Consider the following 72,089-nt stretch of genomic DNA (forward strand, 5'->3'; position numbering starts at 1 on the left):
CGCTCTCTTGACCGTGGCTCTCAGCAAGGAGAGACCTGCCAAAGCAACGCCAGACAAAATAAGTCAACGCACGCTACGAGATAGATGCTCCTAGTTGCTATCTTGTCAACAGCTCAACCCAGCGGCCTCAGAACCGAGCAACGGGTATTGTTCCTCTGACTGAGTGGGCACCCGAAGCTAAGTAGAGGCTTTTAGAAATAGTGATAGTTTAGGTTGTAAAGTTTTATGCATGCGTAGATTTGACTATGTGTAAATAAATGAGCATTGCTTTTGAACTTACTAACTGGTGTATCGCGTCTTTGATCAGTATTCGGTTTTGAACCTTGTGGCGGTATCGAAAGATACCTGGCGACTCTTGAGCAAACGTAATTAAACAGAGCCAAATTAAGAAACAACAGCAAGTTAGCAACATTTACTGGCGACTCCGCCGGGACTCGACTTAGAAGTGGCCTAACCACTCCGAGAGAACCCAAAATTTGAATTGAGAATCCAATTGGAAACAGAAAAATCACAAGCGTAAGAACAGTACTGATCAAGCCTCTGAGATTCGGAAGTGTGTTAATGCATGCGTACTAACAGGGATATAAGGTAAACCTGAGAGATTTTGTTGCGTAAAACTGTCGGGAGCTTTGTAGGCCGGAAATTAGCGTAATCCGTACCCGTGTTTACATCACCACTTTATCACCCCCTGTTCCAAATTCAGTAGAGAACCTAGATAGAGAGAATGGCAATGAAGGCAATGGAACGCCTTTACCCCCAAGAATTCGAGGTCGCAGCGACCAGTAGAGTAGGACAGTGTCCCGTTTGGGAAGATGAGATCAGGAAATATCTCAAAGGAAAAGGATGACCCCTTTGGAGTGTATTCTGCGCCAATGAGGAAATGGGTCCCGGGAGTATAGGGCGTACTTGGTGGGAGAACCTGTCAGAGATCCACAAGAAGAGCTTAGGGAAAGCTCGCATGCTGATGGTAATCATGTCCTGTTTGGCACATTTGCGAGGCACAGAGGAGGTCATTAGGACGCTCCATAGAGAGATAGAGGAGAGAGACAGAAGTAGTGAGGTAGACGTGAGCGAAGTAGAGAAGGAGAATAGAGATTTAAGAGAGCAGTTAGCAGCAAGGGACAGGGAGGTGGATGATGGCAAGAGGGCACACCAACCTTGTCTCGCGCATTTGAGTAGCTTCCAAACGCAATATGATAAGGCCTACCAGGATACGCAATGTGCGCTCTTAGTAAGACAAGAGACCGAGCAACAAGTTGAGAAATTGCAGAAACAATGCAATGATTTGAAAGCAGCCCTACGAGCATTCCATACTTACACGACATACATAGACATAGAATTTACAGTGCAGAAGGAGGCCATTCGGCCCATCGAGACTGCACCGGCTCTTGGAAAGAGCACCCTATCCAAGGTCAACACCTACACCCGATCCCCATAACCCAGTAACCCCACCCAACACTAAGGGCAATTTTGGACACTAAGGGCAATTTATCATGGCCAATCCACCTAACCTGTCCATCATTGGACTGTGGGAGGAACAAAGGTAGAGCTCCGTAGACCACGCAAAGTGCCGGAAGCAAATTGCAAAATTGCAACCTCTGCTTTCCATTCAAAATGGGTTTCAAAACACATTCGGACCCCAGTTAGATCAGAAAAACTGCCCCAATTGGCAGGAATTGAACGAGACTGCCCATAGATACGTACATGGGACATGTACGCAGGAAAAACCCCAGAAAAGGAGAGCGCCCCAACCCCCAACCCCCATGAACCCTGTAACCACACACCGCAGGGCCGCAGCAGAAGGAGACGCAAATTTCCTTTATACAACCCCGTTACCCGTGACCCAATTATGGGACGCGTGTGGAAAAATTACACCGTTCCTTCCCACATCAGACCCCCACCAATTTTTTGCGAAAGTCAAACAGCAGGCTACCATGTACGGCCTGGACGAAAAGGAGCAAGTGAAGCTCACAGTTTTAAGCCTCGACCCTTCAGTCGTGGCAGCCCTTCCCGACCCACAGAATGTAGGAGGAGGCACACTCCAAGAGATGCACACAGCGATCCTTGATGCGATCGGCTACAACAGAGGAGACCTTGTAGAAGGCCTAAACAAGTGTAGGCAAAAGAAAACAGAGCACCCCACAGCATTTGCTGGATGCTTGTGGATACATTCACATCAGATTTCAGAGAGTTAGCCCACGCCCATTTGTCCCCAGATAATATGGCCAAATGGACTCGAATCCTAGTCTCTCACGTGACAGACACAGGACAGAAAGCTTGCGCAAATTATGACCCCTCAGACGAGACCCACAATGAAAAATGGGTTTTGAAAAGATTGCCCCGCACTTGGGAGCAATTAGTCCAAAGCAAAACCGCATTTATAAAACCAGATGAAAAGCAGGCAGACATGAATCCAGTTAAAGCGCATCAGCACCCCGCATGGGTAAATGAGGGCAGGGACAGCCCACCCCAGCCCAAAGCTCAAGAATGTTACAACTGTGGGCAGTCAGGACACTGAGCCCGAGATTGCAGGACACCCCCACCACCAGCTACACTAGCCCCCGGATATGAAAGAGAACACCACCCACAGCAGCTGCAAGGTCCCAGCTGCCCCATGCAAACTGTGAGCGCTGACCCACCACTTCTCATGGCAGCGTTACCTCAGCAATGCCACTTCATTTTTGTTTCGCTCCTCCTTCCTCTCTTCTTCGGTCACACTACACTGCCTCCATATGCTAGTTGCACCCCAGTCCAAATGTGATTTACGGTGTCCTTTCTGGTGGAACCTGCACCATGTGTGTTGTATGTTTGTTCGTCAGTGTTAATGTTAAGTGTTGTTTGTAAACTTGAAACTTTTCACGGCCCCACCTCACCACTCCTTTAACGCCCCCTGGTGGTTGATGGAACAAGTTTGCCCCCAGACAACATTTCAGAGGAACTGGTTTGTCAACAGAAACCAGTTCAGATGAACTAGTTTATCAACAGAAACCAGTTTAGAGGTACCAGTTTGTCAGCAGACAACAAGGCAACCCCCTCGATGACCACAATCTTACCCGTTCTTGCCGGTTGCTCAGGCAATGGAGAAACGGCACTGGTCCCCGCCCTGCATGAGGAGCCCCCCTCTGGTCAGCTACACTCGGGTAGAGCACAAACGGCATTGATCACCGTCCTACCCAGGGATTCCACCCATTTCTTACCCGCCGCGGCCCATACACACCCAATTTTGGCACTTTCAGTTCAAAATTCTTTTGTTTGGTTTTGGGAACCCTTAGGTTGCTTCCGTATGCTATTTACATTCTCAAACACTGGGCTGTTAGATCGCACGGGCTGCAAGACAGCCCGCACTATGTCAGTATTTTTCTCGGATGTCTTGTCCCAAATACTTGGTTTTTAAAAAAATGAGGGAGTCACAGATGGTGACCAATTATGAAGAAAAATTGGCAACAAAGGACAGACAGTCAGACATATGAGATCTTAAGCAAGATAATAACAGATATCATGCTTGTGTTCACAGAACTCCGGAACCTCAGGAACCCCAGAGGAAGACAAAGAAGACGACAGAAAGACGGAAAGGTGAAGACGACCTCCATCATGTTCACATGGATCTTAGCGGGATCCCTTCAGTTGCACGCGGACGCTACCCCCCTGACCCCTACCACACAAGCCGTGAATGATTCCCACCCCCGCAATACACAGAACCCCGAGATAGCCAGCCCCGCGACAGTTAACAATACCCCGACCTGGTGTGATAAGTTTATCACCTGGTACTCACTGTCGTATGTAGTAGAAGCCCTCTTAGCACTGGCGATACTTTGCAGTGTCGTGCAGACACTTAGAAAATGGCGAAGGAGAGCCCACCACTCTCGCACCCCGGTTACAGGTTTAGGTCCCCCATTTTCAGATTTCACCAGATCCCGAACCCATTGAGACGGATTAAAGTGCATCCATTTCTCCTTATGTATTCTGTGAAATAAAGAAATGTAAACCTCTGTGTCTGACTGCCATGCCAGAGAAATTTGTGTGCTGCTATTTTGTACATTTAAAATGTTGTAGATTTTTCAGATTGTTTGAGTAAGGATAGTTTATTGCGGATAGTTAGAGGTTCCAGTTTTTTTATTTTTCTGTAATGCATTCATTAATGTCATAGTGCCCCGTAGAGTTTTATAATAGTGTATGTATTTAAAATGATTTCGGTAAAATTGTGTTTCATAGGATAGGACAGATTATGGGTGCCCCGTTTGGTCAGAGGATGAAGACAATGCAGTAATGTGATCCTTCACGCTTCGCGTTGAGGATCACAACGAGGGAGTTAGCCATCTGGGATGGCCACGTGCCGATTACAAAATGGACACTTTACAAAGAATGCAGAGAAAATTGGATAATACCGAAAAAGCAAGCAGGTGCAAGGTCTGTCTGTTGATTAGAGCTGTAGCTCTCAGACAAGACCGATACTGTAGAACCATCTACATACTAATGAGCCATCCCCAGGAACAAAAGGCAACATTTAGGTCAACAATGCTAAGATAGACACCCCGACGCCAGAGGAGATGAAAACAAAGCAAACCAATGGCCACCTAGGACACGCCCAGCAATCAGGGAACCCACCCCTCTATTGGAGAAAATCAATAAGAACGATTGGGAAATGGCCCAATTAATTGGGGCCAAGTTCAAGGCCCGCCCAAAAGCGCGCGAAGACCTTTTGGGTATAAAAAGGATTCTCTAAGAGTGAATCGCTCTCTTGGTCTTGGCTCTCAGCGAAGAGAGACCTGCCAAAGCTCCGCCACACCAAGTAAGTTCCAAGTCAACGCACGCTACGAGATAGATGCTCCTAGTCGCTATCCTGTAAACAGCTCAACCCAGCAGCCTCAGAACCGAGCAATGGCCATTGTTCCTCTGACTGAGTGGGCACCCGAAGCTAAGTATAGGCTTTAGTAATAGTGGTAGTTTAGTTGGTAGAGTTTATGCATGAGTAGATTTGATGTGTGTAAATAAATGAGCATTGCTTTTGAACTTATTGACTGGTGCATCGATTCTTTGATCAGTATTCGGTTTTGAACCTTGTGGTGGTATCGAAAGATACCTGTTGACTCCTGAGCAAATGTAATTAAACAGAGCCAAATTAAGAGACAACAGCAAGTTAGCAACAACGGCAGTTCACCATCACCTACTCAAGAGCAGTTAGGGGTGACAATAAATGTGGGCCGTGCCTGTGACACCACGGACTAGATTCTTCCGCCCCGACCGCCGCAAGAACGCCACGGTCGAGAGGCGGACAACGGAGAAGTCCATTGACCTCGGGTGGGATTCTCCTGTCGCCGGGCGGACACGGCCGGAGAATCCCGCCCCACACCGTGTAAATAAATTGTTTTCAAATTGCGGGTAATGACAACTTGAATTTCCTCACCGATTATTTCCCCACTTCCACATCACTCAGGACTGCATTGATTACGTGCGAGGACTTGATGGGACCATCGGCACTAGTTACCCTCTGGTACCTCGGCTAAGCAGCTATTATCCATGTGTAAATCTGTGTCAGCAGGCTGCAACCCATGAGAAGGATCACAGCCAAGTCTGAGCTATCCTCATCTGTTGGCCAGATATGAACATCCAGCTGGGAGTTCTTGACAATGATCAGGAGTGGCAATCCGGAACAGTTCCTCCTCTGGTCTAGGCACAGTGAGGACAATCGTAGTCTCCCTATAAAGAGGCAATGCAGTAGGTAAAGTTGCTCAACCTGGAAGAGAGAGTAGAAAATAAAGGAATTCAGTGGTGTTTAATGTTTGCCAGTGGCATAAACCATTGGATTTATTTCAGTCCAGATTGAGTTGGTTCAGTAATTAAAATCAGCACACATCAAGCTGAATCCTTGTGGACTGTGTGTACATTTCCAGTTTTAAAATACCATACAGTATGAATTTTACAATATAACAACATTAAAATATGTACAGCCGCCTCTGAACAGACAAACCATTTTTTTTTTTAGAATTGTGCATTGAATTCCATTCAACTGTGAAATCCAAAATATACTGTTTCTCACAGGAGAAATTGTTATAATTACATTCCTTAATCACCAGTCGCATTTCTGTGATGTTTCACTTCATCAGCCGAATGTCAATGCAACTAGGGCCCTTGCCGTTTTACTGTCTGACTCCCTCCGAACAGCCTGAACCCCCCCCTTTTTTTATTGTCACTGCCAAGTTTGCCTCAATGCAGCTGAATAAAACAAAAGCAATTTATTATGATGCAGAAACAGGTTAGCAATCAGTACAGCGGGCTATGCACCCTGCTGGAATTGAGCACAGCACTACACATAATTAAATCTATTTTAGCAGGCTCCACTCTGTACACAGCTGAGCAAAGCAACTTATACTGAATAAATATCACTTTCCGCACGGCAACAGCTTCAGTTACTATCGAGCAACCTATCGGTTACTGATATGAGATTAGAGATTTGGGCCCCGCTTTGCACAGGCAGGGAGAGATAGCAGCCCAAGTCCAGAGTTAAAATTAAAAAGAAGCAAATTGTGATTTCTTTACCAATTTGTGCAGGAGACCAGGTTGGAATTGCCAAACAAATGCTGCCGAACAGGCATGTTCTGTGTCGTGAATCTTCTGGGATTGAGCTGGTGTTTCCGGTGGTTAGCACTGTTGCTTCACAGCACCTGGACCTGGGTTCGATTCCCGGTTTGGGGCACTGTCTGTGTGGAGTCTGCACGCTCTCCCCGTGTCTGCGTGGGTTTCCTCCGGGCATTCCGGTTTCCTCCCACAAGTCCCGAAAGACGTGCTGTTAGGTAATTTGGACATTCTGAATTCTCCCCCCGTGTACCCGAAGAGGTGCCGGAGTGTGGCGACTAGGGGATTTTCACAATATCTTCATTGCAGTGTGAATGTAAGCCTACTTGTGGCACTGATAAAGATTATTAATTGTCCACCGCTGAGCGATCCAGGGTAGAAAGAAAAACATGGTCCTTTAAACATGAGTTCGATAACCAATGAGGAAAAATGTTCAAAGAATATCAGACATGGGACATAACGGGGTTTCACAGAGAGTTAACCAGGCCATGAGAGGTCTGCTCACTAGCCAATTGGCTTTGGGAAGGAATGACCAATGGAAGTTTAGAATGTGAGGGTGGAGCTGCTGGAGGCAGCAAGTCATGTGTCGATCCTTGAAGCAATATGTCCAAACAGAGACAGCAATCATAGTGGCTTCCAGCGGCAAACAATATTGAAATAAATTACTCCAGCCTTCGGACGCAAAGCCTCCTGTGGTACCATTATTAAGTAAGGTAAATGGCTCAGCCAGTTTGGATTTTTAGCTAGGCACTTGTCGAATTGATCGCCTGTATCTTCTCCCAATTCTCTGCTGTCACTAAACCCTCCAAGCAATATAAAGAGGAACTAGTGCAACAGCTAAAATAAGAGAGGCTGCTTAACTATTTGCCAACGGGATGTTCGAATGGGCATAAGACTTTTCCCCCAAACCCACTGCCCTAATGTTAGAGCTCACTGCTTACTTTTGAAATTCGCCATAGTACGCAAGGATTGTTAGCTTCTCTCGCCTTTGAGAGCTGACTGGTGGTGATTTAACCTGAGGGTCACCACACCTTTGGCGAAGGGCAAGGTTGAAAAGGCGGAGCCTTCATGGATAACCTCAGCCGTTACGGGAATTGAACCCGCGCTGTTGGCGCCAGTCTGCATCATGAACCAACCGTCCAGACAACTGAGCTGACCGACCCCCATTTCCAGCTAGGCACTCATTGACAACACATGATCAACCAGGTCAAGCTCTTCATCCTAGCCAGACATTACAGCTGACCTGGTTTTGCTGGAGTGGGGGCTCTTGCAGTGTGTCCTGTTGCCTTGACTTTGCCCTCAGCTTGTGAAAACTTTTGCTCACAATTTTATGGAAGTGATAATGTTCTGATGAAGGTGATGGGATAAACAGTCGATCATCTTAACTGTTCTATCTATTCTTCTACAATGGAATTGAAGGATTGATGAAGAAACAGAGAAATAACTGAGAAGGAATTGGAGTCAAATCAGAGACAAAAGTGGTTAACATTGTTGCTTCACAGCACCAGGGTCCCAGGTTCGATTCCCGGCTTGGGTCACTGTCTGTGTGGAGTCTCCACATTCTCCCTGTGTCTGCGTGGATTTCCTCCGGGTGCTCCAGTTTCCTCCCACAAGTCCTGAAAGACGTGCTGTTAGGTGAATTGGACATTCTGAATTCTCCCTCTGTGTACCCGAACAGGCGCCGGAGTGTGGCGACTAGGGGCTTTTCACAGTAACTTCATTGCAGTGTTAATGTAAACCTGCTTGTGACAACAAAGATTATTATTATTATTATTATTAATAAAAAGAGGGAAAGATAAATTGGATTAAGAGAGAAAAATGGTGAGGGAAATTAGAAGAAAATAGTTGAAACATTTTTTTTTTTGCAACAACAATTTACTATCTGTCTGAATAAGTCTACACAGTTTGAATAGTTTCCTTTCTGGCTAGAGAGGTGGACTGGCATCGTTGGAATATAAATCTTGTTAAAAAAAAAGTTGGGCTATTAATTACCATCCCCCAACTTTCGGCAATGAGTTCAAAGGCCAATTGATGGGCAGATGCAGTAACATTTCATAATCACGGAAACGCTAAGGGTTTTGAGTGGCTAACGGTGAAGTGGTGTAAATCAAGAGCAACTTGCAGTGATTCACATTTCGTGCAGTTTCACCACTTCATCACAAGTTGTTGGAAAATGTACGCAGCGATCATGGTAAGCGCCATTAATCTCAGCTGTCTTTCGGCAGCAAAACATTGGCCATCGCGTTATTGACATGCAATGCTCCCTCTTGGTGTGGTTGTATGTTATGTATACTCCACATCCTAATCTCAGACTCTTGCTCAGTGCTTTGCCAATGACATGAACAAACAAATTCGCAGGTTTCTACTGTCTGAGGAAGCTTCTGAGGTTTGAACGCTCCCTTTATTTCTTAGTTCTGGGTTATGCCTCATAACTGGTGCCACTATTTCCAATGGCTGGTGTCAGCTGATTGTACTCATTATCTGGCACAAACTTTGTCAGCTGTGACAGAGCAGAGGGGAGGTTTGTTGCATCAAGTGCATCTTGAGAGAGGTAGGTTCATCCATACCTTGCCCAGACATACTCCCAGGGCTGACTACTCTCAGTGTGTCTCTGTTCTGCAGAGGAGTGAGCCACGGGGCAGCTACAGGATGTGCTCAAAGGTTCTCTCCATCAGAGCCCAGCAGCATGCTCATGCTAGACAAGGGACCCATTGCAGATTGGACCCCTGAGCATATATGTGGCGAAAAGTCTAAACATTCATGAGAAATAGTCCACCTGAGTTTGCAAGCTCTGATAGCGTGCTCCTCAACTTAGTCGTGGACTGCACTCAGATGCATTTGTTAATGTGAAGATTTTGGACACTTCCTCAGTCCGCATCAAGCTGTTAAATAAGTTGTTATGGGCGAGGCGTTTTCAAACTCCAAAATGTATCATGGAGTTCAACCAACCTCTCCCTTTAATGGATTTGTTGCTTTTCCAAGCACACGGCTTTTTCCCTAGGTGTTGGATTACAATTATGGACACGTGGGTTTTTAAACACAAAACACTGTTTATTCCATGAACTCAACTTAACATCTGAAATAAACATTGGATCTCTTAACACCCCTTACTTCAAAGATAAGTCAGAAAATATTGCAACAGTAAATAATTACTCAAAATGTTCCTTCAAACTTCCAAGAGACTTAACACCTTTAAACAGTATCACATCAGGTTAAAGGATATATATATTTTCTGTAGAATAGCAGAGATATATTAGCTTGGTTGAATTCAGTTCCAGCACCTTCCTTTCTTCGTGCAGCTCTCTGAACACACGCACAAACTGCTTTTTCCAACTGGCTTTCTCCCTTCAAGCAACTCACAGCAAACCAGAACTTCTCAAGCTGCTGTCTCAAACTGGCTTTCTCCTTTTAATCAGCTCACAGCAAAGCCAGCCAGGCACTTTTCAAACTGCAAAACCAAACTGCAACATGGCTGAACTGAGCTGAGCTCCACCCACTCTATAACATCACTGTTTTCTTAAAGGTACATTGCTTAAACATCCAGTTCTTAAAGGCACTCTCGCATGTCACCTCCCCCCAAGAAAAAAAAACCCATCAACTTCAAGATGGTTTCATTTTTCACTTTTGCACCATCCAGTAAGAAATGCACACAGTAAATATACATTTTCATTTAAAGAAAACAACACACTCAAACATGTATAATAATATAGTCCGTTTTTCTTTGTTCTTCTTCCTCCAACCGAAATCCTTCTCGATTGATCACATTCGTGACAAAGCATCGGCTATCACATTTGGATCGGCACACATCGGCACACAGATGGATTGCTGGTCACATAAATGTGAAAATGTTGCAAAGCCAGCACCAAACTCAAAGTCTCCTTCTCAATCGTCAAATACTTTTTCCGGTGAGAATTCAATTTCTTTGAAAAATAACCAACAGGCCGCTCTAGCCCTTCGTCGTCGTCTTGTAGAAGCTCCGCACCTACGCCCACATCGCTCGCATCCACAGCCACTTTGAAGGGTTTGATATAATTTGGGATGACTAACACAGGAGCAGTGGTTAACACAGCCTTCAGGCCGGCAAATGCCTGTTGACACTCCGCTGTCCACTGGAATTTGTTACGCTTCTTGAGCAAGTCCGTCAGTGGAGCGACCACACTGCTAAAATTGGTACAAATTTCCGGTAAAATCCACTCATACCAAGAAATCGCATTATTTCCCGTCGTGCCGAGGGTATTGGAGACGCCCCAATAACTTTTTTTTCACATCCCGTGGGGCCAGTCGACCCTGTCCGATTGTTTGGCCAAGGAAAGTGACTTGGGCTTTTCCAAATTCACTTTTGGCTAGGTTTATTACCAAACCCGCCTCCTGAAGTCGATCGAATAACTCCCTCAGATGTTTTAAATATTCTTTCCATGTCTGGCTGAAAACTGCCAGATCGTCGATGTATACCGCACAATTGGGTAATCCTGAAACGACTGTATAAGTTAACCGTTGAAATGTTGCTGGGGCGTTTTTCATGCCAAATGGCATAACTTTGATCTGGTATATACCATCTGGAGTCACAAAAGCTGAAATCTCCTTCGCCCTTTCAGATAAAGGCACTTGCCAGTAATCTTTCAGTAAATCCAATTTGGAAATAAAAGCGGATTGTCCCACTTTCTCAATGCAATCCTCCAAACGTGGGATAGGATAAGAGTCCGTTCTTGTAACTGCATTCACCTCTCTATAGTCCACACACAACCGTTGGGTACCGTCTGGTTTAGGTACCATCACTATGGGTGAGCTCCATTGGCTGCAACACACTTCAATTATGCCATTCTTCAGCATACTCTCAATCTCTCTGTTAACCTGTGCCAATTTTAAAGGATTAAGTCTATATGGATGTTGCTTGATTGGAACAGTATTTCCCACATCTACATCATGTATAGCCATTTTAGTACTTCCCAATTTATCTCTACAAACTTGCCCATGTGATATCAATAACTCTTTCAGGTCAGTTCGTTTTTCCTCTGGAATGTAACTTAACGATTCATCCCAATTTTTAAGAACATCCTCATTTTCCAATTTAATTTGAGGTATGTCAAATTCACAGTCATCTGGATTTGGTTCATCACTTTGAGTTAGAATCATTGAAACCTCCTTTTTCTCTCCTTCCCTTTCAAAGTACCTTTTAAGCATATTCACAAGACACACTCGGTGAGTCTTCCATCTATCTGCTGTTTTTACCACATAATTCACCCTACTTAATTTCCTTTCAATCTGATACGGTCCACAAAACCTAGCTTTTAAAGGCTCACCTACCACTGGTAACAACACTAAAACTTTATCCCCACTGACAAAACTACGAACTTTGGATTTCTTGTCCGCGACCCGTTTCAGCACATTTTGTGCAACTTTCAAATGTTGTCTAGCCAATTCACCTGCTCTATTTAATCATTCACTAAAATTTGACACGTAATCCAATAGTGTAATTTTCGATTTCTCACCCACCAATTTTTCCATCATCCATTTAAGTGGTCCTCTTACCTCATGACCAAAAATTAGTTCAAAAGGACTAAATTTGGGAGACTCATTAGGTGCATCTCTAATTGCAAACAATACGAATGGGATTCCTTTATCCCAATCCTCTGGATAATCTTGACAAAAAGGCCCTCAACATTGTCTTTAATGTCTGATGCCACCTTGCTAACGCTCCCTGCAATTCTGGATGGTACGCAGTTGATTTAAATTGTTTTATTCCTAAGCTATCCATAACTTCTTTGAATAACTTTGAAGTAAAATTTGTTCCTTGATCTGATTGAATTTCTGTGGGTAGTCCATATCTAGTAAAGAATTTAAGTAACTCCTCCACAATTCTTTTAGCGTAATATTACATACTGGAATGGCCTCTGGAAACCTAGTAGACACATCCATTATTGTCAAAAGATATTGATTCCCACTTTTTGTTTTAGGAAGCTGTCCGACACAATCGATTAGGCCCCTTGTAAAAGGCTCCTCAAATGCTGGAATGGGTATTAAGGGCACTGGTTTTATCATTGCTTGAGGTTTCCCTATCACTTGACATGTGTGACATGATTGACAAAATGTAACTATGTCTTTATGTAGTCCAGGGCAATAAAAATGTTTCTGGATTTTAGCTTGAGTTTTCCTCATTCCCAAATGATTTCCCACTGGTACCTCATGTGCAACTCGCAACACCTCCTTTCCATACCCTACCGGCAATACTACTTGATGAATTTTTGCCCACTTTTCATCCGCCTGCATATGTACAGGTCTCCATTTTCTCATCAAGACATCATTTTTACTGTAATAACACTCTGGAATACTCTCAGATTCCTACTCCATATATGCTTTCTGATATATCCGTTTTATTTCTACATCTTTCTGTTGTAACTCCGCCAATTTTCCTAAACTAAAAATATCCACCTCATCCTCCATCTGTTCTTGTTCTTTTTCAACGATCGTTTCTGATAATTGCACTTCAACTTCATCTTCACTCTTTGATTTCTCCTCTTGTCTTAACCTGTGACTTTGCGACCTTGTTACTACACAATCCGGAAAAATCCCAGGATATTCATCCTTCAACACTTCAGTTGACTGATATTCCAATGGCTTATCAACCACAGTAGGCATCACTCCCACCTGCAATCCAGCTATATCATTACCCAAGATAAACTGTATTCCTGGACAAGATAGTTTATCTATGACTCCTACTACCACTTCACCACTCTTCACTGGACTTTCCAACCTTACCTTATATAATGGAGCGCTAATCCTCTCACCCTGAATTCCACATATCACCACCTTTTCTGGCAAAATTCTTCCCAAACTGCATAATTCCTCATCTCTTACCATTAAAGATTGACGAGCCCCTGTATCTCTTAAAATTGTGACTTCTTTACCTGCTCCTCATGATACACATGAGTAAACTTTACCCACACAAATAAATTCTTTAAAGACATCTGGCACCTTCTTAACAATTACTTCTTGAACAGGCTGTACAATCGTTTGCATCTCCTTCGCTTCCCTTAGGCTTTCCTTTACCACTCTAACAAACCCCTTACCACATCAGCCTTCCCAGTGCTTTTCTTCAACCACCAATACTGTGACTTTACACGGCCTAGTTTATTACATTGAAAACATCGGAAACTTTTCATTTCTTTTCCACCCTCCTGGATTTCTTTTTTAATCTGAGGTACATTCTCTTTATTGTCTCCCATCAGATTACCTTCACCTTTACCACTTGAGTATTTCTCATGTCCCCAGTTTCTATCCCTCACTGGCTGAAACTGATGTCGGAAACCAATCTTTGAATTATGAACTAATTCATAATCATATGCCATTTCCGCTGCTAATCTCGTAGTTTTAAGCCTCTGCTGTTCCACATGAGTTCTCACTACATCAGGAATTGAATTTTTAAACTCCTCCAAAAGTATAATTTCTCTGAGAGCTTCATACGTGTGGTCTATTTTCAAAGCCCTTATCCACCTATCAAAATTACTCTGTTTGAGCCTATCAAACTCCGTGTATGTTTGACCAAATCCTTTCCTTAAATTTCTAAACCTTTGTCTGTAAGCTTCAGGCACTAGCTCATATGCACTTGAGATGGATTTCTTCACCTCCTCATACGTTCCAGATACCTCCTCCGGTAGTGATGCAAACACTTCACTAGCCCTCCCTACCAGCTTTGTTTGAATCAATAATACCCACATGTCCTGTGGCCATTTCATTTGTTTAGCTACCTTCTCAAATGAAGTGAAAAAGGCTTCCACTTCCTTCTCGTCAAACCTTGGCAATGCTTGGACATATTTAAATAGATTCCCACCAAGCCTACGACTATGACACTCTTTCTCACTATCCTAATCATGATCATCCAACTGTACATTTACCTTTATGTCTGTCAATTTTAACTGATTGTCATGTTTCATGGCCATTTGCTGAAGTTCAAACACCCTCTCTTTATCTTTTTCCCTGATCTGTATCTCCCTTTCTTTTTGTTTTTGTTCTGCTAGAGCTATTCATTCTTTTCTCCTTTCTTCTCTCTCCTTTACTTTTTCATCTCTCTCTTTCTCTTTCTTTTTCCTCTCTCTCTCTTTCTCTTTCTTTTTCGTCTCTCTCACTCTTGTGTTCAAGCCGCTTTAATTCTTTCTCATGTTTCATTTGTTTAATTTGCAACTGAATTTTTGCCATTTCCAATGAGTCAAACTCTATCTCAGGCAACTTTAAATGCTTAACCACCGCCATAATTATCTCATCTTTTCGCATTTTGTCAGGAAATGTTAACTGCAATGTTCTTGCCAAATCTAACAGTCTGCTTTTCGTTTCTGTCCGTAAAGTACTACGTGTGACATTCTCCACCCCCAAAAACTTCTGAGCCTCTGAAAGAGCAAATGTTCACAACACTCTCCCCACTTAAACTAAAATAGCACACCGGAAAAGCAACAATCCTTCACTGTCTTTAAGTTCACAAAAGCCAATCCAACTGATAGACTTTTATCCCGGACGAGCCCCCAATTGTTATGCGCGAGGCGTTTTCAAACTCCACAATGTATCATGGAGTTCAACCAACCTCGCCCTTTAATGGATTTGTTGCTTTCCTAGCACACGGCTTTTTCCCTAGGTGTGGGATTACAATTATGGGCACGTGGGTTTTTAAACACAAAACACTGTTTATTCCATGAACTCAACTTAACATCTGAAATAAACATTGGATCTCTTAACACCCCTTACTTCAAAGATAAGTCAGAAAATATTGCAACAGTAAATAATTCCTCAAAATGTTCCTTCAAACTTCCAAGAGACTTAACACCTTTAAACAGTATCACATCAGGTTAAAGGATATATATTTTTTCTGTGGAATGGTAGAGATATATTAGCTTGGTTGAATTCAGCTCCAACACCTTGCTTTCTTCGTGCAGCTCTCTGGACACACGCACAAACTGCTTTTTCCAACTGGCTTTCTCCCTTCAAGCAACTCACAGCAAACCAGAACTTCTCAAGCTGCTGTCTCAAACTGGCTTTCTCCTTTTAAACTGCTCTCAGCAAAACCAGCCAGGCACTTTTCAAACTGCAAAACCAAAATGCAAAATGGCTGAAATGAGCTGAGCTCCACCCACTCTATGACATCACTGTTTTCTGAAAGGTACATTGCTTAAACATCCAGTTCTCAAAGGCACTCTCGCATGACAAAGCTCATGGTGCTCAGGGTAAGATGCTGGCATGGATAGAGGATTGGCTGACTGGCAGAAGGCAGGGAGTGGGGATAAAGGGGTCTTTTTCAGGATGGCAGCCGGTGACTGCTGGTGTGCCTCAGGGGTCTGTGCTGGGACCACAACTTTTTACAATATACATTAATGATCTGGAAGAAGGTACTGAAGGCGCTGTTGCTAGGTTTGGAGATGGTACAAAGATCTGTAGAGGGACAGGTAGTATTGAGGAAGCAAGAGGGCTGCAGAAGGACTTGGACAAGCTAGGAGAGTGAGCAATGAAGTGGCAAATCAAATACAATGTGGAAAAGTGTGAGGTCATGCACTTTGGAAGGAGGAATTTAGGCATAGACTATTTTCGAAATGGGGAAATGCTTCGGAAAGCAGAAGCACAAAGGGACTTGGAAGTCCTTGTTCACGATTCTCTTAAGGTTAACGTGCAGGTTCAGTCGGCAGTTAAGAAGGCAAATGCATTGTTAGCATTCATGTCAAGAGGGCTAGAATACAAGACCAGGGATGTACTTCTGAAGCTGCATAAGGCTCTGGTCAGACCCCAGTTGGAGTATTAAGAGCAGTTTTGGGCTCCATATCTAAGGAAGGATGTGCTGGCCTTGGAAAGGGTCCAGAGGAGGTTCACAAGAATGATCCCTGGAATGAAGAGCTTGTCGCATGAGGAACATTTGAGGACTCTGGGTCTGTACTCGTTGGAGTTTAGAAGGATGAGAGGGGATCTTATTGAAGCTTACAGGATATTGCGAGACCTGGATAGAGTGGACATGGAGAGGATGTTTCCACTTGTAGGAAAAACTAGAACCAGAGGACACCATCACAGACTAAAGGGACGATCCTTTAAAACAGAGATGAGGAGGAATTTCTTCAGCCAGAGGGTGGTGAATCTGTGGAACTCTTTGCCGCAGAAGGCTGTGGAGGCCAATTCACTGAGTGGCTTTAAGACAGAGATAGATAGGTTCTTGATTAATAAGGGGATCAGGAGTTATGGGGAGAAGGCAGGAGAATGGGGTTGAGAAAATATCAGCCATGATTGAATGGCGGAGCAGACTCGATGGGCCTAGTGGCCTAATTCTGCTCCTATGTCTTATGGTCTTATGGTTAATGACAGCAAAGCAAACACCCCTGCTCCTCACCGGTGCTCTGCATTTCAGCTAGTGAAGCTGATCAAACAGAGATAGAAGGGAGATAGATCACTTGATTGCATGGTGCACAGAAAACAATCTCTCTATAAATGTCAGAAAGACCAAGAAACTGATCAGCGACTTCAGGAAGTAGAGCACAACCCCAGTGCCCCCCCCCTCCCCCCCCTCCCTCCGCCACCGTCTGCATCAATGGCTCCAAAGTGGGGATAGTCGATAGCTTTAGGTTCCTGGGGGTCACCATCACCAAAAGTCTGCCCTGGCCCACTCACGTTGATGCAACAGTCAAGAAAGCCCAACAACGTACTACTTCTGATGGAAGCTCAAGAAATCACAGCCTGGTATGGCAACTGCTCGGCCCAAGATCGCAAGAAACTGCAGAGTGTGGTGAACTCAGCCCAACGCATCACACCAGCTTGCCATCCTCACATCGACTCTGTCTACACCTCCCGCTGCCTCAGGAAGGCAGACAGGATTATCAGAGACCCTCCCACCCAGGCTTTGCCCTCTTCCGGACCCTTCCATCAGGCAGAAGGTACAGAAGTCTGAAGACCCGCACATCCAGACATAGGAACAGCTTCTTCCCCACAGCTACAAGACTCACCAACGACTCCCCCTCGGACTGATCTGTTCCCTGTAAGAACACTATTCACGACGCCCTGTGCTGCTCTTGCTCATGTATTTGCTTTGTTTGGCCCCTTGTTCCGCACTGTAACCAATCACTGTTTGTCGATGTGCCGTTTGTCAATGTTCTCTGTTGATTATTCTTTTTGTCTACTATGTACGTACTGTGTACGTTCTCTTGGCCACAGAAAAATACTTGCTGTGCTTCAGTACGTGACAATAAATCAAATCAATCACCAATTGAACTCCATCTCTGTGTCGCGATTAGAGTAAGTGTCACAGGATGTAGCGAGATGAGATGCTGGCACCCTGGGTATTACTTGTTTCCTGTAGCATTGAAAAATAAACTTCGGGGAGATCCTTCAGTCTGGCTCAATTCTTAGACCCTACTCCCCAAGGGGAGTACGGGTACAGCCTCGGAAAAAATAAATCAATGGTGTAAAACGTTTGGCTTCTCCTCCTCTTGGGATCTGCTGTCAACCTCAGTTCCGCACCATCCTTTTGCTCCAGGAAGTGGAAGAGAGGGTCAATGCTGGGAAATCTGATGACAAGGCAGAGTCGGACTTGTGTGGTCAACCTTTTGACTGATTAAATGCAGATACACAATGTCCAATATCAGTGCCATGTGATGTCAAGCTGTTTCGCGAGCTTACCTTTTAAAATGGCCAAGGAATTTCATGGTGCCTGCCCGGAAATGGGCCTGCGTATGAATAATGGGAACCTCTGCATCTGGAGAGAACTTTTGAAGACAGCCTCAGTGACAGTTTAACAGAAAGAAAACTTTATGCCATTGACTGATGAGCGTTATATTTCCTAAGTTTCAGAAGCGAATAACCTGCTTTATCTTCTGTTCCATTTTGGGCGTTTGACCCAAGGTTTGTTGTGGCCACCCACCAATGCGGAGGAGACTACAGAACTTGTTGAGTGTAACCCACTTCCGCTGAACTCCTTTTTGACACATCTGAGAATGAGAATATATATATATTTTTTAATTTAGTGTACCCAATTCATTTTTTCCAATTATGGGGCAATTTAGCGCGGCCAATCCACCTATCCTGCGCATCTTTGGGTTGTGGGGGTGAAACCCATGCAGAAACGGGGAGAATGTGCAAACTTCACACAGACAGTGACCCAGAGCCGGGATCGAACCTGGGACCTCGGCGCCGTGAGGCCGCAGTGCTAACCCACTGCGCCATGAGAATGAGAATATTCAAGTGTGGCTGGCTAGTTATTTCCACAGCAGCCACCAGCTGGTTCCAGGCAGAGACCTCAGGTGGGATTCTCCAATTGCATTCAGCGATCGGCCGGAGAATCTGTTTTTGCGCCAAAACCGGGGGCAGCGCAGTTTTTCGGACGCTCGGCCTCCTCAAAAAACGGCATACTCGAGTACACCGCAGGCTGTTGGGACGGCCTCAAGGCGTCAATGGAGGCCTTCGATGGGCTGACTTCTGACGGTGTGGGACACGTGCCCTCCCAATTTCCGTGTCCAGCTCCGCCACAGTCAGGGGGGGAGCCGTTCCGCTGGCGGGGGGGGGGGGTGGGGGGCTTCGGCGGGGACTGGGGGAACTGGTGGGGGGGGGGGTGCGTGGGGAGTAGCAGGGAGGCACCATCTGGCAGGCCGGGCCCGGTGGTGGCCGGCGCCCTGTTGTACGGCGCGGCTGTCACAGGCCACCGGCGTGGGCATGCGCGGCCATGGACACGGCCATTCTGCGTCCGTATCGGCTGGTAAAGCCGGGGGCTTTATGTGGCGCGGCTACTAGCCCCCCCCCCCCCCCATTGGGCGGAGCTGCAAAATCATGAATCCAGCCCCAAATCCGGGCGAGGGGCTGGCTAAGAATACATAATAAGGCTGACTTTTGTGTTCATGACAAAACGTTCGGCACACCAATTATTATTCAGTGCGGAGGAAGGAACGGAAAAGGCTGGGCACTGTTTGTGTCACACGAGCAGATCACACAAATTAAGTGTTTGATGTAATGCATGCCAGTGCATTGTATGTTTGCAAGATTGTCAAAACACATTTTACAGAAGGCTTGGTCCCTTTTGATTTTTCTTTAATTGTTGCATCATTTCTCTTTCAAGTTTTACATGCCTTGAAATAAACTTAAAATCTTCCAGTTTTTTTATTGATTCATACAGCAATAACCAAGATAAGAGGAGTGATATCAAACAAGAGCACTGCTCCCTCCTTCCGGAGCAGTCTGAGAATTTTAGTGTTTTAAAAGCCCTACTTCGCCAAATCCAATATATTCCTTTTTCAAACAGGCTTGTTATTAGATACATTTGCATTGCTGTGAAGTTGTTTTGCTTTGTACTATTGCAAAATGTGCAATAATAAGGGAGCTTGTGTCAGCCTGTGAAGATCTGAAAATAAATCGATCCTCAGACTGAGAGGAGGGATGGGTAGCATCTGTGTCATATAAATGCCATTCTGAGCAAGAGAAACCGCCTCTTTCATTTCCGCAATGACTACATTTTGGGATGTCCTGAGGTCATGGAAGGCACTGTAGAAATTCCAGCTCTTCCTTTCTTTTTCCATTGCTATTGTCATGTGAGAGTCCCTTTAAGAAATGGGTGTTTATTAATGGGTGTGTATATAAGTATCTGTAGTGAGAGTACCTTTAAGAAATGGGTGTTTATTACTGCAGTGATGTCAGAGAGTGGGTGGAACTGGGCTGTCTGTCAGCCTTTTACTTTCGTTTTAGGCTGTTTGCTGCAGGGTGTGTTTTAGTTTCGTTTTCGGATCTGGATAGCTGCAGTCACAGCCAGAAGGTGTAAGAATCTCTCGCTGTAATCTAAAGACTGTAAATTGATCCTAGTGATTTAAAACTAATAACAGGAGTGACTTTAACCTGATGTGCTTCTGGCAAAAGGTGTTTTAAGTTGTATGGGTGTTAAAAGGAAAGCTTAAAGGGTTACTTAGTGTTGTATTCTTTGGGGGTTGTATTTGAACTAATGGTTGCTAAGATGTTCACTGTATGTTTTAAAAAGGTTAACTTGAGTTCATAGAATAAACATTGTTTTGCTTTAAAAAATACTTTTCCATTTCTGCTGAACCACACCTGTAGAGTGGGCCGTGTGCTCCCCATACCACAATCTATTGAACATTGTGGGTCAGGTGAACTCCATGATACACTTTGGGGTTCTCTAAACCGTGGCCCATAACACTATTCAATGGCATGGCAACCATCAATTTCCCCACTGCTATTGACTGTATGCTTAAGAGGAGCAGCCACATCAATGCTGCACCTGTGAGCGCAAGGCAGCGACTGGGCATTCTGAAAAAAGGCGGCTCTCCTCCGAATCCTTCAAATCCTCTTCCCCACCCACAAGGCTCATCAGGAATATGATAGCGTACTCACCAGTGGCTTTTCGGTGCATTCACAAGAGCATTCCTGAAGCCGGACACCAGGCGCGAGAGGGAAGTCCATTCCGTGGACAAACTTATCACAGGACCGATGTTCTTTATTGGCACAATGTAGCTAGAGTCTGTACAGCTACAGGGTTGATTGCAGCAACACACCAAGAGAACCTTGGCCGCATTTTCTGCTCCAGAACTGCAGTGTACGCAGGGAGTGCTGTCCTGTTGGAGGTGCCGTGTTTTTTTGGATGAGATGTTAAACTGAGGCCCTCTGAGGTGGATGGAAAAGGCCCCTTCGCGGGATTCCAGGAAGTGCGGGCAGTTATCCAGATGTGCTGGCAAATATTTATCCCTCAATCAATAACTAAAGCAGATTATCTGGTCATTATGACATTGCAGTTTGTGGCTGTAATAATTCCAGGAGGTGGAGTGCGAAAGGCCAAACTGGTTTATTATAAATATTGAAAATAAAGTCGCTACTGCGACTCACAAAACAAACGTCCCAGACCAGGACTATCAGGAACTGCTGGCCCGCGTCTGGGAGTTACAGTTAAAGGTTCCGCTAACCAGCCCCGACTGGGCAGGCTGCCTGCTCACCACGACAACTCATTTTTACAAAACCCAAGGTGTTCCCCCGTCGTCTTCATGTGGGTTATCACATCCCAATCCCCTCACGTCCGAATCATCCCCTTCACGCCCACAGCGATGAGGCCTCTTTTGTCGTTTGGCACAAGGCCTCATGTCGGCGACAGGGGGCTGGTTTAGCACAGTGGGCTAAACAGCTGGCTTGTAATGCAGAACAAGGCCAGCAGCGTGGGTTCAATTCCCGTACCAGCCTCCCCGAACAGGTGCCAGAATGTGGCAACTAGGGGCTTTTCACAGTAACTTCATTGAAGCCTACTTATGACAATAAGCGATTATTATTATTATTAGGTGGAGCTGGATCGGGGGGCGTGAGGAGGACTGGGGATCATCCCTTCCTTTTTGATAACTGAAGGGCCACAGACAGAGGCTCGTCTTTGGTGCTGACTTCCAGCAGAGGATCAAACTCCTCACTTTCCATTTTGGACTCCGATTCATTATTATCAAGGAGAACAACTCCCGGGTTCTCTATTTGCTGAGTCCCATTGCCGGAGGTTGTTGCAAAGTGCATCAGGGACATCGGCTCTGCTGAAATTGTCTCCGTTAGAGTGGGTTCCCTGCTTCTGAGGTGGTCCAGGTGGTTTTTCCACGGCCTTCCCCTGGATTTTGACTCTGTAAGAAACTGGACCAGTCTTTCCCAGCATGACTCCTGGGATCCAGAGGGAGCCATCAGGGCAGGTGTTCTGGTGTTGTAGTTCCTTTTTTGCTCACCTGCTTTGACTCTACCTGCCCCCTGCACCCCCACCCCCCCGCCCACCCCCAAGTTGGAAATCAACAGGCCGAGCCTGGTGTGCAGATGTCGTCCCATTAACAATTCCGCTGGTGTGACTCCCGTCGTTGTGTGCGGCCTGGTTCTATGATCAAAGAGGAACCGGGCCAATTTTGTATCCAGGGAAACCACGGGCTGTTACTTCATCCCGGTTATGAATGTTTGAACTTCCCCTTTGGCCAGGCCATTAGACGATGGTACAATGCTGTTTGGATGTGTTCAATGCCTTTTGAGTCAGGAATGCCTGAAATTCTCCACTGGGAAAGGGGGTGCCATTATCGGACACGGGGACGTCTGGTATGACATGGGTGCAGAAACTTGGCCAGTGTTTTTTTATTGTTGCATGAGAAGGTACGGAGGATGTACAATGTACTTCTAACCATTTCGACTGGGTGTCGACCATAATAAGGAACATCGATCTCGCCAAAGGTGGGAGATTTTGGTTCTCTGGGCACCATGAGCACTGCTCCACCAGATTCCCGATGTCTGTATTGAACCCGGGCCACCAGAATTAGCTCCTTGTGAGCATTTTCGCCTTGGATACCCCGGGTGTCCATTATGTGAGTCTGTTATGATTGGGCGCTGAGCTGGACGGAGGTGGGAGGGGCAACATTCGGACTCCCCACAGGACGATGCCATCTTCTACACTCGGCTCTTGTCGTTCAGTGAGGAGGGGTTTCATGTCATCTGAGGGGTGCCCCCGGATTCCGCCACTGTCGATCATATGGCGCAATCTTGCCAGTGTGGGATCTTTCTGAATCCATTCTTGAATCTGCGTCAAGGTGTCCAGGAAGTACAAGGTTATGAGTAATTTTTACAGTGCCGGCAGAGGGACCAAACTTGTGGTCAGTGGGAGGTGATTCTGGGCATCCGCGTTGGCAATGTGTGTTCCAGGACGCTGCTCGATGGAGTATTCGTAGGCCGCTAACAATAATGCCCAACGTTGGATCTAAACCGAGGCAATAGAGAGGGGGTGGGGAGTGGGGCGGATTGTTTTGTTCTCTTTGAAAAGGCCCAGTGGGGGTTTATGTTCTATTCCGATTGTGAAATGCTGGCAGTCGACATTTGGATGGAATTTCTTCACCCCCAAAGTAACAGCCAATCTTTCCTTTTCGACCTGAGAACAGCATCTTTCCGTGTCCCCAAGGTTCTGGGTGTGCATGCTACAGGTCGCTCTCAGCCATCATCCCTTCGATGGGAAAAGACTGCTCCTACTCCATATGGGGAGTCATCACAGGTTAATACCAGTTATCTCTTGGGGGCGGTAATGAGCCTCGGGGCAAATGGGCAGTATAACTGACAAGCTGGTTTCAATATAAATATGGACCGAGACCCCTGGGAGAAATCAGTGTTTCAAATATTGGCCGTAATTTCTAATACATCAAGCTGAGGTCAGGAGGTGCCTTGGTTAGAAATCTAATCCAAAAAATGTGCCTCCAGCAGAGCAGCACGCCACGAGTGGTGTTGGGGAGCTCTTGGCCTTGAGGCTCTCGAGGTGCCCACAAGTTCTGATGGAGAAGCAAGAGTGTTCCCCACTGAACCTTGGATGGAACAATAATTGTTCAGTAAATAACAAGCAGAAAGAGGTTGAATTCCCAATGCCATATACCCAGTCTTCCCAAGGATCTTCCTCTGGGCTAACAGCGGACAATCAGGAAAATCCTCACAGAGGTACAATCCCAAAGAGTGCATCTATTCCATAATTTGCACATCCAGGACCATTAGGTCACAGGAAGAAGCTTGTGACAAACAGGCTCCTGCAACGATCTAACAAAATAAATAATGATCTGTTGGGCCGGTATTCCCCCTTTATCTCTTGTGATCCTCTGACACCTGAGGCAGAACAATGGAAAATAATTGACTTGTAGATTTCCCCACCAAGCTATTTAATATTTAAACCCTTGAGCTGCTGTCTAGGTAACCAGATTTTAGAGGCAGGCAGAAATCAAGCGACCCTTAAGGTTTTAGTTAGTTGATTTTTGGGCTGATTGTAATTGCGATGAGCTGAGTAATATAATGGTTCTGGAGAACTCGCAATCTCCTACACCTGTTGCTTTTTCAGCAGTCGTGCCTTTCGGTGCAATTGAACAGTCTTATCTCAAGATACTTCAGTCACCTCGAAAATTGAAATTTCGATATTTTCTACTTTTCCATCATTGTATTCCTCTTCATCCTTTTGTCCCCCTTTATGAAATAATTTTCTGAAGTTGGAAAATGAAAACCTTTTTTTTCAAATAACCCCAGCGGAGGAAGCTGAAAAATAGTCATATTCTTCATCGAAACAATTGGGCAAATCTTTCAACTGGGCAATCTCCAAAGGGATAACTGAATTTCAGAGTTTCGCTATAACTCAGCTTGGAATGACAGGATCAGCACTTTAGTTGTGTTTTTAAATTTAATAGTCTTTATTGTCACAAGTAGGCTTGTGTAATGAAGTTACTGTGAAAAGCCCCGAGTCGTCACACTCCGGCGCCTGTTCGGGTACACAGAGGGAGAATTCAGAATGTCCAATTCACCTAACAAGCACGTCTTTCGGGACTTGTGGGAGGAAACCGGAGCAGCCGGAGGAAACCCACGCAGACACGGGGAGAACGTGCAGACTCCGCACAGGCAGTGACCCAAGCCGGGAATCGAACCTGGGACCCTGGAGCTGTGAAGCAACAGTGCTAACCACTGTGCTACCGTGGCAACAATGCTCAGCTTTGGAAATGACAGCATGTGCTTGCCTAAATTCTCTTTTTGCAGACGTAATTGCAGAATAGCGGGTAGGAATCATGCTTATCCTGGCTGTCTATTCGAGAACAAGACGAAAATGAAAATATTTAGGCCGGAATTCCCCGGCCTTCGCAATTCTCACTTCCCGCCGGCGTGGGGTGGATTCAGTGAAAAAACCATTGACAATTGGCGGGAAGAGAGAATCCCACCACCAGTGAATGGGCACACCGCCGAGAAACACGAGGCCGGAAAATCTTTCCGAATCGCATTTCAGTTTGACCACCACATGCAGTTCTGTCCTTCCACGAAACCTGCTGACTCTCGCCACTGTCTCCATCTCCAGTGAGCTGCCTTGAGTTTGCCTCCTGGCTGGTACGCTGTCAGTTCTCATTCAACACCAAAAGGTTAGCCGCACTATCCCTTCCTTTCAGCGGTCTTTCAGTGCCTGTCATGATATTCAAACACACACATCATGATGGACACACCAACAGACAAATCAGAACGCACAACACCACAACCAATCACACACAAAGACAGGAACCATATAAAAGCACGAACACGACACCTGGTGGACAGTAGGTCTGGGGACAAGGACACGGACACGACCTGTTTAAACATCACAAACAGGGAATCCCCACGTGCAGAGTATCAAGACAAAACTGTACATAGAAAGTTTAAATAAAATAGCGTTGTACCATATACAACTGTGTTGGCTCATCTGTGTTTCAGAATGCCCAACACCACATGGTACAGGAGTGGATCGATACCTGCCAACTAACCTGCCATTCTGGACATGGACCGCACCGACAAACCACAGCCGTTGCAAGTCGCGGGGAACCTTGGTACCAATTGGAAGCTCTTCAGGCATCGATTTGACCTGTACATCCGTGCCAACGAGAAACAGAGTGCCTCAGATGAAACGAAGATTGCACTGCTCCTCTTCTACGCAGGGCAGCACGCCCTCGACGTCTTCAACTCACTGGTGTTCGAAGAAGGGGAAAACCAATCCAAGTATGACACGGTCATCCTCAAACTGGTCCAGCACTTTAATGTTGAAGTGAATGAAAGTTTTGAAAGATACCTCTTTCAGCAACGCCTGCAAAGTAAGGAGGAGCTTTTTCAACCCTTTTTGACGCACCTCCGAATTCTAGCGCAGTCCTGCGGTTACGGCAGCACCACAGAGTCCATGATCAGGGACCAGATTGTTTTTGGCGTTGCCTCCAGTAGCCTACGCCAGCAGCTTCTTGAAATAAAAGGCTTCACCTTAGCGTCTGCTATGGAAGCCTGTGTCCTCCACGAGAATGCAACCAGCCGTTTTGCCCGATTTCAGGCGTCCGAATTGGCACGGAGGGGGTCCCCTGCCGTCGAATCGGCAAGCCAGGCCGCCCACGATGCCGAACGCATCCAGGCCGTCGATTATTTCCTGACCCGCGGCCCCGACGAGAGCGGCCGCTTCCCACGCTTTTCGCGGTCTCCCGCGCTGGTGCGCGCCAAAAATAACGGCCACATCGAGGCACGCACTGCGCAGGCGCGCCCACCGCAAGATCGCACTGCGCATGCGCAGTGGCGCAACGAACGCCGTAACGTCATGACGTGCGGCAATTGTGGAGCTGTACACTTAAAAGGGCAATGTCCTGCTAAAAGCCGACAGTGCCTCAGATGTGGCAAGATGGGCCACTATGCTGCCCACTGTCGTGCGGCTCAACCCATGGATCCTGCACATCCCCGACAATCTCGCAGACAAGTCAGGACCATCCAGCCCACGCATCAAGACTTCCAGTTAAGTGATGCAGATAACCAGGATGCCTTCCGCGTTTCCGTCATCGATGTCAACAAGGTCAATGCCATCAATCCAGCCGATGAGTGGTGTGCCACCCTGACGGTCAACCCGAACTCGTCGCAAGCCCATTAGACTGGACTTATAACACCGTTCATATGTTCAAAAAGTTACACACTTCTGTATTATAACCTGTTGTTGTTTATCGTTCCAGATATCGTCTGACTGGACCACTGTTCAAGTTTCTTTTTCTCGTTCGCATTCATGTTCTGTTATGGTACAACCTTGTTGATGTGACGCACCCGACATCGCCCCATGTAAATAGTTACGTCATATGCACATGCTGTACACAACACACACACACTCTTAGATGCACTCACGGCACGATTATATTTATTACCACGTAGGCACATATCTTTGTAAAAAGGGGGATGTCATGATATTCAAACACACACATCATGATGGACACACCAACAGACAAATCAGAACACACAACACCACAACCAATCACACACAAAGACAGGAACCATATAAAAGCAAGAACACGACACCTGGTGGACAGTAGGTCTGGGGACAAGGACACGGACACGACCTGTTTAAACATCACAAACAGGGAATCCCCACGTGCAGAGTATCATGACAAAACTGTACATAGAAAGTTTAAATAAAATAGCGTTGTACCATATACAACTGTGTTGGCTCATCTGTGTGTCAGAACGCCCAACACCACAGTGCCAACACCTTTTGAATCGTCAGACCTTTGGATTTTATCGCAGAAAGAATGTTGGGCAAAGTACAAGACGCACTGCCAAATTGCTATTTGCCATTCCACAAGACTGCAAAAGGACAATTCTACTTCTCATTAATTCTATAGTCAGGGAAACTGGATCACAATTTATTCAGTTTCTTCTGCATGGGAGTAGTTATCCTTTAATACGTGTCAGAGTAGATCCTTCCCAAAGGTCAGAAATCTGAACAACTCAGCGAGATTTCAAAACTGGCCCAAACAACTCGAATCGAGATGAAATGAAAATTGCTTATTGTCACAAGTAGGCTTCAAATGAAGTTGCTGTGAAAAGCCCCTAGTCGCCACATTCCGGCGCCTGTTCGGGGAGGCTGTTACGGGAATCGCCACTGATTAGAGAAACTAACAGAGACCATAATGCTCAACTCAGTTTAGTCCGTAAGGGTGGCAGATCAATAAGACTATTTCCGTTACCCTCTCCAGAATTCCCCAAGATGCCTGCGCTGCTCCATATCTCGCCTCCTCCTACTCTATCTCTTCCCATTTAAGATGCAACCAAAGAGTTATCTGTTTGACTGAACTTCTGTCCTGTTACCTCCTCCTTTATGAAAGTCACATTTTGAATACACTTTTGCAGAGTGTATTGCTTTGTTAAAGTTGCTATATAAATGCAAGAAATTGTTGTTATGATCCTGCATACAGGGATAATTTAAGTTTATTGCAGATTTGTTACAGCACGGAATGATGCCATTCATCTGCTGATATCTGTATTTGCCCAGGACTGGGCAATTCACCTGGCGACTGCCTTCTCCCCATAACCTGCCACATTTTTCTTCCTTTTGCTTAACACTCTGATGCTCGGAGGAGGACTGATAGATTTCTAATGTTCAAACACTTCACTGGCATTGCTTATCATAGTCAGGAATATTGGGCCGGTGGTGGGGGTGCAGTGGGAGAGGATAGAACGTAGAATTTACAATTTGGCCCATCGAGTCTGCACCAGGCCTTGGAAAGAGCACCCCACACCTCCACCCTATCCCTGTGATCCAGTAACCCCATCTACTTTTTATTTTGGATACTAAGGGTCATTTAGCGTGGCCAATCCACCTAACTTGCACATCTTTGGACTGTGGGAGGAAACCGGAGCACCTGGAGGAAACTCACGCAGACACGGGGAGAATGTGTAGACTCCAAACAGACAGTGACCCAAGCCGGGAATCGAACCTGGGACCCTGGAGCTGTGAAGCGACAGTGCTAATCACTGAGCTGCCGTGCCGCTCTGCAATGACGGTTGTCCTGATTTTTCACCATGACCTCAATAAATGATCTATGAAAATCTTGAAGAAATTGCGACTGTAATGCGAAGGAAGCTTCCTATCGTTTAAAGGATTTTGAGGGCGTGAGGTAGTGGCGTACAGTCAACTAAATCTGTTCACACAACCTCCCCATTCCCTGGCAATCATCATCCCCCACTCTGAACTCACAATTCCTGACTTGGCTCCAGGGCGGAGTAACTAGATTCTCCACCTCTCCCCGATCACTGATCCGCCTGTGAATATTAGTCTGACACACACTATTCAAAGGTGAATGGCGGGGCCTGTGGCCAAGAATGTCAGGTGACAAAAGTCAGCCAACTACTGCCCAAACTTTATTAATGTCCTGACTTGAGGCTCTGAATTGTAATCAAGGGGACTCTCAGAAATGGTTCAAGTCATATTTCCCACACTGTTGAACCAGTGGCAACCAAGCATTCACTCGGGAAAGAGACCTAGCCCAGCTATCTCTAACGCAACACAACGAATTTTCTTTTTTTACCTTTTTTGTTAGTAAATTTAGAGTACCGAATTAAGTTTTCCAATTCAGGGGCAATTTAGCGTGGCCAATCCACCTAGCCTGCACATCTTTGGGTTGTGGGGGTGAGACCCACACATACACTGGGACAATGTGCAAACTCCACACGGACAGCGACCCAGGGCCGGGATTCAAACCCGGGTCCTCAGCGCCGTGAGGCAGCAGTGCTAACCACTGTGCCACCGTGCTGCCCCAAACTCAAAGAATTTTCAAAGCGCATTCCCTCCCCCAACCTGCAAAGTGTCAGGACCACACAGCTGAAAGCTTTGTTGTTTATGAGTTGCTACTATCTCACTGGCAGCTTAACATTCACCTGAATGGCCAGCTCATTTTCCTTCGAAATTTAGTCAGGCTACTTGCTATCAGTAGGTATGACCGCTGGTCAATTAATGAACTGCAACATGTCTCCTAAAGCCCCAGTGCGTAGGAATAGGAATCATTAAGACAAAACAAAAGGCCAAGGTGTGGTGGTATGTATTAAGGGTAATACGGTGCACCATGAATGCCGAGGAGCCATTGGAGGACAGATGCTGGATCCCGATTGGATCCGCCGCCTACTGGGCTCCACCCAGATAGGCGGGGTATAAGAACCTGGGTTTAATCCCCGCAGCTGCATTCTGTGACTGAGCTGCTGGGGAACGAGTCTGAACATGTCTGCTCAATAAAGCCTCGATTGAAGTTCTTTACGTCTCGCCTCGTGTGTGATTGATGGTGCCACAATTTATTGAGCAGACTTAAGAAGGAATATGGAGCTCCGGATCACCGCGGCGTGCCTGCGAATCGGCCCCCACGCAGCAAACGCAACATCCGCGTTTAAACACTGGCTGGTGTGCTTTGAGGGATACCTCCGAACGGCCCCCGGCAGACCAACAGAAGACCATAAGATGCAGGTCCTGCATTCCAGGGTGAGTCCCGAAATCTACTCACTCATCGAGGGCGCGGAAGAATTACCAGCGGCGCTCAACTTGCTGAAGGAGATCTACATTAAGCCCGTCAACCAGGTCTACGCACGCTACCAGCTCGCGACGAGACGACAAATCCCCGGGGAATCGCTAGACGATTTCTTCAATGCTCTAACGATCCTGGGACGAAACTGCAACTGCCCAGCGGTTACGGTGAACGAACATACGGACCTCCTGATCAGAGACGCTTACGTAGCAGGTTTGGCATCGTTGCAAATTCGCCAGAGACGTTTAGAGAAAGACTCTCTCGGACTCACAGAGGTACGGGCCCTTGCAGCCTCCCTCGACGTGGCCTCCCAAAACGCCCGCGCCTATGCCCCCGACCGCGCTGCAGCCCCTTGGGCTCCGTGGACCCCCGCCGCGACCGACCCCCCGGCACCCCCCACCCCTCCGCAAGCGTGCGCAGCCAGAATCCCAGACCACCCGGGGGGGCCCCGCTGCTACTTCTGCTGGCAGCCAAAACACCCCCGCCAGCGCTGCCCGGCCCGCTCGGCCACCTGCAAAAGCTGCGGTAAAAAGGGGCACTACGCAGCGGTGTGCCAGTCCCGTGGGGTCGCCGCTATCTCCGGGGAACAAATGGGACCACGGGCTCAACCCCCTCAGCGACCCACGGGCGGCCAACGGGCGCCGCCATTTTTGACCCCGGACACCACGAGGGGGGGACGGGCGCCGCCATCGTCCTACCCACGGGCCGCGTGCGATCCATGGGAGTGGCCATTTTGTCCACCCCCGGCCGCGTGCAACTCATGGGAGCGGCCATTTTGTCCACCCCTGACCGGGTGCGATCCATGGACACCGCCATCTTGGCTGACAGGCAAGGACCCCAGCGTGGACGGCTCCACACTGCCTGAAGACAACGATCTGATACACCAACCACGTTTGGCATCGGTGACCCTCGACCAGTCGCGGCCCCGGACGCTCCAGACGACAACGACAAAGGTGCTGGTGAACGGGCACGAGACGCCGTGTTTGATCGACTCGGGGAGCACGGAGAGTTTTATTCACCCGGACACGGTAAGACGCTGTTCCCTTGTAATTCGGCCAAGCACCCAAAAAATTTACCTGGTGGCGGGGTCCCACTCCGTTGCAATCAAAGGGTTCTGCATTGCAAACCTAACGGTGCAGGGGAGAGAGTTCAAAAATTACCGGCTGTACGTCCTTTCCCACCTCTGCGCTCCCACCCTCCTGGGGTTGGACTTCCAATGCAACCTCCAGAGCTTAACATTCAAATTTGGCGGCCCTATACCCCCACTGCCTATCTGCGGCCTCGCGACACTCAAGGTCGAACCGCCCTCCCTCTTTGCGACCCTCACCCCAGATTGCAAACCCGTCGCCACTAGGAGCAGACGGTACAGCACCCAGGACCGGACGTTTATCAGGTCCGAAGTCCAGCAGCTGCTGCAGGAAGGCATAATCCAGGCCAGCAATAGTCCCTGGAGAGCCCAGGTGGTAGTAGAGAAGACAGGGGAGAAGCAAAGGATGGTCGTAGACTACAGTCAGACCATCAACAGGTACACGCAGCTAGATGCGTACCCTCTTCCCTGCATCTCCGACATGGTCAATCGGATTGCACAGTACAAGGTCTTCTCCACCGTGGACCTTAGGTCCGCCTACCACCAGCTCCCCATTCGCCCCGGTGACCGCAAGTACACTGCCTTTGAAGCAGATGGGCGGCTATACCACTTCTTAAGGGTTCCATTCGGCGTCACGAACGGAGTCTCGGTCTTCCAATGGGAGATGGACCGAATGGTCGACCAGCACGGTTTACGGGCCACGCTCCCGTACCTCGACAACGTCACCATCTGCGGCCATGACCAGCAGGACCACGACGCCAACCTCCGCAAATTCCTCCAGACCGCTAACGCCCTCAACCTCACCTACAACGAGGAAAAATGCGTGTTTAGCACCGACCGTCTAGCCATCCTTGGCTACGTAGTGCGTAATGGAGTGATAGGCCCCGACCCCGAACGCATGCGCCCCCTCATGGAGTTCCCTCTCCCCCACTGTACCAAAGCCCTGAAACGCTGCCTGGGCATCTTTTCTTATTACGCCCAGTGGGTCCCCCAGTACGCAGACAAGGCCCGCCCACTAATCCAGGTCACTACTTTTCCCCTGTCGACAGCGGCCCGCCAGGCCTTCAGCCGCATCAAAACGGATATCGCAAAGGCCACGATGTGCGCCATCGACGAGTCCCTCCCCTTCCAAGTCGAGAGCGACGCGTCCGACGTCGCTCTGGCGGCCACGCTCAACCAAGCGGGCAGACCCGTGGCCTTTTTCTCCCTACATGCTTCAGAAATTCGCCACTCCTCAGTAGAAAAGGAGGCCTAAGCCATAGTGGAAGCTGTGCGACATTGGAGGCATTACCTGGCCGGTAGGAGATTCACTCTCCTCACTGACCAACGGTCGGTAGCCTTCATGTTCGATAATGCACAGCGGAGCAAGATAAAAAACGACAAGTTCCTGCGGTGGAGGATTGAACTCTCCACCTACAATTATGAGATCTTGTACCGTCCCGGAAAGCTGAATGAGCCGTCCGATGCCCTATCTCGCGGCACATGTGCCAACGCACAAGTGGACCGTCTCCAAGCCCTCCACGAGGACCTCTGCCACCCGGGGGTCACTCGTTTCTACCACTTCATAAAGGCCCGCAGCCTCCCTTACTCCGTCGAGGACGTCCGAACAGTCACCAGGAACTGCCAAATCTGCGCAGAGTGCAAACCGCATTTTTTCAGGCCAGATAGAGCGCACCTGATAAAGGCTTCCCGTCCCTTTGAACGCCTCAGTTTGGACTTCAAAGGCCCCCTCCCTTCCACCAATCGCAACACGTACTTTCTTAACGTCGTTGACGAATACTCCCGCTTCCCCTTCGCCATCCCCTGCCCCGACATGACCGCGGCCACGGTCATTAAAGCCCTCAGCACCATCTTTACCCTGTTCGGTTTCCCCGCCTACATCCATAGCGACAGGGGGTCCTCCTTCATGAGTGACGAGCTGCATCAATTCCTGCTCAGCAAGGGCATAGCCTCGAGCAGGATGACCAGCTACAACCCCCGGGGGAACGGGCAGGTAGAGAGGGAGAACGGAACGGTCTGGAAGACTGTCTTACTGGCCCTACGGTCTAGGAGTCTCCCAACTTCCCGCTGGCAGGAAGTCCCTCCGGATGCCCTTCACTCTATCCGGTCCCTGCTGTGTACCACCACTAACCAAATGCCTCACGAGCGCCTCCTTGTCTTCTCCAGGAAGTCCGCTTCTGGAACGTCACTTCCGACCTGGCTGGCAGCCCCGGGACCCATCCTGCTCCGGAAACATGTGCGGGCGCACAAATCAGACCCGCTGGTGGAAAAGGTACATCTACTCCACGCAAACCCACAGTACGCCTACGGGGCGTACCCAGACGGCCGACAGGACACGGTCTCTCTACGGGACCTGGCGCCCGCCGGAGCTCCCCACCCCCCCCAACACAAATCACCTCCCCGTCACTCCCGCCGGGGCACTCCACAGCCACCCCCTTCCCGGGGGGGATCGGTTCTCCTCCCAGGCCTGTCCAGGAGTAAGGAAACAGAGAGGGACAGCGCGATGCTCCCAGAGTCGACCGGACCCGAGCCAGCACCACCACCACCACCACCACCCGGGCTGAGACGATCGGAAAGGGCGACCAGAGCACCATCTCGACTCATCGAATCGACTTAAGATGTATATAATTCAGTGGCCCAGTAAAGCGGCATTGTTGTAAATAGTTAACGCTGCTAATCGGGTAAAATGTGAATAATTCGGTGGTCCAGTAAAAGCGGCATGATTGTATATAGTTCAATGGTTAAGGCACCGACCCTGTAAACCCCTACTACCATACCACCCACCACCCCACCGGGTTCCTTTTTAACAAGGGGAGAATGTGGTGGTATGTATTAAGGGTAATACGGTACACCATGAATGCCGAGGAGCCATTGGAGGACAGATGCTGGATCCCGATTGGATCCGCCGCCTACTGGGCTCCACCCAGATAGGCCGGGTTTAAGAACCTGGGTTTAATCCCCGCAGCTGCATTCTCTGACTGAGCTGCTGGGGAACGAGTCTGAACAAGTCTGCTCAATAAAGCCTCGATTGAAGTTCTTTAAATCTCACCTCGTGTGTGATCGATGGTGCTACACAAGGTGCACCTCCCCGTAATCACCGGGACAATGGGACTGCTGACTAATCATTGCTATAAATTGTTGAAGTTAGTTTAATTTAATCTGTTCCATTTAAGACAGAGGTGGAGATGTTTTTTCCCCCTCAGATTCTTGAATCTTTGGAACTCTCTTCCTGAAAAGGTGTTGAAAGCAGAGTCGGAATATTTTGAAGGCTGAGGTAGTGAGGTTCTTAATCAACAAGGGGGAGGCAGGCGGGAATATGGCGCTGAGGTTACTATCAGATCGGCACTGAATGGCGGAGCAGACTCGAGGGGCCGAGCGGCCTACTCCAACGCCTAATTCACGTGCCTGAGTAATTGCCACCCGTGGCAACGTGAGATAATTGAGACCGGAGCAGCATGAGATCTGACGGCTTTATTGAAATGATGTTGTTTTCGAATTCTGGGTGGGGTGCATCAAACCACACATGGAGGCACGTACGACAACACAGAACAAGTTCCACTAAGCAGGAAGACTTGCAGTTTTACAATACCTTTCACAACTCCACATGCTTTACAGCCAATAAAGTACTTTTTGAAGTCTGGTCACTGTTGTAATGCAGGAAATATGGCAACCAATTTGCACACAGCATGTCCTCACAAACAGTAGTGCGACAATTCACCTGGCCGTCTGTTTTTTTAAAAGATTTTCCAATTTAGGGGCAATTTAGCGTGGCCAATCCACCTACACTGCACATCTTTGGGTTGTGGGGGTGAAACCCATGCAGACACGGGGAGAATGTGCAAACTCCACACGGACAGTGACCCAGGGCCGGGATTGAATCTGGGTCCTCAGCGCCATGAGGCAGCAGTGCTAACCACTGAGCCACCGTGCTGCCCCCCTGCTTGTCTGTTTAAGTGTTTTTGGTTCAGGAATAAATTATGGCCAGGATATTAACTAGCCAGAAAAATTGGCAACTGCCAGGTTAATCTTCACTGCATTGGGTTCTCTAGCTTGCTTTGGATTTGGATTTCATTTATTGTCACATGTACTGAGGTACAGTATTGTTCTGCATACAGTTCAGAAAGATCATTCCATACATTAAAAAGCATAAATACACAACAGAAATACATAGACACAGGCATTGAGTGAAGCATACAGGAGTGTGGTACTACTCAGTAGAGAAGATGTGTGAAGAGATCAGTTCAGTCCACAAGAGGGTCCTTCAGGAGTCTGGTAACAGCGGGGACGAAGCTGTTTTTGAACCTGTTAGTGAGTGTTCTCAGACTTTTGTATCTGCTGCCCAATGGAAGAGGTTGGAAGAGAGAATAACCCGGGTGTGTGGGCGGCATCGTTGATTGTGCTGCCCATTTTCCCCAGGCAGCGGGAGGTGTAGACAGAGTCAATGGATGGAGGTAGGTTTGTGTGATGGACTGGGCGGTGTTCACGACTCTCTGAAGTTTCTTGGGGTCTTGAGCCGAGCAGTTGCCATACCAGGCTGCGATGCAGCCCGATAGGATGCTTTCTATGGTGCATCTGTAAAAGTCAATGTGGAATTTCCTTAGTTTCCTGAGGAAGTATTTTCTTGGTCATAGCGTCGATGTGGGTGGACCAGGACAGATTGTTCATGCATTCTACCTTCTAAGAAGCGGAGATATTCATACAGCACAGAAGGATGTAATTGGGGCCATCCTGTGTTTTGAAACGGTTATCCAATTCTTCCCGATTCCCCGCTCTTCCTCAACCCTGAGATTTTTCTCCTTTTTAAATATTTAGCTAATTCTCTTTTGAAATTTTTTTTTCTGAAAATCTTTTTTATTGGCTTTTCTCATATTTATAAACAGTTGTTGTGTATATACATTACATTTTTCTTGCCCGTGCTAATTTACTTTATTTCCCGTCCCCCCCACCCCCGGGTTGTGCAGTCCTTTGGTTCCTCATCTTTTTTTTTCCCCTGGCTTACTCCTCGTTGTTGGCCTCGAACAGGTTTTGGAACAGGCCGCCGAACTGCCCCCCAGTATCCAGGAAGCCTTCCTCCGACCCTCGGGTGGCGTATTTAATCTTCTCCAGGTGGAGAAATTCCGAGAGGTCAGCGAGCCAGTCTGCAGCTGTGGGTGGTGCTGCCGATCGCCAGCCGAGCAGGATTCTCCGGCGTGCGATTAGGGAAGCGAAAGCAAGGGCGTTGGCCCCCTTCCCCATGTGTAACTCTGACTGCTCCGATACCCCGAAGGTTGCCATTATTGGGCATGGCTTCACCCTCACTCCCACAACCCTGGACATTGACTCGGAGAAGGCTGTCCAGAACCCAGCAAGCTCGGGGCAACCCCAAAACATGTGGGTGTGGTTGGCCGGGCCCCTCTGGCACCGCTCACATTTGTCCTCCACCTCCGTGAAGAACCTGCTCATTCGGGTTCTGGTCAGGTGCGCTCTGTGCGCCACTTTGAGCTGCCTTGCGCAGGAGGAGGTGGAGATCACCCTGCTCAGTGCTTCGCTCCAGAGTCCCCATCCTACCTCTGTCCCCAGTTCATCCTCCCATTTTTGTCTGGTCTAGTCCAGTGGTTTTCGAGCTCTGTCCAGTAGCTGTCCGTATATTTTCTCTTTTGAAAGTTACTGTTAACTTTACTTCCACCGCACTTCAACAAAACGCTTTCCAGATTATCATGATTGACCGTGTGAAACGATTCCTGTTCAACTCTCTTCTGCTCTCCCCCCCTCAATTATTTTAATATTTGTCCTCTGATTACCAACCCTGTCGCATTTACTCAGAAGAAATCATTCATAGTTTTATCAAACCTCCTCTTTTTCGCCTCCCCGTGAGAGAGAAGAACAATCCCACCTTCTCCAATCTTTCCAAGCAACTGAACTTCCCTCGTCATTCCTGGAAACATTCAAGTAAATCCTTCCTGAAGTGAGGCACCCAGAATTAGACCTACTCGAGCTGAGGCCTAACCAGTTATTTTACATCACTTCCCTGTGTTCTGTGCTCTGTAATTCCTGGTGAATGATATCTGTATACATATGTACTCTAAATACGTAGGCCCCTTTAAGACTGGGTTTGGCACCCTGGGGGACTCCGCCTCTGGCTCCGCCCCCAGGAAGATGTATATAAGGTTACGTTCAGTAGGCAGCGTGTAGTGAGCACACTTCTCGGCAGCTGTCTGGTTTTCTGGTTATTAAAGCCTTTGTATTATCAATCTTCTCTCCTGAGTCGTAATTGAGGGTATCTCAATTTAATAACCAGACCACATCATAATGAAATGAATGAATGAAAATGAAAATCGCTTATTGTCACAAGTTGACTTCAAATGAAGTTACTGTGACAAGCCCCTAGTCGCCACAGTCCGACGGCTGTTCGGGGAGGCTGTTACAGGAATTGAACCGTGCTGCTGGTCTGCTTTCAAAGCCAGCGATTTAGCCCAGTGTGCTAAACAGCCCCTGATGGACAGCGGTCTGAAGCCGGAGAAGCTCAATTTGGACGCTCGGTCGCCGGAAGCCACTGAAATTTTTTAATACAGGCTCCGGTGCTTTGAGGCCTATCTGAATTCCGCAGAGACTGAAGTTGACGGACCTCGCAAGCTGAGCTTACTACATGCCCAGGTGGGCCCCCGACTATCCTCCGTGATCGAGAAAGCTACGACGTACAAAACGGCGGTCGAAATCCTACAGAAGCGCTTCGTAAAGCCGATAAACGAGGTACACGCCAGACATTTGCTCTCGACCTGCCGCCAGCGCTCCGGGGAAACGCCAGATGAATACTTGGAGAGACTCACCACGCTCGCCAGGAACTGCGACCATAAAGAGGTGACGGCAGAAGTCCACATAAACTTACATATTCGTGATGCTTTCGTGTCCGGTATGCGATCCACGTACATCCGGCAGCAGCTCCTAGAAGACAGAGCGATAGACCTCCAAGGCACGGTTGCCTCTTCCCTGGAAGCGGCCCACCATAATCTCCGCACGTACTCCGCGGACCTTGCGAACCCCTCCAGACTCGGCCACGCTTTAGGCCTGCGCCGCGCACTGACCCGCTCACACCGGGGCCCCCAATGCTATTTCTGTGGGGAAGGCCAGCACTCACACCAGCGTTGCCCGGCCCGCGCCGCGACTTGCGGCGAATGCGGAAAGAAGGGACACTTCGCGAAGGTCTGCCTGGCTGGGCCCAAAGGCCAGAAACAAAAGTCTCATCGGCCCAGAAATCGAACTCCCGGGACCACAGGCCCCGCAACACGGCCCCGCAGCGGCCAGACACGCCTACTTCCGACGCATCATCGGCCTCGTGCGAGTCATGGGGGGGCCCTCTTGGCGGCGGCCATCTTCAAAATCCGACACGTGCAACCGACGGCGGCAGCCATTTTGTGACTCCGGGTGGCCATTTTGTGAGTCCGACTGAACCGAGGACTCTGACTGCCCGCAACTAGGAGCGATCACGCTCGATCAATCGCGGCCGAAGCACCTGCCAAACTCAATGATGCAGGTTCAAATCAACGGCCGCGACACCCCCTGCCTTTTTGACTCCGGGAGCACGGAGAGTTTTATCCATCCAGACACGGTAAGACGCTGCTCCTTGCGCACCTATCCCGCCTCCCAATCTATTGCCCTCGCATCCGGGTCTCATTCGGTCCAAATCACGGGGTATTGTGTCGCGAACCCCTTGCTATCCAAGGCGTCACATACGCCCGTTTTAAACTTTATGTCCTCCCTCACCTCTGCCCCCCTACTGCTCGGTCTGGACTTTCAGTGCAGCCACCGAAGCCTGACACTGAAGTTCGGCGAACCCCTGCCCTCGCTCACGGTATGGAGCCTGGCGACACTCAAAGTTGCACCACCCCCCTCTTCGCGAACCTCACCCCCGACTGTAAGCCCGGCGCCACCAGCAGTCGGCGGTACAGAGCCCAAGACATGACTTTCATTAAGTCAGAGGTTCAGCGGCTAATAAAAGAAGGGGTCATAGAGGCTAGGAACAGCCCTTGGAGGGCACAAGTACTGGTAGTCCGCTCCGGGGAAAAACAACGTATGGTGGTGGACTATAGCCAGACCATAAACCGCTTTCCGCAACTCGATGCGTACCCACTTCCCCGCATAGCAGAAATGGTGAACCAAATCGCCTAGTATCGAGTATTCTCCACGGTCGACCTAAAATCGGCCAATCATCAACTCCTTATTTGCCCAGAGAGACCGCCCCTATACAGCCTTCGAAGCAGCCGGTCGGCTCTTCCACTTCCTCAGGGTCCCTTTTAGAACATAGAAAAATACAGCACAGAACAGGCCCTTTGGCCCACAATGTTGTGCCGAACCTTTGTCCTAGATTAATCGTAGATTATCATAGAATTTACAGTGCAGAAGGAGGCCATTCGGCCCATTGAGTCTGCACCAGCTCTTGGAAAGAGCACCCTACCCAAGGTCAACCCCTCCACCCAACACTAAGGGCAATTTTGGACACTAAGGGCAATTTAGCATGGCCAATCTACCTAATCTGCACATCTTTGGACTGTGGGAGGAAACCGGAGCACCTGGAGGAAACTCACGCAGACACGGGGAGAATGTGTAGACTCCGCACAGACAGTGACCCAAGCCGGAATTGAACCTGGGACCATGGAGCTGTGAAGCAATTGTGCTATCCACAATGCTACCGTGCTGCCCTTAAGAACAAATTAATCTACATTATATTATTCTACTGTAATCCATGTACCTATCCAATAGCTGCTTGAAGGTCCCTAATGTTTCCGACTCAACTACTTCCACAGGCAGTGCATTCCATGCCCCCACTACTCTCTGGGTAAAGAACCTACCTCTGACATCCCCCCTATATCTTCCACCATTCACCTTCAATCTATGTCCCCTTGTAATGGTTTGTTCCACCTGGGGAAAAAGTCTCTGACTGTCTACTTTATCTATTCCCCTGATCATCTTATAAACCTCTATCACGTCGCCCCTCATCCTTCTCCGTTCTATTGAGAAAAGGTCTAGCACCCTCAACCTTTCCTCATAAGACTTACTCTCCATTCCAGGCAACATCCTGGTAAATCTCCTTTGCACCTTTTCCAAAGCTTCCACATCCTTCCTAAAATGAGGCAACCAGAACTGTACACAGTACTCCAAATGTGGCCTTACCAAAGTTTTTTACAGCTGCATCATCACCTCACGGCTCTTAAATTCAATCCCTCTGTTAATGAACGCTAGCACACCATAGGCCTTCTTCACAGCTCTATCCACTTGAGTGGCAACTTTCAAAGATGTATGAACATAGACCCCAAGATCTCTCTGCTCCTCCACATTGCCAAGAAATCTACCGTTAACCCTGTATTCCGCATTCATATTTGTCCTTCCAAAATGGACAACCTCACACTTTTCAGGGTTAAACTCCATCTGCCAATTCTCAGCCCAGTTCTGCATCCTATCTATGTCTCTTTGCAGCCGACAACAGCCCTCCTCACTATCCACAACTAAACAGCCCTCCTCACTATCCACAACTCCACCAATCTTCGTATCGTCTGCAAATTTACTGACCCACCCTTCAACTCCCTCATCCAAGTCATTAATGAAAATCACAAACAACAGAGGACCCAGAACTGATCCCTGCGGTACGCCACTGGTAACTGGGATCCAGGCTGAATATTTGCCATCCACCACCATTCTCTGACTTCTATCGGTTAGCCAGTTCATTATCCAACTGGCCAAATTTCCCACTATCCCATGCCTCCTTACTTTCTGCATAAGCCTACCATGGGGAACCTTATCAAATGCCTTACTAAAATCCATGTACACTACATTCACTGCTTTACCTTCATCCACATGCTTGGTCACCTCCTCAAAGAATTCAATAAGACTTGTAAGGCAAGACCTACCCCTCACAAATCCGTGCTGACTATCCCTAATCAAGCAGTGTCATTCCAGATGCTCAGAAATCCTATCCTTCAGTACCCTTTCCATTACTTTGCCTACCACCGAAGTAAGACTAACTGGCCTGTAATTCCCAGGGTTATCCCTAGTCCCTTTTTTGAACAGGGGCACGACATTCGCCACTCTCCAATCCCCTGGTACCACCCCTGTTGACAGTGAGGACGAAAAGATCATTGCCAACGGCTCTGCAATTTCATCTTTTGCTTCCCATAGAATCCTTGGATATATCCCGTCAGGCCTGGGGGACTTGTCTATCCTCAAGTTTTTCAAAATGCCCAACACATCTTCCTTCCTAACAAGTATTTCCTCGAGCTTACCAGTCTGTTTCACACTGTCCTCTCCAACAATATGGCCCCTCTCATTTGTAAATACAGAAGAAAAGTACTCATTCAAGACCTCTCCTATCTCTTCAGACTCAATACACAATCTCCCGCTACTGTCCTTGATCGGACCTACCCTCGCTCTAGTCATTCTCATATTTCTCACATATGTGTAAAAGGCCTTGGGGTTTTCCTTGATCCTACCCGCCAAAGATTGTTCATGCCCTCTCTTAGCTCTCCTAATCCCTTTCTTCAGTTCCCTCCTGGCTATCTTGTATCCCTCCAGTGCCCTGTCTGAACCTTGTTTCCTCAGCCTTACATAAGTCTATTTTTTCCTCTTAACAAGACATTCAACCTCTCTTGTCAACCATGGTTCCCTCACTCAACCATCTCTTCCCTGCCTGACAGGGACATACATATCAAGGACACGTAGTACCTGTTCCTTGAACAAGTTCCACATTTCACTTGTGTCCTTCCCTGACAGCCTATGTTCCCAACTTATGCACTTCAATTCTTGTCTGACAACATCGTATTTACCCTTCCCCCAGTTGTAAACCTTGCCCTGTTGCACGCACCTATCCCTCTCCATTACTAAAGTGAAAGTCACAGAATTGTGGTCACTATCTCCAAAATGCTCCCCCACTAACAAATCTATCACTTGCCCTGGTTCATTACCAAGTACCAAATCCAATATTGCCTCCCCTCTGGTCGGACAATCGACATACTGTGTTAGAAAAGCTTCCTGGACACACTGCACAAACATCACCCCATCCAAACTATTTGATCTAAAGAGTTTCCACTCAATGTTTGGGAAGTTGAAGTCATGACTCAACCCATGACTCCTACCCTGTGACTTCTGCACCTTTCCAAAATCTGTTTCCCAATCTGTTCCTCCACATCTCTGCTACTATTGGGGGGCCTATAGAAAACTCCTAACAAGGTGACTGCTCCTTTCCTATTTCTGACTTCAACCCATACTACCCCAGCAGGCAGATACTCCTCGAACTGTCTTTCTGCAGCTGTTATACTATCTCTAATTAACAATGCCACCCTCCCACCTCTTTTACCACCCTCCCTAATCTTATTGAAACATCTATAACCAGGGACCTCCAACAACCATTTCTGCCCCTCGTCTATACAAGTTTCCGTGATGGCCACCGCATTGTAGTCCCGAGTACCGATCCATGCCTTAAGTTCACCCACCTTATTCCTGATGCTTCTTGCATTGAAGTATACACATTTCAACCCATCTCCGTGCCTGCAAGTACTCTCCTTTATCAGTGTTCTCTTCCCCACTGCCTCACTACACGCTTTGGCGTCCTGAATATCGGCTACCTTAGTTGCTGGACTACAAATCCGGTTCTCTTTCCCCTGCCAAATTAGTTTAAACCCTCCCGAAGAGTACTAGAAAACCTCCCTCCCAGGATATTGGTGCCCCTCTGGTTCAGATACAACCCGTCCTGCTTGTACAGGTCCCACCTTCCCCAGAATGCGCTCCAATTATCCAAATACCTGAAGCCCTTCCTCCTACACCATTCCTGCAGCCACGTGTTCAACTGCACTCTCTCCCTATTCCTAGCCTCGCTATCACGTGGCACCGGCAACAAACCAGAGATGACAACTCTGTCTGTCCTGGCTTTTAACTTCCAGCATAACTCCCTAAACTCGTTTATTACCTCCACACCCATTTTCCTACCTACATCGTTGGTACCAATGTGCACCACGACTTCTGGCTGCTCCCCCTCCCCCTTAAGGATCCTGAAGACACGATCCGAGACATTACTGGCCCTGGCACCCGGCAGGCAACATACCTTCCGGGAGTCTCGCTCGTGACCACAGAATCTCCTATCTATTCCCCAAACCATTGAATCTCCGACTACTATTGCTTTTCTATTCTCCCCCTTCCCTTCTGAGCACCAGAGCCAGACTCAGTGCCAGAGACCTGGCCGCTAGGGCCTTCCCCCGGTAGGTCATCCCCCCCCAACAGCATCCAAAACGGTATACTTGTTTTGAAGGGGAACGGCCACGAGGGATCCCTGCACTGTCTGCCTGTTTGTTTTCTTTCCCCTGACTGTAACCCATCTACTCTTGTCCTGTACCTTGGGTGTGGTTACCTCCCTGTAACTCTTCTCTATCACCCCCTCTGCCTCCCGGATGATCCGAAGTTCATCCAGCTTCAGCTCCAGTTCCCTAACTTTGAGGAGCTGGAGTTGGGTCCACTTCCCGCAGGTATAGTCAGCGGGGACACCAATGGTATCCCTCACCACCCACATCCTACAGGAGGAGCATGCAACTGGCCTAGCCTCCATCCCCTCTTACCTTACAGAATATAGCTGCCCTGTGGACCAACTGGACCTCCGCCCTCCGACTCTGCTCCCAGTCAGCTGAACTCTCTGCAAACTCCCGGCTCCCTTCATGCTCTTTGAGGAAATGTAGGAAACAAAATGAAAGGAGCAACTTACTCCCTCCTCACCTAACTCCCTCAGTCACCAAACTCTCACTTTCGCACTCAAATGCACCAAATTCAGCACTCAGCACTTTTGGTGTCACAAACGGAGTATCCGTTTTCTAAAGGGCAATGGATCAAATGGTGGACCAGTACGGCTTACGGGCTACATACCCGTACTTGGACAACGTCACCATCTGCGGCCATGACCAGCAGGACCATGACGAAAACCTGAGGAAGTTCCTCCAGACTGCGTAGGCCCTCAATCTGACATGCAATAAAGAGAAATGCGTGTTCCACACAATCCGGTTAGCCATCCTCGGCTACGTCGTGGAAAACGGGGTCCTAGGGCCAGACCCCGACTGCATGCGCCCCCTTAAGGAACTTCCCCTCCCCCATAGCCTCAAGGCACTCAAACGGTGCCTGGGGCTCTTTTCCTATTATGCCCAGTGGGTCCCCAGATATGCGGACAAAGCCCGTCCACTCATTAAGACCACGGTCTTTCCCCTGACGGCTGAGGCTCAGTCGGCCTTCAGTCGTATCAAGGCCAATATCATCAAGGCCGCCATGCACGCGGTGGACGAAACCATTCCCTTCCAGGTAGAAAGCGACGCATCAGACGTCGCCCTGGCTGCTACCCTCAACCAGACTGGTAGACCAGTAGCGTTCTTCTCCCGAACCCTCACCGCCTCGGAAATTCGACACTCTGCAGTCGAGAAGGAGGCACAAACCTTAGTGGAGGCCGTGCGGCATTGGAGGCACTACCTAGCCGGTAGGAGGTTCGCCCTCATCACCGACCAACGGTCAGTCGCCTTTATGTTCGATAACGCACAACGGGGCAAAATAGAGAATGATAAAATTCTGAGGTGGAAGTGAACTCTCCACCTTCACGTATGATATTACATATCGTCCGGGGAAGCTCAACGAGTCCCCAGATGCCCTGTCCCGCAGCACGTGCGCCAACGTGCAGAAAGACCGTCTGCGGGCCATCCACGATGACCTCTGCCACCCGGGGATTACGAAGCTTGCCCATTTCATCAAGTCCCGCAACCTACCTTACTCCACCGAGGAGGTCAAGGCCATGACCAAGGCTTGCCAGAAATGTGCGGAGTGCAAACCAAACTTCTATCGACCAGACAAGGCCCGCCTCGTAAAGGCCTCTGGGCCCTTTGAGCGACTAAGCGTGGACTTCAAAGGGCCCCTCCCATCCACTAACCGCAGCACCTACTTCCTCACTGTCATCGACGAATTCTCCCGCTTCCCATGTGTTGTCCCCTGCCCCGATATGACCTCGGCCTCCGTAATCAAGGCACTGCACAGCGTCTTCACCCTGTTAGTTTTCCCCGCTTATATCCACAGCGACCGGGGTACAGCGTTCATGAGCGATGAGCTGCGTCAGTATCTGCTCAACAAGGGCATCGCCTCGAGCAGAACGACCAGCTATAACCCGCGGGGAAACGGGCAGGTGGAGAGGGAGAATGCAACAGTTTGGAAGGCTGTTCTTCTAGCCCTACGGTCAAGAAGTCTCCCAATCCCCCGCTGGCAGGAGGTCCTACCCGATGCCCTACACTCCATTAGGGCGCTCCTCTGTACGGCCACGAACGAGAGCCCTCACAACTGTTTGTTTGTCTTCCCGAGGAAGTCCACCTCTGGGGTCTCACTTCCACGTTGGCTGACGACTCCGGGACCAGTTCTACTCCGGAGGCACATGAGGAGCCATAAGACAGATCCACTGGTCGAGAGGGTCCAACTACTACACGCAAACCCTCAATACGCCTATGTCGAGCACCCCAATGGCAGGCAGGACACCGTTTCCCTGCGAGACCTGGCACCCGCTGGCTCGCCCACCGACGCCCCCCCTTCCACCGACGCTCCCCTCCCCGCACCGGCGGTCGACTCCGACAGCGTCCCCCCCCCCATAGCGCCCCCTCCCCCCAGCCAGCGCCGGCACCAATCACCCTAGTCACCCCGGATAGTCCCCCTGCTCCAACACGGGCAAAGGCTCAGACAACCGCGCTCCCGGATATACAACCACCGAGGATGACTGTATCCGCCGCACCACCGCCGGAGCTGAGAAGGTCGACACGGGTAATCAGACCACCCAAAAGACTGAACTTGTAATTCCACTTCATCCCCGACAGACTTTTTTTTTTAAACAGGGGGTGAATGTGGTGAATGATATCTGCATACATATGTCCCCTTAATGCGTAGGCCCCTTTAAGACCGGGTTTGGAACCCTGGGGGACTCCGCCTCTGGCTCCGCCCCCAGGAAGCTGTATATAAGGTTACATTCAGGAGGCAGCGTGCAGTGAGCACACTTCTCGGCAGCTGTCTGGTTCTCTGGTTATTAAAGCCTTTGTATTATCAAACTCCTCTCCTGAGTCAAAATTGAGGGTATCTCAAAGCCCAAAAGCCTGTTTGCTTTTTCAATCAAAATTTGGTGCACTGTGCACAGCTTGGGATTGGAGCTGGGTGTATTCATGAGGCATTAGTGGGTGTATAATATTTGCATTGTCCTGCTGATCACTGCTTGGCCAACTGTAAATAAAAGGTAAATTACCATGTCCTTGACCACACACAAATGGAGGTTATTGACTGGGTTTTTTTGTGCATTTTATTCCCGGGATTGATCCCGAACTAAAAACGATCATTTAGAGTAGCTGCGTTCAGCCCTGCCGATTCAGACGAGCAGCAGCTGACACATTCCTGTCAAACATTAAAGAGGGAAACCTGAGGATTCAAGTAACTGCTCCTTAATAATAGTTGCGGCCATGGCACAGGACAGTGCGGCTGTCATTGTCAACGTTGGAGTCATTCTCCATTGTGTGCCGTAGTGTCATGGGCCAGCATTTACTGTGAAAATAACTGGCGGACGAATCGCGCTTATTGTTGTTTTCATCTTAATGGTACAGCAACTCCAACTGAAGCACAGGTACATCACTGACTGACAACTACCGGAAGGCTGTCTCGCGAAAACCCCATCTCACTGTCTACCTTAGCACTGAAGTGAACTGAACAGTGTCAGGCTGTTGTATTCATGTGGTAGATACAAACTAAATTCATCGCAGAAAGTTGATTCTTTTCGTTTCAGGACTAAGTGCTGTTCCATTGTGTGTTCTGCGTTCCAGATGGGGTTAGAATCATAGAATCATACAATTTTACAGTGCAGAAGGAGGCCATTCGGCCCATCGAGTCTGCACCGGCCCTTGGAAAGAGCACCCCACTTAAGCCCACGCCTCCACCCTATCCCCGTAACCCAGTCACCCCACCTAACATTTTGGACACTAGCATGGCTAATCCACCTAACCTGCACATCTTTGGACTGTGGGAGGAAACCGGAGCACCCGGAGGAAACCCACGCAGACACGGGGAGAACGTGCAGACTCCGCACAGTTACCCAGCCGGGAATTGAACCCGGGATCCTGGAGATGTGAGGCAGCAGTGCTAACCACTGTGCCACCCCTTTTGGGCTTGTCTATTCTCCAAATTAAGCTGCCCGAGATTGGTCGCTTGTTATAACCATTACTCTTTATCAACAGCTACTGTGTACACAGTGGGACCTCGGCACGAGGTTGGGATTTCCTCTCCCTCCACATCTCTGTTACTCAATCATGTGATGTAACATAATCATTACATCGGCATCATGTGCTTCTGAGGTTAACCCTTTACTCTACACTCCCCCCCCCCCCAAGTCTTTATCCCATTTATTTACATCTTTCTACAATTACCATCGCCACATCAATCATTTCAGCGAATCCTCATGTAAAACCTTTAAACCCAGAACGATCAAGGACAGATCCAGTAAACTGCAAACACTGCTAAATGTCCTGACAAAGCTCAATCTGGGGAAATTGGAGATTTCCGCAAAATATTTCAACACCACCCTGTAATTCCAGACCAACATACTGAATAAAATATAAATGTTTAATCGAGTTTTGTGGCATCACAGGCCGCTTTTAAGTGTCAGGAACAAGGCCAGCATTAATTGCAGCAATAATATATTCCCGATGAGTGGATCAAGGGTCTGCAGCTTCTGAAAAGAAGCTCAGGTTTTTTTATTCATGTGCAATGTGATCTCTCCCAAAACAAGATATTTACATGAAACGGAATTAATCACAAGTTCTAGTGGGAATTGCAAATGTGGGGAAAGACTCTCTTTCACTGTGACCCTGATGCATTAAGAATCCTATTTAGTGCCTTTAGTATTGCAGTTTCTGATTTTTAAATCTATGAGAAGTTGTGAAACATGATGAAACAAAGTCCAAACTGTCCCCAACATACACATCCACGCACACAGACACAGTGACACACACACACAGACATACACACAGACAGACACACACATCCACGCACACAGACACAGTGACACACACACACAGACAGACACACAGACAGACATACACATCCACGCACACAGACACAGCGACATACACACACAGACACACACATCCACGCACACAGACACAGTGACACACACACACAGACATACACACACAGACACACACATCCACGCACACAGACACAGTGACACACACACACAGACATACACACAGACAGACACACATCCACGCACACAGACACAGTGACACACACACAGACATACACACAGACAGACACACACATCCATGCACACAGACACAGTGACACACACACAGACATACACACAGGCACACACATCCATGCACACAGACACAGTGACACACACACAGACATACACACAGACAGACACACACATCCATGCACACAGACACAGTGGCACACACACAGACATACACACACACAGACAGACACACACACAGACACACACATCCATGCACACAGACACAGTGGCACACACACATACATACACACACAGACAGACACACACATCCACGTCCGGTTTAATACAGAGGTGCATCCTTAGAAACTGATAGCAATAAATTGAGGCACGATCAATTGGACTAAAGACGATAGTTGAATCCAAACTGAGGCTTTATTGCTATCAGATGTGTGGCCTCCCACAGCAGCTGGCGAAATGGCTGCGAGCTGGAGGACACGCATATTTATACCCCGTCTCCTGTGCGGAGCCAGCAGGCAGGGGCTACAGACGAACCTGTAGTACAGGTTCTACCATACATCCTCTAATATAACAGCGGTTTACCACAACGTGCGCACAGACACAGTCACACACACACAGATTTACACACACTGACAGACATACACACTGACAGACACACATACGCAGACACGCAGACACACACACACAATCACAGAGGCAGAGCAACGCGCACAGTCACACACACACAAACAGACACAGTGACTCACAAACACATATACACATATGGACGTGTACAGACAGACATACAGATAGACAGACACACACAGACACAGTGACACACATAGACACAGTGACACACACAGACACAGTGACACAGACACATAGAGATACACACACACACACACACAGATGGACACATACACAAATAGACAGACACACACAGATCGACAAACACACACACATAGTCAGACACACACCAACACACACACACACAGATAGACAGATTAGCAGACACACACACACATCGACACACACATACACAATGACCTAGAGACACAGCTACAGCATACACAGTCACACACAGACACACACGGACACACAGTGACACACACACAGAAACAGACCCACATACAGACAGCCACACACAGCCGGCACACACCGAGCTGGATTTAGATTTGGCTGAAAAAGGCAGAAATGTAACTAATAAGAGTAAGGGGAGAAAACAGAAGGCACCTGATACTATGTTATCTCGATCTCAATGAGATATAAGCCAATGTATTGATCCATTTAATTATTTCTGCCAGATGTCAGAGCAGACTCAATCCCATGCTGAAACAAACCTGTTAAAGATGCAGCTGGGAATTCACATTCACATCCATTTGTGAAGATGAGCAAGCTGTTATTGGGCTGACCTAATTTGGGGAGAAAATTCAATTAACTTTTCATTTTCTTCCGAATCAGTTTTTGGTGTTGTCGCAGGGACGCTGAGCAACAGAGCCGGCCATTTCTTTCAGCTTTAGCATACTTAAAATATCGAATTTTATTCAGAAAATGGAACTGCTGCTGAAGCAGTCAAAGAGCGAATCTGCTTTCAAAGGCCAGTGGTCACGGGGGTATTAGGTACTTAAATTCAGTAAGCTCCCTTTTTCTTCAACCTCACATTTTGAAGCATGGCAAAAGTTAATTATTGCTCAAAAATAAATGTCAGGCATTTCAATGACAGTGCGACTGAAGAAAGTTTGATTAGTTGCTGAGTCATATTAAAATGGCAGAGAGTGAGCACAATGTGCACGACACTTTGGAATTCAATCAATTACATAAAGGAGGTTTGTAATTGGAAGATGTGAGAGATCCCTGAGTCATGGTTCCCCAAGGGTCAACCAGTGATAGAACGGTGAGGAATAGCAGCCTCTGGAATCTGGTCACCAGAGTCCATTCAGCAGATAGGAATGCAAAATGCCCAGATGTATCGTGGTATGCTTTAATCCAGAGATTAGCGCTGACATTGTGCAAAGAATAGTGTGATGAACGGTTACTGTACTACTGTACCCTTATCATCATGTAAGGTGATGTCCCCTTTAAGGCCGGGCTTGGAACCCTGGGGACTCTGCCTCCGGCTCCGCCCACCTGGGAGTCATATATAAGGGGCCGCCTTGTAGGCGGCACCCAGTAAGCACCCGTCTCGGCACCAGGCTAGTTCTTAGCTTATTAAAGCCTTCTTTACCATTTTACTCTCTAGCGTCGTTATTGAGGTGTTGCTAACTTTCCGTTGGTTCAATTGCTCTGTTTTATTACCTTTGCTCTCGAGTCGCCAGGTATCTTTATGATACCGGCACGAGGTTCAAGTCCGAGTAATGATCAATGACCTAATACACCGATTAGTAAGATTCAAATCAAAGCACATTTATTATACACAGTAATCGCTACTCATGCACAAATTCTACGTCTGAGCTACTTCTACAACTAACAGGCCGATACTTAACTTCGGACTGGCCCACCAGGTCAGGGGAACAAATGGCCTTTCGTTCGGGTTCTGAGTCTGCGGGATCCGAAGTTGGTACGGATTGGTAGCTAGGAGTGCCTACCTCGTAGCGAGCATTGAATTAAGACCATAAGACCATAAGACATAGGAGCAGAAGTAAGGCCATTCGGCCCATCGAGTCCACTCCGCCATTCAATCATGGCTGATTTCAACTCCATTTACCCGCTCTCTCTCCATAGCCCTTAATTCCTCAAGAAATCAAGAATTTATTAACTTCTGTCTTAAAGACACTCAACGTCCCGGCCTCCACCGCCCTCTGTAGCAATGAATTCCACAGACCCACCACTCTCTGGCTGAAGAAATTTCTCCTCATCTCTGTTCTAAAGTGACTCCCTTTTATTCTAAGGCTGTGCCCCCGGGTCCTAGTCTCCCCTGCTAATGGAAACAACTTCCCTACATCCACCCTATCTAAGCCATTCATTATCTTGTAAGTTTCTATTAGATCTCCCCTCAACCTCCTAAACTCCAATGAATATAATCCCAGGATCCTCAGACGTTCATCGTATGTTAGGCCTACCATTCCTGGGATCATCCGTGTGAATCTCCGCTGGACCCGCTCCAGTGCCAGTATGTCCTTCCTGAGGTGTGGGGCCCAAAATTGCTCACAGTATTCTAAATGGGGCCTAACTAATGCTTTATAAAGCTTCAGAAGTACATCCCTGCTTTTATATTCCAAGCCTCTTGAGATGAATTAAGACTTACTTTGTTTGGTGGTCACTGCACCGTTCACGGTCAATGTTGGTTCGTGTTGTTGGGTGACCCGGGCAGGATGCAGAGGTGAAGAGGGCTGAAGAGAGAGAGATTTGAACTTGGGGCTTAACTCTTATAGTCCCCAGGGGCTTCCGGCCTTTCGGGGCGGACCCTGTACTTGGTCCCAAGTGATTGGACTTTGTCCCAATCGCTTGGTTCGATTTTCTCCAATACTGGAGAGGTTCCCTGATCGATGGGCGGTCTTGAGGTGCTCGTTCACCTCCTTTGTGTTGGCTCCTGCTGGCGCCGAGGAGTCAGGCTTTGCTTTGTGTGTCCAAAATGTTACTTATTGTTCCCGAGGATTGCTCATCAGTATGCAGATGGCTGCTACTTTGTTATGCTGGTGGTCGCTGGTATCGATGTTGTCTGGCCTTTTGCAGGGTTTTAATACACAGCAAACCTGCAGCTGCTGGTTTCTGTCTATGTTGGCTGACTTTCCCATCAGCCTTTGCCGTTCGCCATTTTAAATCGGGAGTTGGCCAATTTAGATGGCAACAGAGGGTACAACAAATAGCAAAACTGGGTTTAGGTCCAAGTTGAGTGCAAAGGAAACTTTACACAATGAGCAACAAATGAAGAACATTCCTCCCCCCTTTCTCTGGCTCAGTTCGAGAGTATAGCCTCCCCTCCACACCCACATTGCATCAATGAAAACGATTAAGGGAGCCAGTTTCAACAAAATGCTGGATAAACTCAACGGATCTGGCAGTATCTGTGAAGAGAGTAACAGAGTGAACGTTTCGAGTCCATATAACTGTTCAAAGCTGTTTCTCGCCCCACAGACGCTGCCAGATCTGCTGAGTTTACCCAGCATTTTCTATTTCTATTTCTGATTTCCAGCATCCACAGTAATTTGCCTTTAGTTTCAGGAACATATATGGGCTGGATGCTCCGTTTCTGTGACTTAGGGCGGATTCTCCGCTTGCCCGATGCCGCTATCGTAATCGGCGAACGGGCGGAAAATCTCTTTTTACGACCGAATCGGGGTCGGCGCCTGTTTTCCGATGCTCCCCCTCCAAAACAGCGTCATCAAGGACGATGCCGCACGCCACTGGCACGGCCTCAGGACGTTACCTGGAGGCCCTCCCCCGATGCTCCGCCCTCGATGGGCCAAGTTTGCGACGGCACGGGACACGTGTGCTCTCAGCTTTTGTGAACCCGGTGTGGCGGCTGCGGACCATGTCCAGCGCCACCACAGTCGGGGGAGGGAGCCGTGCTGCAGGCCGGGGGGGGGGGGGCTTCGGCGAGGGATGAGGGACTGGTGGGGGGTGGTGAGGGGATTTCCAGTTGGGCACTCTCTGTCAGTTCGGGTCCGCGTGCGGCCGGTGCCATGACCATGCGCGGCCATGGACCTGGCAATTCTCCAGGCGTTTATACCGGGAAGGCCGTGCGTTTTACATGGCGCGGCCGCTAGCTCGTCACCGGTCGTAACATCGATACGGGGGCGGCAGTAACTTTTTCGGCATAAAACCAGACACTTCCTCTGGACATATCCGCAAAATCGGAGAATGCAGCTGAAGGTTTGAAGCCGATGGAGAATCCGTGGACTTTTACGACAAAACAACCGGCGCTGCACCTGGGCCGATTCCGCTACCGTTGAGGGGCTGGCACCAGTGCCGCGGGGAACACACTCGATTCCAATAAAAAACGGTGCGGGATTCGCCGGGTCCGTGATTGACACTCGTGAGGCTGACAAGCTGCAGCCGCACCTACACATTACACTCCCCAGACGCACTCATCCCAGCCAACAGGGTGGCACTGGTTGTGCTGGAGTGTGCCCATCCCGCTGATGGGTTGTCTGCGGCCAGAGGGCACCCAGGGGGTGCCCTGGGGAGACACCCATACGACCCGTGGCCCCTGGTTCAAAGTGGGCCGTTAGCGGCGTGCACAGCTGCATGGCTGCCTTTCCGGCTGCGACGATGGTGTTCCGTGCCCCCCCCCCCCGACCCTACAGCCCCCCTCCTGGCCAGCCCCCCACTACTCCCCCCCCCTCCCCACCCTGGCAGAGTTAGGGGCTGGTTTAGCACACTGGGCTAAATAGCTGGCTTTAAAGCAGGCCGAGGCAGGCCAGCAGCACGGTTCAATTCCCAGACCCGCCTCCCCGAACAGGCGCCGGAATGTGGCGACTAGGGGCTTTTCACAGTAACTTCATTTGAAGCCTACTTGTGACAATAAGCGATTTTCATTTCATTTTCATTTTCCCCAGCCAGCGGCACGACTGTCAGTTAACTATGGTGATGTTGGACACCTTCCGAACCCCCTCTCTCCCCCTCAGTAGCCGCCACGCCGGTTTTAGGATTTTAAAAGCACAAGTGAACCACAGCATCGGGAACTCGGTCCATTGGAGGCGGAGAATCGCGAAGGCCCCTGAGAATATCTGGTCGGGCCCGCTAGTGATATGTAAACGGTGCCTACTGAACATGCGGAGTGAAACGCATCGAGGCCGCTGTCGAGGTGAGAGGATTGTGATTTGGTGTCAAATCGTCACCTGCTGTGATTTTGGCGTCGGATGCTATTCTCTGCCCAATCGTATTTCCCGATTTCTCCGTCTGCTAACGGAGAATCTCACCCATAACCTTTTGTTCCCAAAGAAATTCCAGCATTGGATTTAAAATGACATCTCAATGAAAGGGTGACAACGAGGATTATACTCCCCCCCCCCCCCCCCCCCCCGCCAAAATTTGCACTTCTAGTGTCTACAATCTTGAGGGTTAAGGTCCAAAGATTCAATTGCACTCGTCTCACTTTCCAGGACACCATTAACATCACTGCCGCTCTTGCATTAGATTTGGTGACACTTGCTCTGGAGAAACAAATATCTGTTAACCTCTTCCAAGTACAACAAGATCTAGGCTGGAATTTTCTGGCTGTTACGATTCGCTATTCCCTCCGGCAGCGCATCCAGAGAATCCAGCCCCATGGCATGGTAGCACAGTTGTTAGCACTGTGGCTCCACAACACCAGTGTCCCAGGATTAATTCCCGGCTTGGGTCGCTGCCTGTGTGGAGTCTGCACGTTGTCCCTGTGTCTGCGTGGGGTTTCCTCCGGGTGCTCCTGTTTCCTCCCACAAGTCCCGAAAGATGAGCTTGTTAGGTGAATTGGACACTCTGAATTGAATTCTCCCTCAGTGTACCCGAACAGGCACCGGATTGTGGCGACTAGGGGCTTTTCACATCAAGATTACCACCAACACCACCATCACCACCAAAAGCATCACCACCATCATCAAGACTTCACCGCTACCAACAACCCCAACATCGCCACTAACAAAACTACCACTGCCAGCAGAACCACCACGATCACCACTTACAAAACCACCATCAGCATCATCAACATCACCGTCAGCACCACCACCATCACCATCAACACCACCACCAACGCCATAAATGCCACTATTATTGTCACCTTCAACACCACCATCGCCACCAGAACACCATCACATCAACACCAACACCGCCGCCACCACCATACCCATCAACAAAACCACCACCACCACCACCAACGCCACCATCGCCACCACTGCTACCACCGGCACCACTACCACCAGCACCGTTACCATTGCCACCAGCACCATGTTTCCCTCCAAGTCACTCACCATCCTGACTTGGACGCGATGTTGCTGATCCTCACTGTCACTGGGTCAACGTCCTGGAACTCCCTCCAAACAACACATGAACTGCAGACGTTCAAAGAACCAACTCACCACCGGCTTCTGAAGGGCAATTAGCTACGGGCAATGAACGCTGGCCTGGCGGCAATAAAAAAAAAACCACACTGGTTTAGCAGGTAGGAAGCAGGCATATGTGATGCTGCGTGATCCGAATAAGCCTATAATCAAGAACAGTATTCATGTCTAGTTTCACACTTCACCAACTAGTTTGGGATTAAAATCACAGTGGGTGTCACTCTGAACGATGAGAAGAATTGACACTGGAACAGTGTCAGATGATCTGTAACCCACCTGGGTTCAAACAAACAACACAGTGATAAATTACTGTTCTGAAATGTGTTCAGTCATACATAACGTTTGATTATAGGATCAAAATTATATTAGGAATGAGACACAGGAAATAGTCCACTTAGAAATGGGGTCACTGCTGAATATTATCTTCTGCAACCCTCTTGAAAGAAAAGTTAAAGGTTTCTAGAATCGTTTTTTTTTTGCTCTCCTTGTCAGAATTAAAATAGATAATCAAAGTTTCTAAATGTGGACAAACCTTCACCCGGATTTTAGGTGTGATTGGTTTTGTCGAGCAGGTGTGGGAAATGCAAGTTGTGGCAATTCTAGGCGCCCCATTCTTTTTCAACACTTTCAGGTACTTTCCACTGGAAAGTGACATGCGCCCTTCTTTGGGCAGATGTGTTAGAATGAAACGTTAAATGATGGTAACATGTCACATTTTATATTGATAATGCATCAGTCAGGCTGTGCACTATTTCCATTCAGGATCAACAATACAAAGTCATTTATCCATTACTGCCCCTGGACTTTGTTTTTGCCTCTCCCAGCAGATGTCATGGCTGCACGGATATTTGTAAGGTTAGGGAGGGGAACACGTTGAGCTGGATTATCAATGTCCCGCCATGCCCGCAGTACTTTTCCTGGTGGGATGGAGAATCGGGCGTCGGGCGGGGGAGATTTGACATCCAGAATCGAGGCTTGCAGGCTTGTGGAGGGGTTCAGACCAGACGCAGGTCACAGATGCTCTTCTTCCAGGACTGAACACGTGGAGCTGCGAGGTAAGAGTTACAGCAGTAATTCTTCACATTGACCCTGTCTGGACTGTCTTCTCGCTTCCACACAGGGGTCCCTTTCCTGGGGGTTTGGTGGCCTTTGGGAGGGGGTCCCTTTAGTCAGAGGTTCCCTAGGGTGTTTTTTTTCCCCAATTGCAGGTGTCCCTCGGGGAGCGGGGTGGGGGGGGGGGGGAGGGATCTCCCTCTTGCAGTGTCCTGGCAGGTGGTCTCCCTGTTACAGGGGGTGGGGGGGGGGGTCCTTATTGCGAACGTCCCGGCGGAGCTCCTTATTACAGGGGCCTCTGGGGGGGTTTCTTTCATTACAGGGTCCTGGGGGAAAGGTGGGGGGCAGGTCGGGTCACCCCAGTACTTGAGGGAAAGGGCGACACCCGGGCAATCTGGGTGGTGAGGGTTTGCTTTGCAGTGCGGGGGGGGTGGGAGGGGGAGTTCAGGGTTGATGTGCGGTGCGGGGGGGGAGGAGTTCAGGGTTGATGTGCGGTGCGGGGATGAGGAGTTTGGGATTGATGTGCAGTGCGGGGGGGGGGGAGGAGTTTGTGGTTGATGTGCGGTGCAGGAGGGGAGGAGTTTGGGGTTGATGTGCGATGCGGGGGGGGGGGGGAGTTTGGGCCTGATGTGCAATGCGGAGGGGAGGAGGAGTTTGGGGTTGATGTGCGGTGCGGAGGGGGGAGGAGTTTGGGGCTGATGTGCGGTGTGGAGGGGGGCAGGAGTTTGTGGTTGATGTGCGGTGCGGGGGGGGGGGGAGTTTGGGCCTGATGTGCAGTGCGGGGTGGGAGGAGGAGTTTGGGGTTGATGTGCGGTGCGGAGGGGGGGGAGGAGTTTGGCGTTGATGTGCGGTGTGGGGGGGGAGGAGTTTGGGGTTGATGTGCGGTGCGGGGGGGGGAGGAGTTTGGGGTTGATGTGCGGTGCGGGGGGGGGAGTTTGGGCCTGATGTGCAGTGCGGGGTGGGAGGAGGAGTTTGGGGTTGATGTGCGGTGCAGAGGGGGGGAAGAGTTTGGCGTTGATGTGCGGTGTGGGGGGGAGGAGTTTGGGGTTGATGTGCGGTGCGGGGGAGGAGGAGTTTGGGGTTGATGTGCGGTGCGGGGGAGGAGTTTGGGGCTGATGTGCGGTGCGGAGGGGGGGAGGAGTTTGGGGCCGATGTGCGGTGCGGGGGGTGGCCCACTGCGGGATTCGTTTTGGGAATCCATTGTATTTTTCGGCATGCAGAAATTTTAATGGAAAGGGAAACGGAATTGCTTCCTGATTTGCGCTCCCATGGGGCATGGTAAATCGGTTACAATTCTCCTCCAGCGGAAGTAGTCACCCGTTGTCTTCAGCCATGACGTTCCAGCCAGGATGGTGCAGGGCATTTCAGATATCTTTCCCTGCCCATCAACATTGCACATTTGTAGAATTGATTTCTGGGCAGTGCCCGTTGCTGAGGGCAGTGAAGTGGGGTTTAAATAAATAAGCGATATCATCTCAGGAAAATTGTTTTTGATAAAAGTTAAGAGCATTCTCTCCCCCTTTGATGGACACTGATGTACCGAACTAATTCCTTCCTCTCATATCTCTTCTCTGTCAGGCGATCGACCAGACAGAACCAGTAATGCCACGAAGAGTTCACCGCAGTAATTAGAATAAGCCTGATACTTGAGTAATCTGTCCTGGCTATGGGGGAGAAAGGTGAACAGGAGGTGATCGCTCCTCCAGACTGATTCAATCCAAATAGGAAAATCCAGATTCTCATGCATCCAATAGATTAGTGACCAAACACCCCGGGAGGGATTTTCCCTTGCCCGACGCCGATATCGTAATTGGCGGTCGGGCGGAGAATCGACTCTGACCCCCAAATTGGCCCCGGCGCCAGTTTGACGCCGGGCAGCCATGCTCCGTCCCCTCGGAAATGGTGCAAAATTACGATATAAAATCTTTCAAAATAAATATCAATATAAATATTATTGATGTCTTTCTTTAGGAGGTTGCTGCAGACTGGGGCTGGTTTAGCACACTGGGCCAAATCGCTGGCTTTGAAAGCAGACCAAGGCAAGCCAGCAGCACGGTTCAATTCCCGTACCAGGCGCCGGAATGTGGCGACTAGGGGCTTTTCACAGTAACTTCATTTGAAGCCTACTTGTGACAATAAGCCATTTTCATTTCATTTCAGAATGAGCGATGACCATTTTGTAAACTAACCTTTTCCTTCATTATACGAGGAGCCCCCACTCTCTCCACTGATTCACCCTTTGGTTTTAATCAAAGCTTTTGCCTCCTAGAAATATATACTTGTCTGTTCTATCAAAGGGATCAAAACCCACCACATTTAATTGGAAGAGGCCTCTGAATTATTCAGTGCAATCCAGTTTTGATGCTAACTATATTTCAACTCATTGCAGTCTTGCTTCTGAAATATTGGGTTGTACACGGATCTGAAACTATGCCTTCCAGTGCTGATTAACCAGCTGATAAAAAGAATCAACATTTTGACTTTTCGTGTTTCCTACGCTGAAACATATGGTGAGATGTTCCAGCTGTTCACACTGGCGAAATGGTCCAGTGGTGCCCCCCCCCCCCCCCCCCCCCCCCCCCTGCTGCGGTGGCGTGTGGCAGATTCAAAGGGAAATCCCATTGACAGCAGCGGGACCAAAAGGTCCCACCGCCGGCCAAAGCCAGGCCACCCCCCCTCCACCGAGAAACACGCAGCCGGGAGGCCAGAGAATCTTTTACAAATATTGAAAGAGAGAAATTTGGAAACCAGTGTCATGCTTTGATATTTTCAAGTTGTTATTCGGCAAAGTAATTTTAATTGTTACAGAGCAAATAATTCTGCAGGAAGAGTCTCCTCCCCATTAACTGTTAATTATCCCCAGACAGTGTTAGAACAAAGAACAATACAGCACAGGAACAGGCCCTTCGGCCATCTAAGCCTGTGCCGACCACGTGTCCTATCTAGACCACCGCTTGTACCTTTCTATACCTGTGGTAAACCACTGTGTTCTTATATTAAGGGTTGTACGGTAGAACCTGCACTACAGATTCACCTGGGCCCCTGCATGCTAGCTCCTCCCAGGAGCAGGGTTATAAATATGCGTGGCCTTCAGCTCGCAGCCATTTCGCCAGCTGCTGTGGGAGGCCACACATCTGATACTAATAAAGCCTCAGTTTGGATTCAACTTCGTCTCCAGTCAAATTGATCGTGCCTCAATACACCATCTGTTAATGTGCCTATCCAGATAAGTCTTAAAGGTCGCTAACGTATCTGCCTCAACCACCTCACTTGGCCGTGCATTCCACGTCACCACCACCCTCTGTGTAAAAAAACTTCCCCCGCACATCTCCACTGAAACTATCCCCGCTCACCTTGAACTTGTGCCCCCTTATATTTGTCATTTCCGCCCTGGGAAAAAGCCTCCAACTGTTCACCCTATCTTTACCCCTAATAATTTTATAAACTTCTGTCAGGTCGCCTCTCAGTCTCTGTCTCTCTAGGGAGAACAATCCCAGTTTATTCAATCCCTCCTCATATCTCATACCCTCCATACCAGGCAACATCCTGGTAAACCTTTTCTGTACTCTCTCCAAAGCTTCCACGTCCTTCTGGTGACCAGAATTGGACACAGTATTCCAAATGTGGCCTAACCAACGTTCTATATGACTGTAACATGATTTGTGAGCTTTTATACTCGATACCCCATCCTCTGGAGGCAAGCATGCCATATGCTTTCTTTACCACTATTTCCACCTGTGCTGTCACTTTTAAGGATCTGAAGACCTGCACACCCAGATCTCTCTGTGTCACTCTGCTCCTGATGGCTCTGCCATTTATTTTTATAGCTCTTCTTGACGAATGTGATATAAAATAGTTACTTTAGAGATATTAGTTACTGTAATGTAGAGATAGGCCAGTCTCATTCTGGTGAGTTCACAGACAAAGGATTTCAGACCGCATGGCAAAGCAAGGAGGAGGTGTGTCCACCAAAGGAGGAGAAAAGGATGCTGGGTAATAGGGGCCAGAGGAAGGGATTGGAAGTGAGCCAATCAGAATATATCAACAGGTCAGGAGGGGTATAGGATGACCTATGGGAATCGTGTATGTGAAACTTGTTGCCATTTGAATGTATCAGGAGAGACTCCTTTGTTCTACAACCTCACTTGATTCCAGAAGTCTATGAAGCAGGATGTGCTTTGTGCTCCTGAGAATTGAGTAAAGCTTGCAAGCTAAATAAAATAACTAATGCTGTACCTGCAAATCCATCTCGACTTTTATTGAGGCCAGACTGACGGGTAAAGAAACTTGGGATTTGACACTCTGAATTGGATCTACCAAAATGCATCACCTCGCATTTGTCCGGGTTAAATTCCATCTGCCATTTCTCTGCCCGATTTTGTAGCCTATCCATATCCTGTTGTATTCTCTGACAATCTTCATCACTATCCGCAACTCCTGCAATCTTAGTATCATCCGCAAACTTGCTAATCAGACCCGCTACATTTTCTTCCATGTCATTTATATATATCACAAAGAGCAGTGGTCCCAGTACTGATCCCTGCGGAACACCACTAGTTACAGACCTCCATTCGGAAAAACACCCTTCCACTGCTACCCTCTGTCTTCTACGGCCAAGCCAGTTCTGGATCCATCCAGCTCGTTCACCCCTGACCCCGTGTGATTGCTTCCAGCTTTCTCAGCCATTCACTGGATGCATGATTGAAATTTGTATGATAGTTGAAACTTCGTTACACCCTGTTACACCACGTCATATTCCCGTAAAGACCACGGGGAGATGGACATTTTACTTTTAAAAAGCACTATGTAATATGGACTGTACCTGCACAAAATGGTTCAGGAGATTCTTTTGTGGTTTCTGTGCAAATACAGACAGACATATCGGAACGCAACTCTGGGAAGTTGTAGAAAATGCGGCTGACCTGCCCGGGTATTGATTGACCCCCCCTTCACCATTTCAATGGAGGAGATTTTAAATAACAATGCCCGCTAGACCCTGCCGACCCCATGAAGAAGGAATTTCAAATGAAGTCATCCGGGAGGATTTTTTTAAATCATAGAATTTACAGGGCAGAAGGAGGCCATTCGGCCCATCGAGTCTGCACCGGCTCTTGCAAAGAGCACCCTACCCAAGACCAACACCTCCACGCTCTCGCTATAACCCAGTAACCCCACCCAACACTAAGGGCAATTTTGGACACGAAGGGCAATTTATCATGGCCAATCCACCTAACCTGCACATCTTTGGACTGTGGGAGGAAACCGGAGCACCCGGAGGAAACCCACGCACACACACGGGGAGGATGTGCAGACTCCGCACAGACAGTGACCCAAGCCGGAATTGAACCTGGGACCCTGGAGCTGTGAAGCAATTGTGCTATCCACAATGCTACCGTGCTGCTCCCACAATGCTACCGTGCTGCCCAATAATCATAGAGAGAATATTGATGGGTCACCAAACATCCTCCATGTGTGCCAATTACAGCAGCTTCAACCCGCTGCGTGGCAATGGAATATATCGGGGGGGGGGGGAAAACGTTTCCGATGCTCTGCTCCCCCGCTGGAGATAGCATCAAGGTTCGCGTACCCCATCCCTCTCCAGGAGGAAGCTGTTCACGGGCTTTACATTGGATTCTCCACACCTCAGTGATTATCTGGCCGTCAGAGTCAGGATTCACACGGGCGTGGATTGGTACAAGTATTTGCCAGCGTAGCTATGATGTGCTGGATCTCACAGTGGACCTCAAGGTAGGTGCCCCCAAAGTCTATTGGAGGGCTCCCCTCACCCCCCCCCCCCACAGTGCAAATCCTGTCCACCCCACACCTCAGTCCCCCTACTAGACTGCCCACAGAGACTCCCACCAGCACCAGCTCACCCCACCAGACGTCCCCACCAGACTCTAGCAGACCATCATCAGAGACCCCTACAAGAGACCCCACCAGAGATTCCCAACAAAGATCCTCCCCAAAACAAGGAAACCCCCATAATGGAGAACTCCCATAACAGGGAATTCCCCATATCAGAACCCCCCCCACCCCATAATAGGGGATTCCTCATAGCAGAGAACCCCCCCCCCCTCCCCTTTCATCAGAAGAGTAGTCCAGGCAGAACCAGTGAAAAGAATTACTGCTTTTTCACTCACCTGTGCCTTACACCTGCTGTCTCTGACAGATGTCTAGAAATCAGCAGCTGTAACTTAATAGAAAGTCAAAACCACATCACAATGCTGTAAAGTCTCTCAGATCCTTTGATCTGCAAGGCTTCTATTCACTTCAAAGAGAAATAGCTTTAAGTAACCTGTAATTGACAGCTTCCTGACAGCCAGACGCCTGGGCTATTTAATTCAGTTTCCCTTCACGCTTGAATGTATCTCAAGTAGCCTGCTGTGAAACTAACCACAATGTTTATAAACATCTAGCTATGATTGACAGCTCATGGCCACACCAAAAGCAGTCTGCATTGTAAATTCCATGATTCTCTGATAAGTGCTTTCTGCTGAGGAATAAAAAGGAAGTGAAAGCAAATAACCCCAGGGTATTTGGGGAACCCCCACCCACCCACTGCAGCCTGGTAGTTGCAGAGCGGCACATTAGCTATGGGATGAACCCCTTGACCCCCCCCTCCTCAGGGTCCACGGCACCAGGGTTGCGTGTTGCACTTTTCCGTACACAAACCAAAGCCCGCCCGGTGGATTTCCTGCTGTTGGGGTCAGGTAGGGGGAAGGGAGACCATCGGACGCCGGCCGGCACCGATCCTGGTATTTGGCCGGCGTCCGATGTTCGGGATTTCCGATCGCATCAGCGTAGAATGGAGAATCCAGGCCAGACCCCATTCATCTTTTGAAATTCCGCGTGAAGTAATTAGGTTTACAATTGCCAGTTTTGGGTATTAATAGTGTTTTATATATATATATTAAAGCAGGTCGAAAAGTTAACACATGAAAGTAAAAACAGCCATTATAGTGCTCATTGCAACTGCAGATGTTGACGTCAAATAGCGGGGCTGGATTCTCCGAATATTCAGCAGTGTGGTTCTTGCCTGCACCCCGTCCGCAGGTGGCGGGATCTTGCCGTTTGCCAATGGGATTTCCCATTGAAGACAATGCTTGCCGCCAGGGAACACACGGGCGGGGGTGAGCTGCCAGCGGGATCTCGACCTCTGTCTACGCAGGCCAGAAGCAAATGACGTAGCTGTGTGGGGGAGCAGGGGGGGCAGAGTGAAAGTAAAATGAAGGAAGTTGTATGCCCTTCAGAACCAGGTAAGAGTCAGATTTAGTACAAATCTCCCGCTGCTCCACAATGCACTGGGTGGCAAGGAGAAGATGAGGCAATTTTTAAAAGTACACACACAGACTATTTATAGTCTGATGTGGTCATGCTGAAAAGTAGCAGCTGTCTGCTTTTAAAGGGGATGGATCAATTAGGAGTGAAATCTGGGAGAGCTTAATAGGGTGCCTCTCTACTCAAATCACAATTAAACTTGAAGCATTTAATCGACGAGAAAATAATGTAACATCTTCATAAAGATCTAAAATATCAGCAGCTGGCTGAAGTGCAAGATACATCAGCGTATAAAAAAGATCACTGAATGCAAACGGAACGTGAGAAATGGGAGGAGAGGCTAACCTCTCGCCCCCTCGAGCCTGCTCTGAATTCCAAATGATCTGATTGCGGCCTCAAATCGAATCCCCACAAGCCTTGACTCCCCTATGTGTAAAAAATGTGTCAAACTCAATTGGATATATTCAATGACACAACTCTGTTCTCTGGAGCGTGGGTGGGAGGAGGGGGGAGGGTGTATGGTGAAGGGGGTGGGGGGTGGGTGGTCAGGGATGCCAATACCACCCTGGTCAATTCCAGTCCCACTTGACCTGAAGTTGCGACAGCAGTGAAACTCGATGTCACCTTAAAAGACCTGAAGACCTTGGCTGAGCCCAATAAATTAGTCATCGGGTTTATTACTTCAACACAAGCTACCTTGTGTTATGTACAGTTTTGTAATTAAGCTGACAGAAAATGTAACTGACTTGTTAATACCTCTTTCCCAATCCCCCCTCTTTCTAACTACCCCCATTCTTTACATACACACACACAAACAACGCAGAGGAGAAAGGATGGTTGAAAAGTGAAGAAAATATTGATTAAAAAAAGGATAAAGGATCTTCGATGCACTGGGATGACTACCAGTTAAGTTTTAGTTTCAGTACCTCTTCCTTCTAGACTTGAGATGGTTTTCTCTGGCAGAGTTGTCGATTTTTTCTGTCGATTCAGAATCACTTCAAGTGACAGCAAAGTGAACTCAAATCACAATTAAACTTTAAGCATTTAATCGACGAGAAAATAATGTAACATCTTCATAAAGATCTAAAATATCAGCAGCTGGCTGAAGTGGCGGGCGCTCACTGGTTTGAGAACAACTTAGCAGTTCTTTTAGCAAGAGACAGAGAGAGAATCTGTTCCTTCGCCTTCCAAGGTGTAATCACTTCTGCAAAGCTCTCACAGAAAACATCACGCAGGAACCAATCAGTGAGTGCTGTCAGGCGCAACACTTTCTCTGGGCAACCCACCCGTTGTCAGGTAGCCAATCAAACCTGTCATAATATCATGGTGCAGACACACACACTGGTGGACACACAGTGGGACCAATCAACACACACAACACCGCAGCCAATCACCAGTTAGAGCACACGCACTATAAAGACAGGGGGCATCAGAGTTCTCGCTCATTCGAGCTGCAGCTAGCTAGGAGGACAGAGCTCACAGCCTGCAGCACAGACATTCACCATGTGCTGAGTGCATCGACTGGTTAGGACAAGGCATAGGTCTTTAGTTCAAGCTAATATCGTGTTAACCCACAGTGAAAGTATGTTAAACAGTTTCTGACTTAATAAAATAGTGTTGCACTATTTCAAGTGTTGGTGACCTGTATGTGTTCCACGGATCCAGAGCACCCAACACAACAGAACCGACTTCCGCAAAAACTGGTTCCTAAGATTCACTCAGTGCCGATGAGTCCGGTTTTTCCTCTCCAAACATAAAACCTGGGAACACACTGTCCTGGCAAGCGCTCTTCTGCTTAAAGGCACATTGCGATTATGGGCCCACAGACCAACAATAATAAAATTAACCAAATGGAAAAACAGGAAATAAACAGGAAGAACTCTTTCTGTGGGTGAACGATGGGAAGCTGGCCAGAGAGCATTGGAATAGTTCAGCCTGGAGAGGAGAACATTCAAACTACATTCAAAACTGTAAGTTCAAATCCACCAACAAAAATCACCAAACCTGGATTCTAAACTGGCGTGAAATCTCATGTCAAGAAATATCAATCCACCTGGAGGAACTGGTGCCTTGAATTTCAAATAATGTTCTTCACTCAGATGGAGACAGGGAATCGGAGCCACCAAAACAGTTAGGATTAGCTGTCAACATTGATCAATATTTTTAAAAAATATCAGTCTTTGTGGCAGGGTGTAGCTTAATACTGCACGTGTGATACAGCCCACTGTAAATCAACATTGTATCTTCACCCAGACCTCAACCACCTGAATTGTCAATGAGGACGTAGCATTCTGGAGAGAGACTAAATGTTGCCGTTCGGGAGGTCGTGATCGAACGGCCACGCTGGGCCTGAAAAGTAGCGGGCCGTAGTGCAGCATAAGAACAAAGAACAAAGAAAATTACAGCACAGGAACAGGCCCTTCGGCCCTCCCAGCCTGCGCCGATCCAGATTCTTTAACTAAACCTGTCTTCTATTTTCCAAGGATCTACTTCCCTCTGTTCCCCGCCCGTTCATATATCTGTCTAGATGCATCTTAAATGATGCTAACGTGCCCGCTTTTACCACCTCCGCTGGCAAAGCGTTCCAGGCACCCACCACCCTCTGCGTAAAAATCTTTCCACGCACATCTCCCTTAAACTTTCCCCCTCTCACCTTGAAATCGTGACCCCTTGTAATTGACACCCCCACTCTTGGAAAAAGCTTGTTGCTATCCACCCTGTCCATACCTCTCATAATTTTGTAGACCTCAATCAGGTCCCCCCTCAACCTCCGTCTTTCCAACGAAAACAATCCTAATCTACCCAACCTTTCTTCATAGCTAGCACTCTCCATACCAGGCAACATCCTGGTGAACCTCCTCTGCACCCTCTCTACAAGCATCCACATCCTTCTGGTAATGTGGCGACCAGAACTGCACGCAGTATTCCAAATGTGGCCGAACCAAAGTCCTTTACAACTGTAACATGACCTGCCGACTCTTGTACTCAATACCCCGTCCAATGAAGGCAAGCATGCTGTATGCCTTCTTGACCACTCTATCGACCTGTGTTGCCACCTTCAGGGTACAATGGACCTGAACTCCCACATCTCTCTGTCTCAATTTCCCCAAGACTCTTCCATTGACCGTATAGTCCACTCTTGAATTAGATCTTCCAAAATGCATCACCTCGCATTTGCCTGGATTGAACTCCATCTGCTATTTCTCTGCCCAACTCTCCAACCTATCTAGATTTTGCTGTATTCTCTGACAGTCCTCCTCGCTATCTGCAACTCCATCAATCTTAGTACCGTCTGCAAACTTGCTAATCAGACCACCTATACCTTCGTCCAGATCATTTATGTATATCACAAATAACAGTGGTCCGAGCACGGATCCCTGTGGAACACCACTAGTCACCTTTCTCCATTTTGAGACACTCCCTTCCACCACTACTCTCTGTCTCCTGTTGCCCAGCCAGTTCTTTATCCACCTAGCTAGTACACCCTGAACCCCATACGACTTCACTTTTTCCATCAACCTGCCATGGGAAACTTTATCAAACACCTTACTGAAGTCCATGTATATGACATCTACAGCCCTTCCCGCATCAATTAACTTTGTCACTTCCTCAAAGAATTCTAGTAGTTTTGTAAGACATGACCTTCCCTGCACAAAACCATGCTGCCTATCACTTTTAAGTCTATTTTCTTCCAAATGTGAATAGGTCCTATCCCTCAGTATCTTCTCCAACAGTTTGCCTACCACTGACTTCAGGCTCACAGGTCTATAATTCCCTGGATTATCCCTGCTACTCTTCTTAAACAAAGGGACAACATTAGCAATTCTCCAGTCCTCCAGGACCTCACCCGTGCTCAAGGATGCTGCAAAGATATCTGTTCAGGCCCCAGCTATTTTGTCCCTTGCTTCCCTCAGTAACCTGGGATAGATCCCATCCGGACCTGGGGACTTGTCCACCTTAATGCCTTTTAGAATACCCAAAACTTCCCCCTTCTTTATGCTGACTTGACCTAGAGTATTTAAACATCCATCCCTAGCCTCAACATCCGTCATGTCCCTCTCCTTGGTGAATACCGATGCAAAGTACTCATTAAGAATCTCACCCATTTCCTCTGACTCCACGCATAAATTCCCTCTTTTGTCTTTGAGTGGGCCAATCCTTTCTCTAGTTACCCTCTTGCTCCTGATATATGAATAAAAGGCTTTGGGATTTTCCTTAACCCTGTTAGCCAAAGATATTTCATGACCCCTTTTAGCTCTCTTTCTTGCGCGTTTGAGATTTGTCCTACTTTCCCGATATTCCTCCAAAGCTTCATCAGTTTTAAGTCGCCTAGATCTTATGTATGCTTCCTTTTTCATCTTAGCTAGTCTCACAATTCCACCCGTCATCCATGGTTCCCTAATCTTGCCATTTCTATCCCTCCACAGGGACATGTCTGTCCTGCACTCTAATCAACCTTTCCTTAAAAGACTCCCACATTTCAAGTGTGGATTTATCCTTAAACAGCTGCTCCCAATCCACATTCCCTAACTCCTGCCAAATTTTGTTGTACTTGGCCTTTCCCCAATTTAGCGCTCTCCCTTCAGGACCACTCTCGTCTTTGTCCATGAGTATTCTAAAACTTACGGAATTGTGATCGCTATTCCCAAAGTAATCACCGACTGAAACTTTAACCACCTGGCCGGGATCATTCCCCAATACCAGGTCCAGTATGGCCCCTTCCCGAGTTGGACTATTTACATACTGCTCTAAAAAACCCTCCTGGATGCTCCTTAGAAATTCTGCTCAATCTACGCCTCCAACATTACATGAGTCCCATTCAATGTTGGAGAAGTTAAAATCTCCCATCACGACCACCCTATTGCTCCTACATATTTCTATAATCTGTCTACATATTTGTACCTCTACTTCATGCTCGCTTTTGGGAGGCCTGTAGTAAAGTCCCAACAATGTTACTGCACCCTTCCTATTTCTTAGCTCTACCTATATTGCCTCAGTGCTCAAATCCTCCATCGTGCCATCCTTAATCACAGCTGTGATATCATCTCTGACCATTAATCCAACTCCTCCACCCCTTTTACCTCCCTCTCTATCCCTCCTGAAGCATCCATACCCTGGGATATTTAGTTGCCAGTTTTGCCCTTCCCTCAACCAAGTCTCAGTAATACCAATAACATCATATTCCCAGGTACTAATCCAAGCCCTAAGTTCATCTGCCTTACCTGTTACACTTCTCGCATTGAAACAAATGCACCTCAGACCACCTGTCCCTTTGCGTTCATCATCTCTTCCCTGTCTACTCTTCCCCTTAGTCAGATTGAGTTTATTATCTAGTAACTGACTGGCTTTAGTTGCTGTCTCTTTACTGACCGCTAGCTTCCTAATCTGGTTCCCATCCCCCTGCCATATTAGTTTGGTTGATATGGTTGATAGAAGCTGGGAAACCCCATTCTGAGGATATACCCAGCTCGGAACTCCTCAAGGGATCTAACGCAATCTCGCGAGATGTTGCGATGTGAATCTCCCCCGTTCTGGGCAGGATTGGAGGCCACCAGGAGCTTCTTGTCTGGGCAGGGTGGTACCCTGGCTCTGGTGCCAGCTGGGAACCCTGGCAATGCTAGCCTGGTACCCTGGCAGTACCAGCCTGGCCATGTCAAATATGTGCACGCCTGGCACTTCGAAGGTTCCCAGATGTCACTGGCAAGTGGTCACTGCCATGGTACCAGGTTGGCATTGCAAAGCTGGCATTTATCGTGCAGCGGTGAGGGTGTCCTGTGTGGCTCATAGCATCATACAATTATAGAATTTACAGTGCAGAAGGAGGCCATTCGGCCCATCGAGTCTGCACCGGCCCTTGGAAAGAGCACCCCACTTAAGCCCACGCCTCTACCCTATCCCTGTAATCCAGTAACCCCACCTAACCTTTTTTTAGACACAAAGGCCAATCCACCTGACCTGCACATCTTTGGACTGTGGGAGGAAACTGGTGCACCCGGAGGAAACCCATGCAGACACGGGGAAAACGTCCAGACTACACACAGACAGTGACCCAAGCCAAGGCTGTTGGGCTGTGTGGTGTGGAGGGATGGGGAGGGTTGGGGGGGGGGGGGTGGGGGCTGGCGCCTGGGGTGCCTGGGAACCCTCATAGTGAGGTGGGGCTTGGAGCGTCGGGGGCTCCAGAGATCCAGACACCATTTAAAAATGGCGTCCCGATGACTCGACACACTGAGGAGTTGCGGTGAGCGGAGTTCCTCAGTGCAGGAAGCGGAGCGATGTGTGGCCTTGGCTGCGCGTTCCCTGCTGAGGCCTCCTGTCTAACCCGGGTGACGTTTGATAGCGTTGTGTTTCTCAGCGCTGTGAGCGCCAGGAAGCACGTGGCTAAACGTGCTCGCTATGGGACTGTGTTCCCATTTAGTTCAATCGCGCCCTAAGCGTTGCCACCAGGACTGAATTGAGTGCGTGTCGCATTCCCGTTGCGGGCGCTATTCAGGAAGCAATTTAGGACATGTAAGTAGGCCAGCACTGAGCCCACGTGAATCTACAACAATTCTCATTCCCGCTGGCATCTGATTCGCTGGGGCCAGAATTGGCACTGCACAGCCTGGCAGGCTGGCTCTATCTCTAAGCGCTCCGCTCCTCTGACGCTATCATTCCAGCCAAGAAGATGGCACAAAGGAGACCTGCCCAGAGCGTGACTGAGACTGAGCTGGACACAATGCTTGGCGCGATGAAGGAGAGAAGAGGCACCCTATTCCCCAGGGTGGGGCGGAGACCAAAGCCCACCATCGTGACAGAGCCTGGGAGAAGTGGTTGAGGCGGTCAGTGCTGCCAACTCACCAGGAGGACTGACACTCTGTGCTGAAAGAAGGTGAACAACCTCATTAGGGCAGCTCGGGTGAGTCACCCCCTCTGTGCCCCCAGCATCACTCCTGCCTCTCACTCCTCACATCAGCCGTCACTCCACTAGAGGACAATCAACACCCAACTGGCTGCATCTCCCTGACATCACACCCTGCACAAAACCCCAACACCTGTACTGTCCTCTTTGGCCAGGTGCCTTGCACACACATGCTACCAGCTACAGACCCCAACAGGATGACCAACAGGGGCTAACTCGCCCCCAGGCACATCCTCAGCACCATCTGGGGAAGATACCGACCTTTTGTCACAGCTGTCACCTGTCCCCTCCACCAACGCAGAGACAATCACTTCAGTGGGGCATTTCAGTGAAGCGCCTCTTGGGTCATCTTCTGGTGCACACGACACACATGCTGCAGCAGATCAGGCAGAGGTAAGGGTCGGTGTTCTCTGACCCCGCGCCGGGTCGGAGAATCCCCGGGGGGCCGCAAGAATCGAGCCACGCTGCCCCGACGCCGGCTCACCGATTCTCCGGCGCCGATTCTCGGGCGTCCGCAGGATCAGCGCCGCGCCGGTCGGGGACGTTGAAAGCGCCCCCCACCCCCACCCCCCACCCCCACCCCGGCGATTCTCCAGGCCTCAACGGGCCGAGTGCCGCTGAGTTCGGCCGAGTCCCGCCAGCGTGGGTCACGTATGGTCCCACACGGTGGGACCTGGGAGTTCTGTCTGCGGGGCCTGTCCTTGTGGGGGGGACGGGGGGGAATGTGACCCAGGGGGGGGCCTCCATGGTGGCCTGGCCTGCAGGTAGTGAATCTGTAGAATTCTTTACTGCAGAGAGCTGTAGAGGTTAGGTCATTAAGTATGTTCAAGGCTGAGAGAGACAGATTTTTAATCAGCAACGACTATGGGGATAAGTGGAGTTGAGGATTATCATATCAGATCAGTCATTGAATGGCGGAGCAGACATCTGATGGGCCGAATGGCCTAATCCTGCTCCCATGTTTTATGGTCTTCAGACTGTCACATCCCATGAACAATGAAAAGAAAATCCACAAAGGGATTTCAAAGTCGGAATGAAACCTATCTACAAAATAATTCTGGTATTCTGTATCTTCCTTTCCAGCTTGAGATATTTTCTTTCTATGATATGTATTTTCTTTTCAAAATGTTTTGTAACCCATGTTTTTTTTTAGCACTTCTACAAACAGCTGTAAAGACCGTCCCTAATA

The 72,089-nt window shown here is 48.5% G+C and overlaps 1 long non-coding RNA gene across 1 annotated transcript; it reads right to left on the reverse strand.

Moving 5' to 3' along the window:
• Positions 1 to 34,908: 34,908 nt before the first annotated feature.
• Positions 34,909 to 55,772, reverse strand: LOC140425830 (uncharacterized). The gene is made up of 2 exons (XR_011948035.1): positions 55,579 to 55,772; positions 34,909 to 36,024 (listed from the first exon to the last, which is right to left on the reverse strand). It is a non-coding gene; the product is annotated as an uncharacterized lncRNA (long non-coding RNA).
• Between the last annotated feature and the right edge of the window lie 16,317 nt (positions 55,773 to 72,089).

The sequence above is a fragment of the Scyliorhinus torazame genome, chromosome 6 (assembly GCF_047496885.1).
Source record: "Scyliorhinus torazame isolate Kashiwa2021f chromosome 6, sScyTor2.1, whole genome shotgun sequence".
Classification (NCBI taxonomy): domain Eukaryota; kingdom Metazoa; phylum Chordata; class Chondrichthyes; order Carcharhiniformes; family Scyliorhinidae; genus Scyliorhinus; species Scyliorhinus torazame.